General features: G+C 42.3%; 1 protein-coding gene across 1 annotated transcript; it reads left to right on the top strand.

Moving 5' to 3' along the window:
- Nucleotides 1-7,835: 7,835 nt before the first annotated feature.
- On the top strand, nt 7,836-57,955 carry CACNG6 (calcium voltage-gated channel auxiliary subunit gamma 6). The gene is made up of 4 exons (XM_039335105.1): nt 7,836-8,435; nt 45,943-46,017; nt 55,111-55,248; nt 55,981-57,955. The coding sequence occupies exons 1-4, from the start codon at nt 8,111-8,113 to the stop codon at nt 56,217-56,219; spliced, it is 777 nt and encodes a 258-aa protein (XP_039191039.1). The 5' UTR covers nt 7,836-8,110; the 3' UTR covers nt 56,220-57,955.
- Nucleotides 57,956-58,448: the final 493 nt, after the last annotated feature.

The following is a 58,448-nucleotide window of genomic DNA, read 5'->3' as shown; positions in this document are numbered from 1 at the left end:
AACTTACTGTCTGGTTGTTCCGTGAATTAGTATCATTCTGGCTACTGAATTTTGCTTTGGAATTCACAGGTTACAGAACTAATAGCAAAGTCCTATTTGTCTTTACTATATTAGCCCTACTCCTAATGGGGCTTGTTCCCTAGTAAGCAAGTTTAGGATTGCCACTCTAGGGTCACACATGCAGAATTCCAGGCCAGAAAAGAAGGTGATTTGACTCAGCTCTCATCATGATACCACTGGAAGACCTGAGGTTAGAGATAAATTAGACAGTTAGAATAATTAACCAGTGGAACGACTTGCCTCCAAAAGTTGTGGGTGCTCCACCACTGGAGGTTTTTAAGAAGAGATTGGACGACCATTTGTCTGAAATGATATAGAGTTTTCTGCTTCAACAGGGGGACCTGAAGAACTTCAAAGTCCTTTCCAACTCTGTTATTCTGTTATTCTGTTAAATTATCATGGAGAAAATCTATCTGTGTGGTTGCTTGGAATAAAAAAATGACTTGATGGCATATAATCAATCTCTTGTCATGAAGAGTAACTAAAACCTTTGAACAATTTATTGTTTGGCTAATAGAAATACAGGTTGCCAAGATGTTCATTAGGGACATGCTTTGTTCTTTCAGTAGCTAATATTATGGGAAAGCCATGTCTCTAAAACAGTTAAAAACTGTTAATTGTCTCTTTACTGTTTCCTCTAGCCTTTTGAGAACTAGTATTTTTTCTCTCTCTTACGTTTTAATGAAAATGTATTCTTTGTTCGGAGGCAGGTCTTAGAAAATGTAGAGAAGGATGAGATTTTTTTTCATTCTTTTTGTGACAATGATATCATTTTAAAAAACTCTTCAGAAAGAAGGACATTTAAAATGTGGAAAGAGAAAGGGGACACTGTTCAGTGGAAAGGCATCATCTGTTCCAAGTTTTTCTGTATAAAGTGGGTTTATTAAAAAAAGTATTCAAAATACAAGAAGAAAACACTGGCAAATATCCAGTGAGTGTGCTACACAGAGAAACTCATAGCTGGAGGGAAAAACAATAGAAACATTAACAACGAAAACACTTGTCTGTCTGTCATAATAACAACAAACAAATGCATGGATTTTTACTGGAATCTACCTTTCAAATAAAGTCCTATGAAAACACTTTCTGGGAAGATGTTATTGAAGGGAAAGAGAAGCATATCTAAGCTGTGAGTGGTAGAAAGCCCCCCCCCCACACACACATGTTGTGAGCCTTGAGAATAGATAACTCATTCAGGGCCTATGAAAGAAAACCAAGGATTTAATATCAGAGTGTCTACAAGATAGGGTAAAAAAAATGTCAGGGTGGGAACTGCAGTGGTATGATTGAAAATCTACCTGTTTTTTTTTTTATGTGCACATACAAAACAGGTATAGCTTTTATTCCACCTGTTGAGGCCACTTGGTTGATTTTTTTTTATTTTTTATTTTGCCCTACAGACACCTCTGCAACATATGGACATTTTTTTAAAAAATAAAATGCTAGTCTGTCTAGAATGGATCTGTCTGGCTGGGTAGAGCAAAACATGCACTTTTCTTATAGACATATTATCCAGTTTATTTTTGCTTCACACCTTCAGGTGCTTTTTTTTTTCAAAAGGCAACAGGACTTTCTTTACAAAAAAGGACCTTTGAGACAATGATGACCTGTATAACTGAGAAACTCAGTCACATTTTCTTTAGCAAGAGTAAGTTGCCAAATTGCCAAAGAAAGGGTTAAGAAGGCTTAATTCCATCCACAAACCTTGCCTACTGGTCTTAATTGCAACTCAACTGTGTGTGGTATTTCCCATCTGGGTAGCTTTTGATTCAGCCAATATTTCAAAAATATAAATTTGTTGGGCTGGTGACCCACTGCCAATGCTCAAAATCACTCATTCCCTGGGACCTGCTGGATGCACATCTATAACACATGTGCAGTCCTATTTGAGACACAAATAAAAAAAAAACTAAAATTCACTCATTCCTGCAATCCTATTGCTGGCTTGACAAAGTACAATTGCCCTGTTCACATATTGTATCATAGCATTTCCAAACAAATAATATGTATTCATTTGGTGCTGCCTCATTTTAGCCTTTTCTAAAACTCCAACTCGCCGCCCTGTTCTTATGACATGTTTAACTAAGTCAGTGGGCAAGTTAGGAAATCCAAAGCAATGAATGAAGTGATTCTGACAATTAATCATAGCAGCTTAGTTGTGCCATTCAATCTACATTGTTGCTGCCTACATCTTATACCCTGCCACTAATACAGGTAGTCCTCGACTTACGACCATCATTAAGCCCAAAATTTCTGTTGCTAAGTGAAACATTTGTTGAGTTTTGCCCCATTTTATGACCTTTCTTGCCACAGTTGTTAAGTGAATCCCCGCAGTTGTTAATTTAGTAACACAGCTGTTAAATGAAAATGGCTTCCCCATTGATTTTGCTTGTCAGAAGGTTGCAAAAGGTGATCACATGACCCTGGGACACAATAACGGTCATAAATAAGAACCAGTTTCCAAACATCTGAATTTTGATCACACGATCATGGGGATGCTGTGAAGGTTGTAACTGAAAAATGGTCATAAGTCACATTTTTCAGGGTCGTTGTAACTTTCAACAGTCACAATGAACTGTTGTAAGTCGAGGACTATCTGTATGTTGTGCTCTTTCTGAGACCTCTTTGCATAGATTGCACCTGGGTCCTGTTTAGTCCTCCATCGATGGATCTGATGCTTAGTGCCTGTTCTTGTGCGGCTACGATCAGTGCCTCAGTGCTGTCTTTTAATCTAGCTCTTTCCAGCCCCTGGCAGAATTTCCCAATGTTTGCCTACCCAGCTATCTGTTGATGGTACATCCAATGCAGGGTCTTATCTTTTCAGGGCGTTTCCTCCCTTTGATCATCTTCCCATGTCTGCTCCTGATGCCTCAGACCAGGGGTAGGCAACCTTGGCTCTTTTATGACTCGTGGACTTCAATTCCCAAAATTCCTGAGCCAGCTATACTATGCTGGCTCAGGAATTCTGGGAGTTGAAGTCCACGAGTCATAAAAGAGCCAAGGTTGCCTACTCTTGCCTCAGATGTTCCCTCAGAGCCCATTTTAGGGTGAAGTATTCATAGAGCCTCTGAGTTTCGTCCAGGACAATGTTTTTTGCACTCAGCAAATCCTGACGACCTTCTGTCCAGCTGATGTACAGCCTCTGAATGTTTTTCTTCTTCTTCCCTGTCTAGATCAAACTTTAAACTGCCAGAATGAAGCCACCTTCCTGGCTTGTTGTTACCCCAAAATAAGTCATATTTCTGGTAGTAGCCAACATACCAGCAGACGGGTCGAGCTCTGTGTCTCTCTACATTCACACATGTCTCTGGATGTTGAACTTATGGGACTATTTAGAGGAGGGATGAATCAGCTTTTTGATGATTCAAGTCATACTACAAGCCAGTCTCCTGAAGCTTTTTTCCATCAAAAACCTTAGTGTTTGCCTACTCCCCCCCCCCACACACACCAACTTCCCATTAATTTATGTCTAGATTTTAGAGCACTGTGTGCCTTCCGCGGATTGCCAAATACAACACATTTTTTAAATTTAACAGTTTTACTGCCAGGAAAAGGTGCACATTATTTATATAAGCAGCAGGAAAAAGAAATCAAACCAGACGGTTTTCTATAGGTCCTGCCAAATGAAGGAATCCTGAAAGTGACTACATCTGCTTTTTTTAAAAGAGGATCAGATTGTGTGTGTGTGATTAGCACCCCAATGATATTTGGCAGAGGAGGAGGAAAATGTTCTCTTTTCTTATTTTTCATAAAGTGATTGAGGGGCAGAAATAATATATATTCTTCTTTTGCTTTTTTATAAATGTTATTGCTTTTAAAATAATGACAGAAAAAGAAATAAAACAAAGGGAACAAAGTGCAAAGATACACATATTATCCTTTACATTATTGAAATTCATTTTCAACATTAAACAAAAATCAAGAACAGAAGGGCATAACCTCATACTGACAGGAAGGACGTTAAAAAGTAATATTCAAAAGTATTACTCCATGGAAAGAGTAGTGGAAGACTGGAACCAACTTGCAGTGGAGATAGTGGGTCAGTAACTGAACCTAAAACATTCTTGGGATAAACAAATGTCCATCATCCGACATAAAAAATAATAATTAAAAATATTAAATACATAAATTAAAAAGAACACAAAACAAAAAAACCTGAAAGTACCTAGGTCTTTTTCCGCTGTCCATTTTCTGTTTCTATGTTTCTATCCAAAAATACTTAATTGAAGAAGACTACAACACGAAAAAAGTTAAAATATAAATCGAGAGAAACAACGTAAAACTACTTCCTGACAGTTAGAACAATTAACCAGTGGAACAACCTGCCTCCAGAAGCGGTAAATGCTCCAACATTGGAAGTTTTTAAGAAGAGACTGGACAGCCATTTGTCTGAAATGGTATAGGGTTTCCTGCCTGAGTAGGGGGTTGGACTAGATGCCCTCCAAGGTCCCTTCCAACTTTACTATTATTATTATTATTATTATTATTATTATTATTATTATTATTATATCAGGAAACAGTTATAATTCTATATATAATTACAGGTAACCCTTGACTTACAACCATTCATTCATTAAGATCCATTCATTTAGTGACCATCTGAAGCACTGAAAAAAGTGACTTATGCCTGTTTTTCACATGATCTTCACAGCATCCCCAGGGTCATGTGATCAAAATTCGGAAGCCTGGCAACGGGTTCATATTTATGACAGTTGCGGTGAACCGTTTGTGAACCTCTGATAGGCAAAGTTAATGGGGAAGACAGATTCACTTAATAGCCGTGTTACTAACTTAACCGCAGTGATTCACTTAACAACTGTGGCAAGAAAGATCGTAAAATGAGGTAAAATTAATTGTCTTGCTTAGTTACGGAAACGTTGGGCTCAGCTGTGGTCATAAGACTACCTGCAAAGAAACAGTGGAGAAAATAGAAGACCATAGATAATAAGGAAAATAAAACCAAGAGAACAGCCAGACTTTTAGGGACTTTCAAAACATCTTCGGATAGGGGAGAGCGATACACAGATGTGGCAACAGAGGAGGCATCCTTCCAGGATCCCAGTGGACCCATTGTTTAATCAGGGGGGACAGAGACATCTAGGGCACATCTGGCAAATTGAGGGTCATGGAGTCAAGAGATGAAGGATAATACTGAATATCAAGACTGGAGAAACATGTTCACCTACACTGGAGTCCTCAACTTATGGCTTCAACTGAGCCCAAACTTTCTATTGCTAGGTGAGACATTTGTTAAATGAGTTTTGCCCCATTTTACGATCTTTCTTGCCACAGTTGTTAAGTGAATCATCGCAGTTGTTAAGTTAGTAACATGGATGTTAAGTGAATCTGGCTTCCCCATTGATTTCGTTTGTCAGAATGTCGCCAAGGGTGATCACATGATCCCAGGATGCTGCAACCATTGTAAATATGAACTGGTTGCCAAGCGTCTGAATTTTGATCACATGACCAATGAGATGCTGCAATGGTTGTAAGTGTGGAAAACGGTTGTAAGTCATTTTTTCCCAGTGGCCTTGTAACTTTGAATAGTCACTAAGCTAACCGTTGTAAGTCAAGGACTACCTGTACTTTTCTGGGGCCACTATTACTACTCAGTAATTATCTCCACAGAATTATAGGAGGGAACAGAAACAGAGAAAATACCCCAAGGACTCGCTATCCTAATATAAGCAGTCCTCAAAATTGGGACTAGAATTTCTGTTACTAAGCAAGGCAGTTGTTAAGTGAATTGCATTTGGTTTTACCTCCTTTTTGCCACAGTCGTTAAGCAAATCACTGCAGTTCTTAAGTGAAACATGCAGTCGTGAAGCGCATCTGACTTCTGCCCCACTGGCTTTGTTTGTCGGAAGCCGACTCAAAAAGTCACTAATGGTGATTACATGACACCGGGGTGTTTATTTATTTATTGACTTCTATGTCACCTGTCTCGCCAAGGTGATTCTAGGACCCTTGCATTAGTATAAAACATGCTTGTTGTCAAGCATCCACATTTTGATCACGTGGCCATGGGGATGTTGTAATTGTTGCAAGTGCAAGGAGTCACTTTTTTCAGTACTGTTGTAACTTTGAATGGTAACTAAACAAATGGTTGTAAGCTGAAGACTCCCTGTACTCTAAGAATATACCGTATTTTCCGGCATATAAGACGACTTTCTAAACCATGAAAATCTTCTCAAAAGTTGGGGGTCGTCTTATACGCCCAGTCGTCTTATATGCCGGAAAATATCCGCATGTGTGTCGGAGGCCAGCTGGCAGGGCCGGGAGGGAAGAAGTGGTGCCTTCCGAGTGGGAGCTATCACTCCGGCCGTGCCCTTCTTGCATGCGATGGGCTGTGCGGCGTGGAAAGGGGCTCCCGTGACCCCACTGCTGCGATGGCGCTCAGGAGGCTGGAGGGGCGGGCAGGTCCCGGTGGGGTGGCTGGGAGAGGGCAAGAGGTGCTGGGATGAGGATGGAGGGCTCCAGGTTGGCGGGTGTGAGAGTGCAGCCAGCAGTTCCAAGGCGCGCGGATCCTCCGCACAGCTCCCGAGGCCCCAGATGTGCCACCGCTTGGCTCTCCACCAGGCTCTCTGCCAGAGCCTCCCCCCTCCCCAGGCAATTGTGCGGAGCTGCTTGTGCGTCCTTGGCAACGCCTCCCCCCTTCAATCTCTCTCTCCTTCCTTCCTTCCTTCCTTCCTTTCCCCTTCAATCTCCTTCCTTTCCCCTCCAATCTTCCTTCCTTCCTTCCTTCCATCTCCATCCCTTCCCCTTCAATCTCTCTCTCCTTCCTTCCTTCCTTCCTTCCTTCCTTCCTTCCTTCCTTTCCCCTTCAATCTCCTTCCTTCTCCATCTCCTTCCTTTCTCCTTCAATCTTCCTTCCTTCCTTTCCCTTCTTTCCCTCCCAACATTTTTGAGCAAGGAAGAGTAAGCTTCTCCAGCGAGCATTGCTACTGTATTTTCCGGTGTATAAGATTACTTTCTAAACCATGAAAATCTTCTCAAAAGTTGGGGGTCGTCTTATATGCCCAATCGTCTTATACGCCGGAAAATACGGTAATACCCTAATCAAGGAACTACCAAAGAGAAAACAAAGCCACCACCAATGCTGGCGAGTTACTGTATATAAAAAAGGAGCAAGCCCCACACTCACTACCACTGATATCGTTACCTAGTTGGATAATGAAACATCTGCAAGCAAACAACCAAGTTCAGACAGCATCAAGAATTCCCCAAAATGTGCCTGTTTTAAAATAACGGCATTGTAAAGGCATCATTCACAACTTAGTTCACATTAGGACATGCAAGCACCCTACTTTGAAAATAAATCAGTGCTTTCTCCAGGGGACATCTAACTTTTTTGTAGGACTTCAAAATAATAAACCAGAACAGGACAATTCATTGCCTCAGTCAACCCCATCAAGCACATGCATAAAGAGGAGAGCAAAAGGATCTGATACGTTTGCCCATAATAAACAACCGGTACATTGAGAAGATTTCCAAGCCTGTTGGAAGCAAACCAAGTTCCACAGAATGATGGGGCAGAGGAAGAGTGCCTTGAGCTCTTCCATGCCCGACAGGGGGTGCTGTGGGAATGGGCAGCTGGCACAAGAGGGCCTCCCCCGTTCCTGAAAGGGTCCAATTTAAGCGTCTGCTTTTTTAAGAGCACCATACCCCTGCACACAAACACATCCAGACTGTCTATGAACCTCACAGCTTAAAATAACCCTCGCTGCCTGGATGATGGCTGAGGAACACTAACAGGTGCTCTGTAGGCTTGCCAAGGCACCAGGGTGGCTGAGGTAGCTGCTGTGCTCCTTGCCAAGTTGGGGGCACTGCCTCGAAAACACACGAGTGCGGGGAGATCGCTCGACAACTTTTCGGCACTGCTTGCAGTGTGTTGACCTAGATAAAACTTAGAAAAAGCTGGGCAACAAACCCAAGCACAAAACCTGGCTCAGAGCTTGGGTGTTTACGGGCAGCAGACAAGCTAGCTTTTATTTTTTTTTTTCTGGACAAAATAGATTCCCTAAACAAGCAGGGATCAGGAAAGGGGGCTATGATGTGGCCAAACTTTTTCCTTCAGGACCGGGAGCAGCGCATAGCCATGCGCAGGAGGGGAGAGACTTCACGGCAGAAACTTCTGGCGGATGAGCAGGAAGGCAAGATCAAGCTGGCATTCTTTGTGGCCATTGTGGGGATGACCCTGACAGTGCTGGCGGTGGGCACAGAATTCTGGGTGGAACTCAACACCTACAAGCAGAACCATTCCGCCATCTGCGAGGCCGCCCACTTCGGCTTGTGGAAATTCTGCTACAAGAAACTCTGGGTCTACGATGTGGGAGAAGAGAGAGACACCTGCGGGCCTGCGGAGTTACCTGGTGGTAAGAGTGCTTTGAATTCCCTTCCTATATAATAATAATAATAATAATAATAATGATGATGATGATGATGATGATGATATGCTCCTTGGGTGCAATCCCAAAACAACTGGAGCACCACTTGAATACCATTGGCATTGACAAATTCGCTATTAGTCAATTGTAAAAGGCGGCCTTACTAAGAACTGCTTCTATCCTGCGACGATATCTGTAATACCATCAAACATCCACATCTGCCTGTCCCAGGTCCTGGGTAAGGACTCGATAAGTAGACAAAATGCCAAATCCAGTCTGAACATCTGGCTGATGATCCATAATAATAATAATAATAGAATTGGAAGGGGGAGGTCTTCTAGTCCAACCCCAGAAAAATGGTTGTCCAGTCTCTTCTTAAAAACTTCCAGTGTTGGAAGTATTTGCTCTTCTTCTCTTTGCTAAATTCTTCTAAATATGTTCTCCAACTCTGTTTGGAATAGTCAACTTTGTAGACCTCTTTAGTGTCTTTTGCTGGTCTCCTTCAACTCCACATCCAGTTGCTGCTCCTTCATACATAGATTTTTGCTGCTGCAAGGAGCTTGTCCTTTTGTTGCCGGAAATGTGCCTGGAGGTAGGATGGATGAGACCAGTCCTGGAGAAGATAGATGGGATTGCTGCCCTTCTCACCTCCCCAGAAAACCCAACCCAACTTTCCATAAACATTTATTTTTTGTCTCACATACACACACACATACATATAATTGAAAAGACTTTGCATTTGTACTCTTGTTCCAGGAGATGTGCCTGGGGGGTGGGATGGATGAATTCAGCATAGACAGGGGAGATCATTGTCCTGTTCACCTCCCAACTCAACTTTCCACACATATTCTTTCTATCTCACATACACATAATGCACACACAGACATGTAACTGGGAAAACTTTATACTTGTACTTGTGTTCCAGGAGATGTGCTTGGAGTTGAGATGGGTGAGGCCAACTGGTGAGATCCCTGTCTAGCTCACCTCCCCAGAAAATCCAACCCAAATTTTCCATGCACATTCTTTCTGTCACACACACACACACACACACACACACACACACAAACACACACCACACACACACACCACACACACACACGTAATTGGAAAGACTTTGCACTTCTATAGCCATTCACCATCTATTCCATCACCAATGGACTCCCCTTAGCCAGCCAAACAGCTGCTACTCCTGAGTGGTGCCTTCCTCATAACTATTATGCCACCTGGCAATTTATGAAGATGTTGCTGCCACTCAGGGGAGAATGTTGCAGCTGAAGAGAAAAATGTATGGGGAAGAGTTTGTGGGTACTGATGTCACACAAAATTACTAATAGTGTTTTTACATGGAAGCATAACATGTGCATCTCGCATAGAATCATAAGGCATGGCACAAGCAAGATAATGGGGGCAATTTGAAGATAAGGGTTTGGCAGCCATTAGTGAATCTGGGGCTCTTATCCTTAGTGTAATGGAATCGCTGCAGGGCTTACTAAATTACACTTTTCAGCAGTTCCAGCTAGCAAGACCAGGGAAGAAGGGCGTTGTTGCACTCCTGTCTTGAAAGTAATGCTAATTTTCCTGCTTAGACATATTCACTCTCCTCATCTATTCACAAACCCCAAACTGATGCATGGCATCTGTCTCTCCTCTCTTTCTACCCCTCCCTTCCATTCCACATATACCCAGGATGCTTATAATCAATGACTTCAGGCTTGGCCCCTTTTTGCAATGATAGACGAAGAACTTGTTATGAAGAATTGCTGCAGTGTTTATTCCCTTTCACTAATTATGGGTGACTAAGGCCCTGCTAGCACATTTTGCAATTCCAGTTTCCACAAGCGCATTCCCTCTTTGAATGGAGAATTGTCTTAACAACAGCTTTCCTCATCCCGATGGACCAGAGCCAGTTGCCCTGTTGTCCGGGGGATTATAGAAGTTATTCTCCCAATGCATCTAGAGGCCACTGAATTGGTAAAAATGGTTGTTTAAACTAGGACAGCATCCATTCATGAGTGTCTGACTTCAGAAGCTCTTATAGGGCCCCAGGAAATAAATCTTCCCGATTAGCACATTTTTCTTTGATCCCGTCGATCCATCTCATCATTTCCCCTAAACATTTATTCCATTCCATCATTGGCCTCATCAGATGATCCAGGTATTTTACTTGCTGAGCACTATCTTAATAATCAGTCTTTGTTTTAATTCAGGATTGATTGGTGGGGTTCTCCGTGCAATCCCTCTGTTCTTCACTATTGGAAAGTATATATCACGGTTCTTTTGTTCTTTTTAAATGTCCAGCTCTCATTCTCATATATAATTACTGGAAGGACTATGTTATTGTTAGTTGCAAAGTCGTGTCCAACCCATCGCGACCCCATGGGCAACATTCCTCCAGGCCTTCCTGTCCTCTACCATCTTCTGGAGTCCATTTAAGCTCATGCCTATTGCTTCAGTGACTCGATCCAGCCACCTCATTCTCTGTCGTCCCCTTCTTCTCTTGCCCTCAATCTTTCCCAGCATTAGGCCCTTCTCCAGTGAGTCCTTCCTTCTCATTAGGTGGCCAAAGTATTTGAGTTTCAACTTCAGGATCTGGCTTTCTAAAGAGCAGTCAGGGTTGATCTCCTCTAGGACTGACTGATCCTGGGGTCATATGATCACTTTTTGCAACCTTCTGACAAGCAAAGTCAATGGGGAAGCCAGATTCACTTAAGAACTGTGTTACTAACTACAGTGATTCACTTAACCACTGTGGCAGGGAAGGTTATAAAATGAGGCAAAATTCACTTAACTGTCTCACTTAGGAATGGAAATTTGGGCTTAATTGTGGTTGTAAGTCGAGGACTATCTGTATGGCTTTCTCTATTCACTTTTTCTTTTCATTAAATGTCATAGAATCAGAGAGTTGGAAGGACTCTTCCAGTCTAACTCAGGGAAGGAAACCTCCTATCATCCCAGACAAATGGCTGTCCAACCGTTACTTGAAAACATCTAGTAATAAAACATCCACGATTCTAGCAATCATCTCTTTAACAATTTTGCCTAATCTTGTTATTGCTTATATTTCTAAGTTTAAACTCTATTTTTCTACTTCAGCCTACTTTCCACCTTTTTCTATTCTTGGCCCCTTGAAAATAAAATCATCTACCAATTTCACTTCTTCATTCGTTAAGCCTGCCGGTTAACATGACCTCAGCTTTTTAATATTTAACTACAACTTCAAATATTAATTTCCATTTTACATTCATTAAGAGCTCATCTAGATTCTCGTTACCTCCAGCTACGAAATTGATCCATCTGTGTATTTCAAATAGTTTTTTTCACCTTCAGATTTTAATTTCAGCTGTCATCACTTCCATTTGCTGTATGTTATGGGAATATATATCTGTATTATATTCTGAACTACAGTGGTACCTTGGTACTCAACTGCTTTGAAACTCATTGAATTTGGTACTCGATGCATTTTTTACGTAAATGTTTTGTCCTGATACTTATTGTTTGTTTGGTACCCAACACACGCTAGAATCTGTCAGTGTCAGTTGCCTTGTGACTCACTACATTATTCCTTGTGGAGGGAAAAAAACTTTTTAAAAACTTTTTTATTGGTTTATCAAAATATTAAATACAAAGAGAAAAGAAAAAAAGTGGTGTAAAGGCACCAACTTCTGACTCTCTTTAGTACAGTAGAAGGTAATAACATGGGAAAATTTGTTTGGTACTCATCATTTCTGATATTAATTGCACCTCCCAGAACTAATTAAGGATGAATACCAAGGTTCCACTATATTCTGTTTCTCCAAAATCTTTTGTTATAGCTCCTCCTCCTCCTCCTCCTCCTCCTCCTCCTCCTCCTCCTCCTCCTCCTCCTCCTCCTCCTCCTCCTTCTTCCTAAAGACTCCTTACAAGTATCACATTATTCAGACACAACTTTTGTTGGGGGGGGGGGAAATTCCGCCTCTTTTTTTCTATTTTCTTGTTTCCTTCATCATCCATCTTATGTTAGCTTGGAATTTCTTTCCCCATCTATGGCTCCATACTTTGAAAACAAAATTAATACTTTGCTGTGTGAGAAACTAGGGCAATGATTCAGTAATTTGCACATTGTCTTTCATGTTCTTCAGTGTAGGCATATGCAGTGATCTTTTCAAATTTTTAGGTCACACAATTTCATTTCATATTCATTGACATATTCATTGGCGGGCAATTATGAGCATTTAATTGCTTTTTTCTGAAGCTTTATACAGTTTCATGGATATTTCCTCTGTTGCTCTCCTGTTTGACAGAGGGCCTATTGCCTTCAGTACCTCACATTCTACTGGAGATGGGTTTTGAATATATGATTTTTCTACATCTATTTGATATTTGAGAATATGATACCTACAAATATTTCTGTCATTCAACAATGAAAAAGGATTTCAGTACATGTAGTCCTCGACTTATGACCACAATTGAGCCCAAAATTTATGTTGCTAAGTGAGACATTTGTTAAGTGAGTTTTGCCCCATTTTACGACCTTTCTTGCCACAGTTGTTAAATGAATCATTGCAGTTGTTAAGTTAGTAACACGGTTTTTAAGTGAATCTGGCTTTCCCCATTGACTTTGCTTGTCAGAAGGTCGCCAAGGGGATCACATGACCCCGGGATATTGCAACCATCGTAAATATGAACCAGTTGCCAAGCGTCTGAATTTTGATCATGTGACCATAAGGATTCTGCAATGGTCCTAAGTGTGAAAAATAGTCATATGTCATTTTTTTTAGTGCCATTGTAACTTTGAACGGTCACTAAGTGAACTGTTGTAAGTTAAGGACGGCTTGTATAGTCCTTCTTCCCAGAGTTTGCCTATATCAGATTACTTCTGTGATGGCTCTTGCATATTTCTAGTTCAGTTATAAATGTCCCTATTATTTCTCTGCTCTCTTAAAAAGTTCTTTGTTTCCTATATTTATATGCTAAACGTGTTGACAGTTTGGCTGATTGGTCTTCCTTTGTCCTTGATCTTGATTTTCACCTGTAGAGAAATTCATACATGCATCTGTACACACAGAAACCAACACTGATTGACACTGGAAGTGACTTTAAAAAATAAAATAAAATCTGCCACTGTGTTAGTCAAAGGCATGATATTTTGGGGAAGTAAAAGAGCCAGAATATATATGTGTTGGGTAGAGCACCCAGTCTACCAAATATAAAGCAATCTGTTCTGCTCTGCATTTCACTCCAGTCTAGGAGCATCATTTGCAGGCAGAGGTCACTACTGTGAAAAATTCAAACTTTTATCGCTGACAAAGAGTTAAAGGGAAACTAGTACAGCTATTTCAAGCTCTTTAGCTCTCATCAGCTAGTCTTAACCCTCTGGGATTTGAACCTGGGCAGCTTGCATGTTAGGCAGCTGTATTAACCTTTAGGCCACAGGCTCCCCTGTCAGCAGAAACCAAGGAGGATATATATCTATGTGCACCCAGTCCACCAAATATAAAGCAATCTGTTCTGCATTTAGCTCCAGTCTAGGAGCATCTTTTGCAGGCAGACGTCACTACTGTGAACACTGTAAATTCAAAATTTCCATATATGATGTGTTTGAATATATATACATATAAATACAGGTAATCCTCAACTTATGACCACAATAGAGCCCCAAATTTCTGCTTCTAAGTAAGACACTTGTTAAGTGAGTTTTGTCCCATATTGTGATATTTCTAGCCACATATGTGAAGTAAATCACTATAGTTATTAAGCTAGTAACACTGTTGTTAAGTGAAACTGGCCTAGATAAAAGCCAACGGCGCACAAAGTACATTAGGCTTAGTTCGCTTGTGGCTGCGTAGCAATTCTACCCCCTTTCAATCTGCCCCCAGATTCTGCTCTTCCTTTGCCTACATCAGGGGTCTTCAACCTCTGCCCTTTTATGACTCATGGACTTCAACTCCCAGAATTCCTCAGCCAGGCATGCTGGCTTAGGAATTCTGGGAGTTGAAGTCCATGAGTCATAAAAGGGCCAAGTTTGAAGACCCCTGGACTACATCTTCCCAAGAAGTTACTGATTAAGGTGCAAAGATCTTACCATCTCTGGATTTCCTTACTTTATGTATTAGCCAAAACAGTATTTCTCAACCTTGGCAACTTTAAGATATGTGGACTTCAGCTCCCAGAATTCCCCACTCCCAGAATCCCCCCCCCCAGAGGCTGGGTGGGAAATTCTGGGAGCTGAAGTGCACACATCTTTAATTCGCCAAGGTTAAGAAATATTGAACTACAGCATGAACAATTCTCTCTCAATGCCTTTGTGTGGAAGGGAGGGGAGACAGGAAGAACGCTTTTCCATTTCCATTTTCACAAGGTGCAGATTATCTTGCAAGACCATACAAATTGGCCCCAGCTAAAATCTCCTTTTATAATCTAAGCACATTTTCTCTTTGCTTTACTCTTTGCTCAGACATTGTGAGTTTTAGAGATAGCTAATGCTTGCAGTTGCTTGGGTTTGATTTCTAAATTTCATTTGAAGCACAACAGAAATTCCTAAGGATCTTCAGCTGGGGTAGATATTAAGAGACAAGATTATCTTGGAGTATTTCAGGCGTTGAAAGAACAGGTGTTGTCGGGGCTAAAACTTCTTAATTGCTTCTTCTATTTCAGAAATGTCAACACTTGTAAACTTTCAGTTATGTACCATTTCATTTATATCCCATCCTTTCTCTGGGAATTTTGCAATTACACATATGGACTGTGTTGCATCAGGCTAGTCCTGTCATTAAACCAAGTCAAAGTATCATCTGTAGTATACATATCCTTTGTCTAATCCCTGGACTAACACTAACGTTATCACTTTCAGCAGTTTTTAATTTTGGATGTTTATGAGATGTCACAGCAAAAGATTTTTTTTTAAAAAAAAGCCATGCATCTCCCGTCTCAATTTACAATTTCTGCCATCAATGCCAAATTCAAAGGGAAGAGGAGAGATCAAGTACTCAAGATGCAATTACATTTATCATTCCAAATTTATCATCCCATACTTAACAACTAAAGCCAGGCCAAATATTTAAGCTTATTCTGAAAGGTTTCCTGTTTTTTAAGGACTAGTTTTTTATACTTTATGTCAGGAGTCTTCAAACTTGGCCATTTTATGACTTGTAGACTTCAACTACCAGAATTCCTCAGCCAGGCACGCTGGCTGAGGAATTCTGGGAATTGAAGTCCACAAGTCATAAAAGGGCCAAATTTGAAGACCCCTGCTTTACGTGCTACTGAATTTGCAAAATTATCTCGTCTGTGTGACTTGCAAATTATTGGGAGCATGGAGTTAAAGTGAGTTTCCTTCAATAGTGTGGAAAATATAAGACCTCTCTTGGGTCCAGTTTGACTTGGTAGTCTTACCCATTTAATTTCCACATACACAGAACTGATTTACCACTGCCTTCCTCTAGAACAGGGGTAGGCAACCTTGGCTCTTTTATGACTCATGGACTTCAACTCCCAGAATTCCTGAGCCAGCATGGCTCAGCTTGGAAACTCCCTTTCCCCTCAGCATGGCTGGCTCAGGAATTCTGGGAGTTGAAGTCCACGAGTCATAAAAGAGCCAAGGTTGCCTACCCCTGCTCTAGAACATATTTTTAACTTCCCAATTTAACTAAGCATCCATACAGGTTTCTGCTTCACTTCTGAAACCATGAGATCAACTAGGTTGCTTCTCTCTTTGGTTACTTTTCATCCATTGCTTCTTGTCCTGCCTTCACGTGCTTTGGAGAATAGCTTGACTCCCCCTTCTTTGTAGCAACCCCTGAGATATTGGAGCACTGTTATCATGTCCCCCCTCATCTTTCTCTTCATTAAACTAGACATACCCAATTCCTGCAACCGTTCCTTATATATTTTAGCCTCCAGATCCCTAATCATCTTTGTTGCTCTTCTCTATACTCTTTCTAGAGTCTGAGCATCTTTTTTACATCGTGGTGACCAAAACTGGATGCAGTATTCCAAGTGTGGCCTTACCAAAGCATTGTAAAGTGGTATTAACACTTCACGTGATCTTGATTCTATCCCTCTGTTAATGCAGCCTAGCACTGTGTTGGCTTTTTTGGCAGCTGCTGCACGCTGCTGGCTCATATTTAAATGATTGTCCACTAGGACAGTGGTTCTTAACCTTTTTTAACGAATCGCTCCCTTGAGCCAATGAGGAAGTTGTCATCGCTCCCCTCCCCCAACATAACCTCTCAATCACAACACAGGAAATAATTCTTCAATTTATGCAAACACTTTTTTGTTTTCTTTAAAATTGTCATCAGGACATATCGATGCAAATAATTTATTTCCAGTCTTTTTCCTATATCTCAACTATGTGAAAAATTTTGATGCCACCCGTCACTTTATTCCCAAATTTCATGATACATGTATTTCATTATTATCTTATTTATTCAAGGCACTTAAATGTAATGACCACTGAAAACAAAATTCAATTGCAAGAAAGTGAAATGCCCGAAAAGAAAAACAATAACATTTAATGACTGAATTACAAGTGAAATTTAAGGCACAAAAAGAAATATAAAAAGGGCATAAGAACAAACCACAATGCAGGAACAAAGAATTTCAACATGAAAACTCTGAAACTAAATTAAGATTCGAGGAAAGTATATATAGTCATGCACACAGTAAAAAGGATTAAAAAGACATAAAGAAAATATAATATCAAACTGGAGTGCATGCTAAAAAAGTACAATACAAAGAGACCCACAAAATGTTTTACAGAGCACAACAAAAATTCCAACACAAAGCCGAAAACTCAAACTGGAACGTGAAATCCAACGCAAGCAAATACAACGATAAAAGCTCAGACAATTATTAACGAAAAAAATGTATATACACAAAAAGCAAAAAAAGAACATCAATGGCTGCCTTGTGCTTGATGAGCTGATGCCAATTTCTTGATGTCTGGAACCATTTTTGTTAATCGCATTCTTAAATCACGGCGAGCGATCTGATGTTTTTGTACGACAGATATACAGCGATTCACTGCATGAAAAAGTCTCAAAAGTGTCCCTAAAACGTCTCACTCCATCACCCCCATATCGCCCCCTTTTCGTTCCATTGCCCCCCTGAAAAACAAAATCGCCCCCTGGGGGGTGATATCACCAGGTTAAGAACCACTGCACTAGGACAGCAAGATCCCTCTCACAGTTACTACTATTGAGCAAGGTACCTCCTATACTATACCTGTGCATTTGGTTTTTCTTGCCTAAATGTAGAACCTTGCTTTTTTCACCATTGAATTTCATTTTGTTAGTTAGCGCCCAATGTTCAAGTCTGTCGAGATCCTTCTGTATCTTAAACCTGTCTTCTGGAGTGTTGGCTATTCCTGCCAGCTTGATGTCATCTGCAAATTTGATGAGTTCCCCATCTATCCCCTCAACCAAATCATTGAAGATATTGAAGAGCACTGGGCCCAGAACAGAGCCCTGAGGCACCCCACTACACATTTCCCTCCATATAGATGAAATTCCATTGAGGACCACACACTGAATAGGGCCGGTCAGCCAGCTACGAATCTATCTGGTGATGATGCTGTCTAACCCACATGATAGTCCCTGTCATCTTGGAGGAGCCTATCCATATCATCATTATTCTCATCATCAGCTATTATCACTAGCAATCTTTGGTGAAGCCTATTGTGGTGCCAATAGAAAAAAAAACACCAGCCTAATAATCATTTATGATGTTGATAATTCTACCTGATGTTTTGCCACATGGTTAAGTCTGTTATAATTAGTATTTCTGCTTATGGCTGGCTAGGGAATTCTAGATGGTCCCAGAGCCTTTCTGAATGTGAACTTGACTTCACTTGGATGAAGGAAAATCATAAATAAAGACCTGTGAGAGGGTCCCAGGACCATCAGCACACCCAAGCTAGGCGTTCTAAACATAATATCCCAATTCTCTGCACTGGATGAAGAAAAGAAAAACTATTTGAAACTTTAGCAACCTTGGCTGAAATAAGAAAGTTGCTTCTTCTACAAGGCATCCCTGGGGGGGGGGGTTATCAGAAAAGTCAAGATGGAGGCCATGGCTATTCCAACAAAACCTTTTTAAATGTATAGTGTGTGCTATATATATTGAAAAGTGGCAGGGCTTTGATCACACAGTCACAGTCACTCCACTTGCCTTTTGATACTTCTACTGCTGATGCCCGTTCCACAAAATCTCTACTACACGTAGTCCTCAACTGCTAAGCATTCTTTTAGCAACCATTTGAAGTTACAATGGCACTGAAAAAGTGACTTACAATTGGTCTTCATCCTTACAACTCTTGGGGCATCCCCAAGGTCACGGGATCAAAATTCAGGCACTTGGCAACTGGCATGTATTTACGACGGTTGCAGCATCTCAGGGTCATGCAATAGTCATTTGTGACCTTCCCAGCCAACTTCTGACAAACAAAGTTAATGGGGGAGAAGCTGGATTTATTTAATGACTACATGATTCACTTAGCAACTGCAATGGTTCACTAAACAACTATGGCAAAAGTCATAAAATCAGGCACAACTCATTAAACAACTGCCTTAGCATAGGAAATCCTGATCTCAATTGTCACCATAAATCAAGGACTACCTGTATTGCACATTGCCAGTTTTCTCCTGCATGCACACAAAGCAGCACTTCTGTCTGAATGTGCTATAATGTGTTCAGCTTAAAGCAAAAGATTTGTGTGAAGCTCCCCTCCACCACCACCCCGCCAGACCTGGTTTCCTTCCCGTTTTGAGTTAGATTATAAGTTATTCATCTTCCATCTTAAATTCCCTATACAGTGAAACCGACTTCTAACAAAAGGCTGCTTAGTGATGCTGATGTTCCCCCCTGTCTCTCCCTCTCTCTCTCTCTCTGCAAAGAAATGCAGCTGTGTGGGCGTTTCAGTTTGATTAGAGCAGCTGTACTTCCTTTGTTCTTCTTTCCGGATCAAAGTCTTCGCCTCCAGTTCTACTTGTTGCCCCACAATTGGCATATGTGCGGCAGTTATCCCAGATCCAAAGCTGCACACTAAAATTTCATACCATCCTGTCCTGCCACGAAAGAAGACTATTTCTCCGCTGGCCGCAAGGAATATGACACTGACGCACTGAGTGTAGGTCAGAGGTAGGCAACCTTGGCTCTCTTATGACTCATGGACTTCAACTCCCAGAATTCCTGAGCCAGCATGGCTGGCTGAGGAATTCTGGGAGTTGAAGTCCACGAGTCATAAAAGAGCCAAGGTTGCCTATCCCTTGTGTAGGTGATGCTGACGTTCACCTACCAACTACAAAAAATCTCCCCTACTGATTTTGGCTGATCAAAATTGCATTAAAATATAGGCAGTCCTCGACTTATGACTATAATTAGGACCGGAATTTCTGGTGCTAAGCAAGCCAGCTTTAAAGTGAGTCAGGCCCAATTTTACAATCGTGTTTGCCAGAGTCCTTAAGCAGTTGTTAAGTGGATTGTGCGGTTGTTAAGGGGATCCAGCTTTCCCCATTGACTTTGCTTCTTGGAAGCCAGTTCAGAAGATCGCAAATGGCCATTACATGAGCCAGGGATGCTGTAATCCTTCCAAATGCGTACCAGTTGCCTAGTGCCCAAATTTTGACCATATGACCATGAAAATCTGCAACAAATCATGAGTGTAAAAACCAGTCATAAATCATTTTTTTCAGTGTCATTGCAACTTTAAGAGGTAGCTAAACAAATAGTTGTAAGTCAAGGACTCCCTGTGCTACAGTCGGTCAAGCCTTTTGATTCAGTCCCATTGTCAAGTGTTGAATGAAATAATCAGAGACAATCATACATGAGCAAGCTTGTAGACTGTATCAGGGCAGAAATGTATCCTTGCCTATGGAGCAATTGCCATAACATCAGCAATATAGGTAGTCCTCCACTTATGACCACAATTGAGCCCAACATTTCTGTTACTAAGCAAAACATTTGTTAAGTGAGTTTTGCCCCATTTTACAATCTTTCTTGCCACAGTGAATTACTGCAGTTGTTAAGTTAGTAACACAGTTATTAAGTGGTTTCCCCATTGACTTTGCTCGTCATAAGGTCGCAAAAGGGGACCACATGACCCCAGGACACTGCAACCGTCATAAATATGAACCAGTTGCTAAGTGCCTGAATTTTGATCACGTGACCATGGGGCGTGCTGCAATAGCAATAGCACTGAGACTTATATACGACTTCACAGTGCTTTATAGCAGGGCTTTTCAACCAGTGGTACGGGTACCACCTGTGGTACATTGGCACCTGGCTGATGGTATGCGACCATCCTAGAAAAGTGGTAGTGGGGGAGGGGAATGAGATGAACTGGTGGTAGCACCGCACAAGCCTGAATGAGAGATGGCTGGAGCTGCAGGGCTATCAGGGTTCAGCGGAAGCGCCAGGATCAGTGCCACTTTCCAACTGATCGGTGCTTCTTTGGGGCTGTCCAGGCTCAGTGGCAGCACCAGGATCAGTGCCAGGCTCCAGCTGGAGCTCAGCACTGATCCTGGTGCTTCTGCTGAGCCCAGAAGAAGCGCCGATCAGCTGGAATGTTGCAGCATCTCCAGGGTCTTGTGATTTACATTCAGATGCTTGGCAACTTATTCTTATTTATGACGGTCACAGTGTCCCAGGGTCATGTGAAGTAACCAAAACCTGCTGCAACCACCCAGCAGACAGGGGGAATAAAAACCAAACACCTCCTCACCCCACCCCCACTGCCAAACCTCGGACAGGAGGAAGAACACTGCCGGGTGGGTGTCTTGCTCGGCTGTAGCTTGGGGGGCACTTTTCCAGTGTTATTGTAACTTCAAACAGTCATTAAGTGAACTGTTGTAAGTCGAGGACTACCTGTACTTTATCACTTTTTTCCTTTTGGGGGGTCAAGTTTTTGACACCTTGCTAGGTGACTGGTGATACTCAGATATTGCCATATCCTAAAATTGGTACAATGGGTGAAAAGGTTGAAAGCCCTGGTTTACAGGGTAAATCTATGGCCCCCAACAATCTGGGTTCTCATTTCACTCGGAAGATTGGAAGGCTGAGTCAACCTTGAGTAGGTGATAATCGAACTGCTGGCAGTCGGCAGTCAGCAGAAGTAGCCTGCAGTACTGCATTCTAACCACTGTGCCACCATGGTAATCACAACCACACAATCATGGCCCATTGCTTTTACTACTACAATGCAAATTTTAAAAAAGGGTGGAGCTTTAATAGTGTGGATCAAAGCCCCACCCCTTTTCAATATACATCATATGCACTGGACATCTCCAAAGGGGCGGGACTCTGATAGCACAGCTGTGGCCACCATCTTGACTTTTGTCACACACACCCCTTTCAGGGATGCCTTGTAGAAGATCGAACCTTCCTCATTTCAGCCAAGATTGCTAAAGTTTTATATAACTTTTCTCTTCTTCATCCTGTGTGTGGTTGTGGCCATCATCTTGATTTTTTTGATACAGCCCTTGTGGGCACCCCTTCATTTTGTTAAACTATCATTTCTTCATCATGGTCTGATTAGGTGGTGTAGAAATATTCTAAATTGTACACTGCATTTATTTAGAGGCCTGTTTCAAAAGCATCATCAGCACGGCAAAAGTTAGATTAGATTTCATATAATTTCATTTACAAATGGATACTTTTGAGTTAAACAATAAATTCCTCTCCTCTCAGGGAAAATATTACAATTTGATTATCTTGAGGTTGAAATGTCACCAAATGTACACAGGTTGCTCTGTTTATCCTTGAGCCTGAGATGGTGCAAAACTTTTTCTTGAAACAATAATCTTATTCATGGTTCTAGGTTAAGGTGACCAACTTTTTTATAATGAAAAGGAGGACACAAATAAATTGAAGAAAAAAATATTGTAAATAAAAGAAACATTTTATTCATTGCAACAATAATACAGAATACACTATAGCATGATAAATGCATAATAAAAAACATTTGTAACAATAACATTTTATATTGTAATTATGTTTACATGCCTATTAATTATTATTTAAATGAGTACTTTCCCATTGAATGATTTTTTTTGTCAATGTATCATCTTCTAACAATATATTGGAAATATCTGAACAAGAAATATCCTTCATATTGAATTTTATGGCGCTGCAGCTAGAATATCAACATTCAATCTCGATTTCTCACTTTTCCAAAAATCCTTAGCAATTGAAAAAACCCTTTCAATTGCTGCATTAGTTCCAGGGCAGCACAATGTAAATTGAACAAGAATAAATAAATTTTCACATGGAATATGTTCATTTTTGAAATGGCTGAATATTTCCATCCATCTTTTATCAATTTCAACGTGTTTATTTTCCCATTGTATTAATTTTTCAGAATTTAAAAATACATTCAGTCTTCTAATTTCTTCAAAGAGACAATTGTCGTCTATTTTAATGTCTGGCATTTCTTTAGATAAAAACTCAACACAAGATTCAATATCTGTCCAATATACTTGCAATGAAGTCAAAAAACACCATTGAAAACTGTTATTTCCTATGATGTTTGTTTTAGACCATTCTTCGATATATTGAAAACATATTTGATAAAAATTCTGCACTTCTTTGATAAACTTTTCCGTTATGCCCGGATTTGATTCCTCTAAGTCTGACAATTTTCTTTTTATAACTAAAGGAAGACAATTTTCTTCAAATCGAGTTTTATATTGAAGGATAAAGTCATTCAAAATAAGACTAACTTCTGTAGCTGAAATGTGTTCACCTTCAATCTTTTGAATCGTTTTGTGAAAAATAGATGCTTGATTATGTACAAAATACATTAATATCTCAGATATTTCATTATTGAAAAATGATTCCAGGATTTTAGAACATTTGTCTAAACTTAAAAAATATGAACGGAGAGGCTCAAATAATTGTAGAACACGCTCTATAGCAGATGTTAGAGCAAGCCATCTAACTTTTGAATATCCTAAAAGTTTTTTGTATTGAACATTCGCTTCTTCACAAAATTGTTTTAAAGTAGCCACACGAACAGTAAAATGACTAAAATACAAATAAATTGTAGTTATTATTACTTCTACATCAATTGGCATGGCACATGATGCCGTGTTGATTGCATTTGATAAAATATGTGCATTACAACCTATTCCTAGTATTTTCTTTTAGAGTAAATCTTGTAATTTTACATACACATTATTCACCCCTTTGCATCTTCGCCCACCAAAATTTGTGTTTCTATTATCAGCTCTTAGTGCAACAACTTTGGATTTCAAATTGTTTTCATTTATTATTCTGTATAGATGGTTTGACAAACTTTCAGCAGTTCCACCCTCAATGGATTCTAAATTTAAAATTTTTACTTGAATGTCCTTGGTAACATTAAAATATCTTACTAGTATTGGATACAATTTAGTTTCATTATGATTGGATGCATCAGATAAAACAGTTACAAATGCTGCAGTTTCCAAGTCTTCTGTAAGTATTTTGTCACAGTAATTTTAAAATACTGATTTAATAATAGCCTCACATTTTGTCCTGGCACATGAAAATTTAGCATTGTGAAACTTTTTCAATAATTTAGTTGTACAATCCATACTACGAAAACTTTGATTGTGAATTATGGTATGGTATGGAATGCAAATGTTCCCTCCATTGCAGCTGTTTTTCATCTTGAGAATACTTTGAAGTTTTTAAAAAACTTGTTACAACTGGAAGCAGATGCATTTGATGATTGCTTATGTTTCTTGGTGGTCAAGTGTTTCGTAATAGCTGCTCTGCCCCCAACTGCAATACAAAATTCTCCACTGCAAATATTGCAGAAAACAATGTTATTCTTCTTGGATGTGATGAATGGAAATTCCTTATTCAATTTATCGTTGAAATGGCATTTCCTCTTTTTTGATTTTTCCATCCCTAAATGGAAGTTAGTCTTCTCCAGGTGTCTTTGGGACTAACTAGGAGATGGTGTAGTTGGATAGCAGGGAGGGTGCAAAGTTCCTGCCAATTCACCTTCGTTGCAGACAACTTGCATGTGCAAAGTTTGCCGGCCGGGTGTTTTGGTGCGGTCAGCAGCAATTCCTATTGGCTTTCGAAAGCCAATAGGGGGACTTGCACAGCTCATGCAAAAGTTGAAAAAAAAACCATCAAAAAAAGGTGCTGGAACGCCATTCTGAGCGTTCTATGAGAAGAAAAAAAAAGCCCTGCAGATTAGTCTTCAAATATCGAAAAGGAGGACATGAAGGAGGACACTTTTTGAGGACAGAACTTACAAAAGGAGGACTGTCCTTCCTAAAAGAGGACAGTTGGTCACCTTATTCTAGGTTCACCAAAAGATTTAAAAAATATTTTATCAACCACACTCACAGGATTCCCAGAACTAAAAACAAACCTTGATATTCTCTTACACAATGTGTAAAGCCAGCTTGTGCTGCCCAAACACACCAGAAAATTTTTTGGGCTAGTTCTAGGTCATTGAGAAAAATCTTCTTTTTTTCTCTCACACCCAAACTCTCTTTCTATTCTGTTTCCTCACTGAAGAGCAACTTTTAAATTGCTTCTGCATGGAATGGTTGTAAACTGAGTGTAACAAGGTGGGGAAAAAGAATTTAAGAAGAAACCTTTGATGCGCTAATGATGAGCATCAAGACAGTGTTCAGCTTCCCCCTGTAGCACATTCATAAGTGCTCCATTGGCAATCTTACAAACTAGAAAGGATTTTGAGTGCCAGACTATCAACCAAGACAAGAAGAAATGGTAAAAAAAAAAAAACCTTGGAAAAAAGAAAGCAACAGTGAAATAATTAGCTTCAGATGCTTAAAAGGCAAATGGAATACAATTTGTGAGGAATGATGACAAAGAATGATCTCATGGCCTATCTTTAATGATGTTACCTAGTTTGGGTAATGAAATATCTGCAAGAAAACAACCATGCTCAGAGAACACCAAGGACACCCTCATTTCAACCCTGAGCTGCAAATATTCTCCTTTATTGGTATCTCTCATTTCTATCCTCATCTGTTTTGAATCTGTGAGAAGTTTGGTGGTTGGAAATTTGGGCCGGATTTATCTTTTTCCATCTGCGGTAAGACTGAGGTAAAATGATCCAGTTCATGAAGCACAGAGAGTGAAATATTTATTACCTACCTGTCTCTGTATGACACAGTTAAGAGAAAATACAGTTAGTTCTTGACTTATGATGATAACTGAGCCCAAAATTTATGTTACTAAGAGAGACAGTTATTAAGTTTGTCCCATTTTACAACGTTCTTGCCACAATTGTTAAGTGAATCCCTGCAGTTGTTAAGTTAGTAACATGGTTAAGTGAATCTGGCTTCCCCATTGACTTTGCTTGTCAGAAGGTCGCAAAAGCTGATCACATGATCCTGGGATGCTGCAACCATCGTAAATATGAGCCAGCTGCCAAAAGTTTGAATTTTGATCATGTGACAGTGGGGACACTGCAATGGTCCTAAGTATGAAAAACAGTCATAAGTCACTTTTTTCAGTGCCATTGTAACCTCGAGTGGTCACTAAACGAATTGTTGTAATTTGAGAACTATCTGTAATTCAGCAAAATAGAACATTTATCTACAGTGGCATCTCATCTGTCCAACCTTCCTCCTTGTGTCTATTTGATATCCTCCTGAAGCACCAATAGGGGAAAAAAAACCGTTTGGCTACATTGGTGCATTTAGTTCTGCAAAGTTAATGCTTAACTTCACCCACTCCCCAAGTTGTTAACATGTATGAAATGTGAAAGAGCCAGTTTTGTGTAGCAGTTAAAGCATCAGGCTAGAAACTGGGAAATGGTGAGCTCTAATCTGTCTTAAGCACTTCACTCCTCCAGCCCTTTGTTGCCCATTTTCAGATGTGACTGACAATTGTCAGTTGTCTAAAGGCAAGGCTAGCGATGGCCACGGGAATGGGACCTGTTGTGTCCTGAGCCTGCAGGAGAAGGCTTGGGACGTTGCAAGGGTCCCGGGCAATTGCAGAAGTTGCCCCGGACCAGACTGAGTGGTGCTGGCTCTGCGCACATGCACAGGGAGCAAAAAGTGCTTGGAAAAGTATCTCTTCGGTCCGGGTCTCTGGGTTGTTAAGAGAGCCTGCGTGCCTCGTAGAGTGCCAGATTGGAAGCTGTTACCAATAAAAGTACTGATGCTTTTAAGATGAGCCTTCGGACCTCTTTATTGCTCTCAGGACTTAACACTGGCGACGAAGGTGGGATGATTTACAAGCTGAAGAGAGGCAAGCTCTAATTACCCACAAAGAAGTCCTGAAGAGGGGAAGTCGGCGTCTCAAGCTTGCCAGTACAGCATCGCTGGAGAGTGAGCTCGGCTGAAAGACCCTTTCCCCCTCCCCACTAGGAAGAGTAGAGGAGTGAGAGGGAAGACTGTAACTACAGAATGGCAAAGATTGGTCGCATTTCTGAGTTTGATATTTCCCACCCAGAAAAATGGGACTCTTATGTTGCAAGGGTGGAGAATTATTTCAGGGTGAATCAGATAAGGGAAGATGGCTTGAAGGCTGCAACACTGTTGTGGTCAGGAAGTGTTTGAAATAGCAGAAAACCTGGTGGCCCCTGCACCTCTGGAGGCAGTCACGTTTACTGACTTGAAGAAATTACTAAAGGAACATTTTCAGCCCAAATTGTCTGTGATTGCATGGAGACATACGTTTGAGCAAAGGGACCAGAGGGCAGGTGAATCTCCTAAAGACTTTATTGCAGTTTTAAGGAGAGCAGCCAAGCCACGTGAGTTCAAGGATCTGGAAGAGAGGCTGCAAGATCACTTCGTTTGCGGTTTAAGGAAAGAGATTTGCAGCAGAAGATTTTTGCCAGAGACGATATCACTTTCCAAGATGCACTGAGAGAGGTGACAGCTGAAAAAGCAGCAGGAGGAGCTGTGAAGTCTCTACGGCCCACCAGGAGCATTCCTGAGACAGCTACTGTCCATCAGGAGGACGTCAAAGAAGGATCAGACACGGATCCTGAAGAAGAGGTGAATAGACTTTACCAGCCAATGGGAAGGAAGCAGAAGGAGCGTCAGGACAAGGTCACTGCAGCCATCAAATGCTTCGGGTGCGGAGCAAGCCACAAGAGAGCTGAGTGTAGGTTCTGTTCCTCCATATGCAGATGGTGTGGAAAGTGAGGCCACATTGCAGCTGTCTGTTTGAGTCAACAGAAGGTACAACTTCAGGAAGAATTGCATCTGAAAGGTACCAGGGTCCCCAGCCAAAATAGTTTGGGTTTCTGCACATCGTGCAGGAGTATTTTAAGGACAGGCACACATAAGCCCTTAAAGAAAAAACTGTCCCTTAAAGTAAGGTTGCAAGGGATTCCTATAGCTATGGAGTTGGACACTGGGTCCGCTCTCTCTATTATTTCTAGCAATACATTTAGGAAGATTTGCAACAGCAGTGGCCTTCGAGCCAAACTTAGACCATCCAACATAATACTTACAGACTTTCAGAATTCTAAGGTGTGTGTTAAGGGGAAGGCCACCCTTAATGTACAGCACAAGGATTTTGAAGGTCCTCTAGACGTGTTGGTTGTGGGGGGAAATGTACGAGCCTTATTGGACTCGATTGGTTCGAGGCCCTGGAAATCCAGGTCACGGGGCTGCACAATTTGCAAACACCGAGCCTAGCAGAAGTCTGCAGGGAGTTTGCAGATGTGTTCAGTCCAGAGCTTGGATCGTTCAAGGGGCATCCAGTCTCGCTACGGTTAGACCCAACCATCACGCCCATCAGGGTTAAGCCAAGGAGGGTTCCTTTCGCCCTCAAGGCCAGGATAGATGCTGAACTGGACAAATTGCTCCAGCAAGGCATTTTAAAACCTGTAGATTCAAACCCATGGGAAACCCCCATAGTAACGCCTCTAAAGGCTAATGGGGATATACATATATGTGCAGATTACAAGTGCACACTAAATAAGGCACTATAACAGCATGCTTATCCAGTGCCTGTGTTAAGTCACATTCTGGCCTCCCTTAAGGGGGGTCGCATCTTTGCAAAGCTTGACCTGGCACAGGCCTATCAACAGCTGTCTGTTGATGATGCAGCTGCAGAGGCCCCAACTATTGCAACCCACAGAGGGGCATTCAAAGTCAAGAGACTACAATTTGGGATAAACGTAGCCCCCGGCATATTCCAAAGCGTCATGGAAAGCACGCTTCAAAGTATTCCTGGGGGCTGCCCATACTTTGATGACGTCCTCATTGCTGGGGAGTCAGCACAAAATTTAGCTGAGAGATTAAGGGCTGTATTGCTCCGTTTCAGAAGAGCAGGCCTTAAACTTAAAAAGGAAAAATGCAAGATAGGAGTCAATTCAACTGACTTCTTAGGATTCAGAATAGATGCTCAGGGAATTCACCCCACTGAAGATAAATTGTATGCCATACAAAAGGCCCCAAGCCCTAAATCCAAGGGTGTACTACAAGCTTTCTTAGGCCTCTTAAATTTTTATCATGCTTTCCTACCTCACAAGACTGCTGTGGCAGAGCCATTACACAGGCTCTTGGACAAGCAGGCTCCTTGGCAGTGGACTAAGGTCCATGACAAAAGCTTCAAGGAGGTTAAGGCCTTGCTCACGTCTAATGCCGTTTTAGCTCATTTCAATGAGCAACTGCCTGTTTGCATTGCCTGCGATGCATCTTCTTATGGGGTGGGAGAAGTACTAAGCCACCTGATGGCTGATGGGATGCAGGTCCCTGTGATCTATTATTTGAGGACTCTGTCTTCTGCTGAGCGAAATTACGCTCAGATCGACAGAAAGGCTTTGGCCATAGTGGCCAGCATTAAGAAATTTCATGATTTCTTATATGGCCGCAAATTTACGGTCTATACTGACCATAAGCCACTTCTGGGGTTGTTTACCACTAACAAATAGACCCCACATATCATTTCTCCTCGCATGCTGAGATGGTCCATTTTCCTGTTAGCATATGACTTTACATTAATTCACAAATCTGGAAAAGAGATGGGCTATGCAGATGGCCTGAGTAGATTGCCCTTGCAGCAATTGGAGCTTGGTCCTGCTCCAGCAGTTAATATTCTGTCTATCCAGGAATTGCCTGAGTGTCCCCTCAATGCTACGGATGTGGCTGCAGAAACGACCACTGATCACACGCTCACACGCGTGTTGTCATGGGTGTTGTCAGAGTGGCCTGACAAATTCCCTGATACTGAGTTTCAAAGCTTCTGGAAAAAGAAGCATGAGTTTTCCACTTTCAAAGGTTGCTTGTTATGGGGTAGCAGGATAGTGATCCCAACCTCACTGAGGTCTAGAATCTTGTCCTCTCTACATGAGGGACATCCAGGTATTGTCTGGATGAAAGCGCTTGCGTGCAGCCATCTTTGGTGGCCGAGTCTCGATAAAGCTATCGAGGCCCAGGTGCATGGGTGCCTAGCGTGTCAACAATCTCGGCCTGAAATGCCTCAGGCCCCAGTACACAGGTGGGAGGAAACTCAGTTGCCATGGTCTAGGGTGCATATAGATTATGCTGGGCCCTTTCAGGGGCAATTCTTCCTCATTGTTGTTGACAGCCATTCCAAATGGCTAGAGGTTCCTGTTTCCTCCACCACTACTGCCAGGACCATCCAGGTGTTGAAAGGCATTTTTGCATCACACGATCTTCCAGATGTGCTAGTTTCAGACAATGGTCCCCAATTTACTTCTTCTGAGTTCCAGGCTTTCCTGGAAGCCAACATGATCCGGCACGTGATTTCGGCTCCTTTCCACCTGTCCTCCAACAGAATGGCTGAGAGAATGGTGCGCACTACCAAAGATGCCCTCAAGAAACTGACTTATGGTAACTGGCATCACAGGTTAGCAGATTTCCTTCTCGCACACCGCACCACACTATACACTGCCACGGGGAAGAGTCCTGCTGAACTCCGTTGGGGTCTCTGCCTCATCACTAAGCTGGACAGGTTGCACCCTGACCGGCTGGCTTCCCAGGTGTCACAACTGTGGGCACCTAGGAGACTCCAAGGGGGTGATCCGGTCTGGGCATGTAACTATGGGCCTGTCATCTCTGGGTCACAGATGTGGTCCGCAAGGCCTCTGGGCCATTGTCTTATGAAGTCACTCTGGGAGACGGCCGCGTCATTCGCAGGCACATAGATCAGCTGCGTTGGAGATTGGACTCTCACCTTTCTGCTCCTGACTCTGCTCTGGGGGGAGAGTGGGAGGATAATATGCAGTACCGGAATTCAAGGGACAGGGATTCCCCACTCACCCACAATTACTCCAGACAGGGAGTCACACCGGGGGTATCCACATTATTCACTTATGCCAGATAACACTCCAGACAGGGAGACTGACCAGGGGTATCCTAACAACGCACAAAGGGACAATGAACAGGGATTCCAGCAAGGGCGAGAGTACGATCCCGCAACTGCTCCCAGAAGGAGGTCCACAGGAAAGAAGGTGGCCAAGGAGGTGACTCCTGACTACGGCACCTCAGACACAGGTGGGCAAGCTCCAGAGCACTGGGGTAACTCCATTACCCAGCACCCAGCATCGGCTGGCCTTGGGTCCTAGGAACAGTGCTCCCAAGGAAGGTCCACTGTGGACCTGGGGACTACCACCCCTCCAAGGTATGCTGGATTGGATGTAGAGGGTCCGGCCAGCCAGCTGAGGGGCAGGTCGACCGGGTACGTGGGGCAACCAAGTCCTGGCCTGCTGAGCCTAGTAGGTGAGCAGGCAGGCCAGGCAACAGCTCCTGGGGCATCTATGGTTGTAGGGCAGGAATGTCCGGGCTCACCTGGCCTGGCAGGCGAGCAGGTGGGCCCAGCACTCTCGCCAGGTCCAAGAAGGTTGCAACGGACCAAACACCCACCCAAATACCTGAGGGAATATGTTAACCTGCAGTCCAATTTATGGGGATCTAAGTAGGGGGCCCAAACAAAAGGGGCCTCCTGGGTATTGTTATTATTTTTTTGTTTCAGATACGTTTATTTCCAAAATGATACAGAGCACCATGCCCAAACTCAACATCAGAGAGTCCACGTTCCCTGCATTTGAGTGATGGAATGTGTGACACGGTCACAGAAAATATTGTGTGAGAAAGGTTAGAGTGTGTTCCCTCTAGGGGGGAGGGGTGTTGTGTCCTGAGCCTGCAGGAGAAGGCTCGGGACGTTGCAAGGGTCCCGGGCAATTGCAGAAGTTGCCCGGGACCAGACTGAGTGGTGCCGGCTCTGCGCACATGTGCAGGGCGCGAACAGCGCTTGGAAAAAGTATCTCTTCTGTCTGGGTCTCTGGGTTGTTAAGAGAGCCTGCGTGCCTCGTAGAGTGCCAGATTGGAAGCTGTTACCAATAAAAGCACTGTTGCTTTTAAGATGAGCCTTCGGACCTCTTTATTGCTCTCAGGACTTAACAGGACCCCATCTTGCAGCTCCATAAACAATCCCACAACACAGGTCTGGCAATGTGCTCTGGACAGAAGCCACTATACTAACCTTTGTAGTACAAAAGTGAAGGTTGCTCGGAGCCTTGGAAATGAAAGTGTGAAAGTTATATCATAAGTTATATCTGGATACATTCCAGTTTAGAAATGAGGCCGCTGGTATTGACAACGGGAGCAGTGGCTGACCAGATGGCTGTGGCGGAGAACGAACAGTCCATCAAACTGAAATTAGATGCCTGACTGAAGGTCTCAGCAGATACCAAGCTCAATTTAATTCTCCCCTACATGTTGATGCTATACTTCTATTCCCCGTTCACTGTTTTATGCACAAATGATAGCCAACAGGCACTATTTTGTCTGGCTTTGCTCCTGCCCTCTCTCTCTCCCTGGGGAGGCATAATAATCTCGGGCCAGCCTTATGACTTGGAATGATGGATGGACACACAGGCATTTTCAAACAGATTAGCCCTCAATATCTCTATTTCAAGAATGAAATGTTGGAGAGAGATATTTCTAGACATCAGATTCAGATCTGTCTGGAAAGAAACGCCATCTGATCGGGGTATCCATTGCTCAGACCTCTGGCATCTGAAAGAATTGCATTCTGCACCTGGACTGGGAAACGCCCGTTCCTCTTATTGAATTGTTTAGATATGAGACAAGACATTGGCCCACTTCTCACATCAGGCTAAGTTTATTGTGGAGCCCTTGTTGCTGTCTGAGCTTGTTTGTTTATCTGGAGATATTTCATTACCCCACTAGGTAACATCATCAGTGCTAAAGAGGGTGGGTTTTGCTCCCTGTTTATGCACAGTAGCGTGCCTTCTCAGTGTCGATGGAGTTATAGTTTTCTTCTTGGTAGACATATACAATAGAGATAAGTCACATTTTCATACCATTCCAAAGAGACACAGCAAAGCTAAGAAGAAAAGAAGAAGACCAGAACGTATCTTACGCCCAGGCAAGCAGGGGTTAATACCAGATAATCACGCAGAAAACAATACCCTAATCAAGGTTGCAGGGATAGGGATGTGCTCATTCTGTAATGGCTGTTTCTGGCTCCCTTGAGGGTATCCCTTTCTGCTGACCACTAAGTGCTTCCCTCGGTTTACATGTTGGCTTAGATTTCAGATAGTCCTTGACTTGTGACCATAATTGGGATTAAAAAATTCATCATAATTAGCAGTGTGGTCATTAAGTTAGGTATCACATGCTTGCACCTAATTTCATAACCTTTTTTGCTGCACTTGTTAAGCAAGACATCACAATATTTTGATTAGTAAACCTTCCTGTTGGCTTCCCCATTGACTTTAGTTATCAGAAGCCAGCTGGGAAGGTCAGAAATGGTGATCACATGACTTTGGGACACTGCAATCATTATAAATAGATGCTGGTTGCCAAGCATACAAATTGCAATCAGATGAGCATGGGGATGCTGCAATAGTTGTAAGTGTGAGGACCAGTCATAAGTCATTTTTTTCAGCACTGTCTTCCCTTCGAATGGTCACTAAAAAAATGGTCATAAGTTGACAATTATCTGTATTAAAGAGATGGGATTCCTGGCTCCTGGAAATGCTTCTGCCTAACTGGACATATATGAGTTTAGTGCTCTTCTCAAAGGTGGACAACTTGCTTTTCAAAAATGTTTAGCAATATAGTAGTAACTGTCAGGAAGGATCTTGGAGTCCTAGTGGACAATCACTTAAATGTGAGCCAGCAGTGTGCTGCAGCTGCCAAAAAAGCCAACACAATGCTAGGCTGCATTAACAGAGGGAGAGAATCAAGATCACGTGAAGTGTTAATATCACTTTACAGTGCCTTGGTAAGGCCACACTTGGAATACTGCATCCAGTTTTGGTCACCACGATGTAAAAAAGATGTTGAGACTCTAGAAAGAGTACAGAGAACAAAGATGATCAGGGGGTTGGAGGCTAAAACATATAAAGAACAGTTGCAGGAATTGGGTATGTCTAATTCACAGGTCGGCAACCTGCGGCTCCGGAGCCGCATGCGGCTCTTTGAGCCTTCCCCTGTGGCTCCCAGCCTCCTCTGCCTTTGCAGAGAGAGGCAATTGCACTTCCCTGCTTCTCTTTCTTTCTCTCTCTCTCTCTCTCTCTCTCTCTGTGTGTGTGTGTGTGTAAAAGAGAGTGCACTCACAGTGTTCTCCAAGGAGCTGAAAAGCTTTCTGGGCGGAGCTCCTCCCTTTGCTGCGTCTCTGAAGGAAGCAGGAAGCAGGAAGGGCAGGAGAGAGCTAGCTAGCCCAGCTAGGCTGACTCAGGAATTCTGGGAGTTGAAGTCCAGGAGTCATAAAAGAGACGAGGTTGCCTACCCCTGAGATTGTTGGAGAACAACTTGAAGCTTGCCAGGTGAGCAGCAGATGGGGGGGGAGAAAGAGAGAGAGAGAAAGAGAGAGAGAGAGGGAGGGGGAGAGAGAGAGGAAAGAGAGAGAAAGAAAGAGAGTGGGGGAAGAGGAGTGGCAGACCAAGGGCAGAGAGGGAGGAGGGAGAGAGACAGAGAGAGAGAGACCCTTTTGACATCTAAAATGAAGATAACACTGCATATATCCTTTTTTTACCTGTGTGTGTATGTAATTTTATTCTCTTAAAGCATTCTCTCGGTGATCATTGTTTTAATAGTATGGATATTCCCAAGAGTCATATTTTTACTTTTATTTTTAACGTGTGTGTGTATGTGTGTGTGTGTGTGTGTATACACACACACACATACACAAACTCTCTCTCTCTCTCTCTCTCTCTCACACACACACACACACACCTATAATAAAGATAAAAAAGGATATATGCAGTGGTATCTTCATTTTAGATATCAAAAGGGTTTTGCGGCTCCCGGTGTTTTGTTTTTGGTGGGAAACGGGTTCAAGTGGCTCTTTGAGTGTTTTGGGTTGCCTACCCCTGGTCTAGTTTAATGAAAGGAAGGACGTGGGGGGACATAATAGCAGTCTTCCAATATCTCAGGGGCTGCCACAAAGAAAAGGGAGTCAAGCTATTCTCCAAAGCACCTGACAGGCAGAACAAGAAGCAACGGATGGAAACTAACCAAAGAGAGAAATAACCTAGAACTAAGGAGAAATTTCCTGAAATTAGAACAATTAATCAGTGGAACAACCTGCCTCCAGAAGCTGTGAATGTTCCAACAGTGGAAGTTTTTAAGAAGAGACTGGGCAGCCATTTGTCTGAAATGGTATAGGGTTTCCTACCTGAACTGGGGGTTGGACTAGATGACCTCCAAGGTCCCTTTCAACTCTGTTATTCTGTTAAGTGAACTATGCAATCATTAAGCAAATCCAGCTTTCCCTGTTGACTTTGTTTGTTGGACAGCGGCTGGGAAGGTCGCAAATGGTGATCGCATGACCTCAGGATGCTGTAACTATCATAAATATTTGCTGGTTGCCAAACATGCATATCAAAATTTCGTGTGACCATGGGGATGCTGCAATAGTTGTAAGTATGACAACTGAGTATAAGTCACTTTTTTCAGGGCTGTTATAACTTCGAATGGTGGCTAAACGAATGTTCTAAGTCAAACACTACCTATATTCCTTCAGCACTCTGCATAGTTTCAGAAATACATCTCCTAAATTCTTGCTGCAGGCTACTAGATAATCCTGGATAATAGCAATAGCACTTACACTTACATACCGCTTCACGGTGCTTTACAGCCCTCTCTAAGCAGTGTACAGAGTCGGCATAATCAGGAACAGGGTTTTACAAAAGCTTATCATTCTCTGGGTTGACAATGTGCAGAAAGGCAAGAGAATCAACTCGAGAGGGTCTCTTCAGGTTTTTTTTTTTTAAATATTATTATATTTTTGGACTTGATGATCTCCAAGGTCCCTTACAACTTCTTCTTCTTCTTCTTCAACAACATCATCATCATCATCATCATCATCATCATCATTATTGATCATCGCACAGTCAGCCAGATGTTCAGACTGGATTTGGCATTTTGTCTACCTATCGAGTCCTTACCCAGGACCTGGGATAGGCAGATGTGGATGTTTGATGGTATTACAGATATCGTCGCAGGATGGAAGCAGTTCCTAGTAAGGCCGCCTTTTGCAACTGACTAATAGTGAATTTGTCAATGCCAATGGTGTTCAAGTGGTGCCCCAGTTGTTTTGGGATTGCACCCAAGGAGCCTATTACTATTGGTACTACCCTTGCTTGCTTTTGCCACAGTCTTTCTATTTCTATTTGTAGGTCTTTGTATTTTGTTATCTTCTCCAGTTCTTTCTCGTCTATTCTTCTGTATTATTATTATTATTATTTTACCCTTGTCAAGCAGTTGCTAGCAGAGAAGCTCAGCATGCCCAAGGCAATATATCCAAACCAATTTTTATCTTCCCAGCATTATGAAGAATAGACATATCATTATTGAGATATTTTTGGAAACCTCTGAATTATGGAAAGTTCTAGAAATGCAAGAGGAATACCCATGCATGTATCTCTGGTTCGGTTAAAAAAAGACACAAAAGAGCTTTGGAATAATTTAGAGGAAATTTTGCCATATAAAGCCTATTGGCTGTACAGGGTATCTGATGGAAAGCAGATGCTTTTTAAGAATCTCAGACCACACAGATTTGATCCAAGAAGGCTCCTTAAAAATAATGGCACAGAAGTGCAAGATAAAGTTGTTTTCCTTCAAATGTCTCTGTCCCAACATTTTAACATGCTGAAATAATAGCATTAATGCTTCAGGATAGCCTGAGTTTGGATCAAGGAAAATCTAAAATACATCTGCAAAAATCCTCAAGGAGAATAGAGATATTATTTGAGCAAACAGAAGCTTCTGGTTTGAAGGCTAGAGAAAAATACTCCTTATCTGCAAGATGCAGAACACACCACAGGGCATTCTGGGGAAGAAAAGAGGATGAGATAAGCTTCCCCAAAGATACATTATATATGCATAATGGAGCAACTGTTTGGGGAAAAAAATTAAAAAAAATTTTTTTTTGTTGATCTTGATACAGGCTACAAAGAGAGACTGAAATGAAAAACAGAAAACAAATAGGCTTGCAAAGGATTGGTGAAGCTGTAATAAAATGTACATTGGCTGATGAATTGGGTTACATATTAAGGATAACTTAAGGATGTACTACAGCTAATCCTTGACTTACAACAGTTCATTTAGGGACCATTTGAAATTACAACGGCACTGAAAAAAACTGACTTATGACCATTTTACACACTTATGACCATTGCAGCATTCCCATGGTCATAAGATCAAAATTCGGATGCTAGGCAACTAGTTCATATTTATGACAGATGCAGTGTCCGGGGTCATGTGATCACCTTCTAACAAGGGAAGTCAAAGGGGAAGCCAGATTCATTTAACAATGGGTACTAACTTAACAACTACAATGATTCATTTAACATAGAGCAAAACATACTTAACAACTGTCTCACTTAGCAACATAAATTTTGGGCTCAATTGTAGCCTTAAGTTGAGGACTACCTGTACATTTTCCAGATTTGAATTCCAGTTTGTTAAATATTAGTGACTTGATCAGAAACAAAGTCGAATTTCTTGCTAAAGATTGTTCAGTAACAACAAGAAAGGAATCAATAGATGAAAGAAATAGAAGGTGGGTGTTTCAATCAGTTCCCTTGGGATTTGTGAATCCTCTAATAAGTGAAAAGCAACAGAGCTTGTAGCCAACAAAATGTCACAAACAGAGAAACTGCACTGAAAGTCAGCACAAAAAAATAGAATATCAGAATAGATGTAGAAGATGAGCAGGCTGAGCCAGAGGGAGGAGCCAAGCATGTTATCAGCCTCAAGTCCCTTTGTGTTCACAAGAGATCTAAGTACGTTGAATTTCTTGAATTCCGTTTACTCTTATCTACTGCCAATTTGCTTTGACTATTAATAATTCAGATTCTTGTAGAGTATTAAGTATGCAACAAACCTGCATTCATTTGAACTGCCTTGTTTCCTGATTTCTTATGCCTGACAATATGGAGTGAATCAGGCAGATATAAATCAAAGAACTCATCTTGAATTTCAAAATCGCAAATGTGCCAGTCAACACTTTTGACTTGTCCATCCAACCACCCAAAATACAGGAATCATGGAAAATAAAGGAAACATGGTCCAAAAGCAATATTGGATGATTGATAAAATCTGCAGCGACCTCTATACCTATTGTATTGCGTCAAATAGGAAAAAAAGACATTTTGTCATTTCCTTGATGGCGCATCCTGTTTTGTGGGTTATAACTAACAAGGCATAAGTTATTCAGTTTGTCACTTATGTGGAAAATACATTTGAAAGAAAACCACAGATTTTGCAATCCAATAATGGAACAGGACTTGTGAATGGACAGATGTTTGACTATTAAAAGGAAAACAAGATTATTCATCATATCTGTTGTTGTTACACCAGACTAGAATGAATTAGCAGAAAGAAAGGATCATTCTATGCTGGAAATGTGTACAAATGTGTTAGTTGACTCACACTTGGATAAAAAAAATGGTGGGGAGAAGCTATTGCTATGCATTATTACTTTCAAAAGAGGCTACCCACTATAAAATGTATTCCTTTTGAATTATGGTTGAACAAAAAACACCGTTTGAAACATATTAGGAGTTTTAGATCAGAACTGGATGCCTTTTGGATCAAAACTGAATCACCAGTTTCTTTTATTTCTCTTTGTTCAGAAAGAAAGCCTTTAATTGTGGAGTTGTGACTACCATCTTGATTTTGATCACTCCCTGTCAATGCCCTAATAAATGCTTGGGAAGGGTCATGCTTAACGTTTTGAAAGAATAAGAGAGATCACAATTCAGGATGCAAAATGCAATGACTTTTTTCAAATTTGAGGCATGGTTTTCTGAGGTTTGTTTGTTTGTTTCCTAGATGAGGAAACATTTTAAATTTTTAGGGTATCAACTAATGTTTTGGGGTGTTGACCACTTCAGAATGGCAGGAAACCATACCAAAAACTTGAAACATAGAAGGAACTTAGGTGGTGTCATTGTTGGAATGTATTTCTGTGCAACAACTACAGTAGAATACTGAGTAGTATTCTTTTGTTCTGAGTAGAGTTTCCTGTTACAGTTATGTAGTCGAGCAGTAAAGCACATGGTGACTGTACTCTTTGTTTGCTCTGTGTGGAGTTTTATATAAATAGAATTTCTAACAGGTGGAAGATCTGAATTAAAGGGGAAAAAAGATCCAGATTATAGATTGGTTATGTAAACAGACAAATTGCATCCATGAATGTATCTCTATGGCTTAAAGTCAAGAGTGTTGTAACTTCAGAGGGAATGCCAGAGCACTTGGCTAATCTATGTCATGACTAAGATACACCAGTGATTTTTTTATCAGATGGCTTGGTATGACTTTAGAGAAAGGCTGTTTCTGGCTGTCCACCATATTGAGTTCAGAAAGGACTCTTTCTAAATCTGACAAGGCTGAGTGCCTTTGGTAGAACACCTTTGGTAGGACACCATCGTGGTGGGCAGAAGAGAAGAGCATCACCTGGCCAAAAGGGAATTTGGGCCACTTGCTAGTGATATGCCTTCCTAAAAAGAACCATCCTTGCCTTTGATTGAGCTGGGTCCAGCTCTCTGTACAGGTAATCCTTGACTTACAGCTAATCACTTAGCAACCATTCAAAGTTATGTCGAGTGGTTCAAATATATTTGAACATATTTATGATGATTGCAGTGTCTCAGGATCATGTGATCACCTTTTGCAACCTGACAAGCAAAGTCAGTGGCTAAGCCTGATTCGCTTAACAACCATGTTACTAACTTAACAATGATTCACTTAACAACTGTGCCAAGAAAGGTTGTAAAATGGGACAAAACTCATTTAAGAAATATCTCATTTAGCAACGGAAACTTAGGGCTCAATTGTGGTCATAACTCGAGGACTATCTGTAATTAGCACATCTCATGGCTCTGACACGGACATGACATCATGTCAGTCACAGAATTTCTCTATTGTCAATATTGTGTAAAAACTGGATTACTTTTTCAGGAGTTTCTGCAGGGAGAGGTGAATACCCAGTCAAGAGGACGAGGGCATAAACATGCAGATCAAAAGCACAATGTGATGCGGGTAAAGAGGGGGCAGAGCTTAGATTGTGGCTGCCATTGTGACTTTTTTTGATGCCTTTCCTATTGGCAGTCCTATGGCCATAAACCAGTGTGGGATTCAGCCAGTTCGCACCACTTCGGCAGAACCGGTAGCTAATTTTTTGTTGCCCAGGCCCAGAATGGACTTCCGGAAGTGGCATCCACACAGAGAACCGATTGTTCACATCCATAAACGTTTCTCAAGTCTCTACTTCCTCCTGGATTAAACTTCTCACAGCTTCCTTGCTATCAAGTCTTGCCATTTTGCAAATGCTTTGTCTTCAGCCAGCCAGTTCCTAACTTACAATGCTGTGTAAAGGAGGTATCTTTTCTCACCAATCCAGGCTCATAAAAATATTTTTTACATTGGGCAAAATCTGCTCAGTTGGGCAAGAAATCCTGCTTTGGGAGGGTATCACAATTTTAAATCATAGTTAATCTGAGTGCAATCTTCTTTCTGTCTCTCCACTCTTCACCCACAGAGGACTTGTCATCCTGAGGCTACTTGGAATTTCTCCAGTTCAAAAAGATGCAGTTATTGCTCAAGCTTTCCTTTGGGGACACAATTAAATCCTCTTCACTCGGTCATGCAAAAAAAAAAAAAAAACTTGGAAAAGACGAGGCTCGAGGCATGAATCATAAAAAATATCTGAGGGGGGGGCTCTGAATCCTCTGCTTCAGTTGCCAAATTCTAGAAATTGCATCTCTCTTGAATAAAGTTTGTAAATTGGTTCACATATAAAGGGAGAGATTAGTAACTGCGGCAGCTTCATTCTCATTGCCTGGATTTCTTAACCTTTCTACCAGTACTACCCTTATACTGTGTGTGTGTGTGTGTGTACACAGTACATAAGCTGTATACATTACACACACACACACACACACACACACACACACACACACACACAATATGGAGGTCCGGCACCTTATTTGGATGGAACCTTGTAGGATAGGCAAAGCAGGTTTATGAACATGTGTGAGTTCCAGCACTTTTTTTATTTATTTTTTTTAGAAAAAAAGCACTGCTTAATATATATAGATACACACACACATTTATCTTTCATTTATATGGTGCCTTTAGAACAATATTTTTACTTTATAGGGAAAAAAAATTGGGAGCAAGTTGCTAGTTCTTAGGACTGCAAAATCAGCCGGTGCATTGCAGATAAATGCAGGAAGAAACTGGTGGCCATTTCAGTCTGCAAAGCCAAAGAATGCTTAAAAGGAAAAAGTGTTTTCTTTTCAAATATTACATGTTTTTTTGTGGCAGAAACATCTGGCAGGCAGCAATTTTTTATATATATAATATATAATGATGTAAAGGAGAACACTATAAGAAATTGTTGGCAACTTGGAAAAAGCATGTGCCAGCAGAAATACAGTAGCATTATAGTTGTCATTTTAATTGCAACCACTTTACATAATTTACATCTGAAAGCACCTCATTCATAAGCCACAAAATATATCAGCTCTTCAATCCACAGAGTACTACATTCATTCTTTATTGAAACTGTGCAAAACTAAAATGATATTATTGGGTTATTATCTGTTTGCATATGCATAGGAATTCTCATATAAAAATGTTTTGTTGTTTTGTTCTCTTTTCTTCCACTTTTTTGTTAAGTAATACCTCTCCAAATTGAAAAAAAATAACTGTAATTGTAATTAATTCAAGAGAAAATTGCCAAGAGGTTACTTCAGGAACCTTTCGTTAAAATAATTAAATCATATAAGTACAATGGGCAAGCTTTCTCCAACATGCTGCCATCTAAATATTTTTGTCTACAACTCATAAGAGTTCAATGATACTGAAAAAAAGTAACTTCTAGTTGATCCTCCCAGTGACAACTATCGCACTATCCTCGCATCAAAGGATCAAAATTCGGGCACATGGCAGCCAATAGACATTGGCTATCTTTGCGGCTCCCCAAGATCATGTGATCACCATTTGTGATCTTCCCAACAAACAAAGTCAATGCGGGAAGCCAGATGCATATCCAGATTGGGGACTGTGAGATTCACTTAATAGCTAAAGTGATTTGGTTAACAACTATGGCAAAAAAGGTCATAAAATCAAGCAAAACTCATTTAACGACTACCTTGCTTAGCAATGGAAACTCTGGTCCCAGTTGTAGTTGCAAGTCAAGGACTATCTATAAATCTATTTCAACCCTGCAGTCAGCTATCAATACATCTGAATTTTAATCCTGATTCAAAAGTATTTAATTTATCTTATAAACTCTACAATTTCTTGGCAACTAAACCAATTTGACCAAATACGTACTTTGCTTTATATATTTATTTATTTATATTTTATATTTATTAAAATTTATAAGCCGCCCCACTCCTGCAGGACTCCGGGCGGCTAACAATAAAAACACAACATAACTTAACAAAACAAACAATACAATAACAGTCATCCAGGGGTCAGATTTTATAAACCCCAGGCCTGCCGGAAAAGCCAGGTCTTAAGCAGCTTGCGGAAAACCAACAGGGTGGGAGTGGTCCTAATTTCCGGGGGGAGCTGGTTCCAAGACGTGGGCGCCATCACAGAGAAAGCCCTCCCCGCGGCCCCACCAAATGGCACTGTTTGGCCGACGGGACCTGAAGGAGGCCCAGCCTGTGGGATCTAACCGGATGAAGGGAACTATGAGGTAGTAGGCGGTCTCGCAAATAGCCTGGCCCTGAGCCATATAGAGCTTTAAAGGTAATAACTAACACCTTGAATTGGACTCGGAGACCAATAGGCAACCAGTGCAGCTCACGGAGGATAGGTGTAACGTGGGTGTACCGAGGAGCACCCACTATCACTCGCGCGGCTGCATTCTGGACCAACTGTAGTCTCCGAATACTTTTCAAGGGTAGCCCCATGTAGAGCGCATTGCAGTAGTCCAGCCGTGAGGTGACAAGGGCATGAGTGACTGTAAGAAGAGCCTCCCAGTCCAGGTAGGGTCGCAACTGGTGCAACAGACGAACTTGTGCAAAGGTCCTCCCAGCCACAGCCGTCAAATGATGTTCCAAATTCAGCTGTGGATCAAGGAGGACACCCAAGTTGCGAACCCACTCCGAAGGGGATATATTTTCCCCTGCTAGAGTCAACACTGGACAGTTAACATGATCCTTGGGAGGCAACATCCAAAGCCACTCGGTCAGGATTGAGCCTGAGTCTGTTAACTCCCATCCAGACCCTCACGGCTTCAAGGCAACGGCCCATCACATCAGCTGCTTCACTGAGAGAGCTCGGGGAAGAGATATATAGCTGGGTATCATCAGCATACTGATGAAACTTCACCCCGTGCTGTCTGATGATCTCACCCAGCAGCTTCATATAAATGTTAAATAGGAGGGGGGAGAGGACCGACCCCTGCGGCACCCTGCATTCAAGGGGCCTCAGGGTTGACCTCTGCCCCCCACCAGTACCGATTGCGACCGGCCAGAGAGGTAGGAGGAGAACCACTGTAAAACGGTGCCTCCCACTCCCACCCCTCCCAAGTCGTCGCAAAAGGATACCATGATCAATGGTATCAAAAGCTGCTGAAAGGTCAAGTAGCACCAAGACAGAGGAATAACCCCTGTCTCGGGCCCGCCAGAGATCATCCATCAGCGCGACCAAAGCAGTTTCTGTGCTGAAGCCGGGCCTGAAGCCAGATTGAAAAGGGTCTAGGTAATCCGCTTCATCTAGAGACTGCCGGAGCTGGAGCGCCACCACTCTCTCTACAACCTTCCCCAAAAAGGGGAGATTGGAGACTGGGCGGAAGTTATTTAAATCAGCTGGGTCCAGGGTAGGCTTCTTGAGAAGGGGCCTCACAACCGCTTCCTCCAAGGGTTGCAGGAAAGACCCCTCCCTCAACGAAGCGTTGATCAACACCTGGAGCCAGCCCCGTGTCACCTCCTTGGCGGCCGAGACCAACCAGGAAGGACACAGGTCCAATAAACAAGTGGAGGTGCTCATCGCTCCCACCGCTCTGTCAACATCCTCAGCAATCACAGACTCAAATTCATCCCATAAAACTGGGCTAAGACCTGCCCCGGTCATCTCAGAAGGCCCTGCCCAATTGGAGTCTAGGTCTGTCCGAATCCGAGCATCTGATAGAAACTGCACAAACTGCACAAATTCTTCCGCCCTACCCTGTAAGTGCTCCCCGGCTTCCCAAACGTTAAGTAGGGAACGCGTCACCCTAAACAGGGCGGCGGGGCGAGATTCTGCAAATGCAATAAGTGCGGAAAAATGCAAACATTTTGCCACTCATATCGCCACTAAATAAGTCCTAATATAGGCTCTTAAATGTGTCCGGTCGGATTCGAAGTTACTAGCCCTCCAGCGTATATATGCTGAAAAAGCATTCAGTATAAAATTAAACAGAGTGCATTTTCTCCGTTTTCAGGGTTTAAACTTTAGACAAATGTTTCATGAAATCAAGAAATGCACATTTCCAGTTTTACAGTCATTGCAGTGAAAGAGTATTCTTGATTAGCTTAAATAATGACAAGTTGACCACAGTTCTTTGCTTCAGCTTTTGCTGCATCTAAATTGTAATCTAGATTTTGATACAAAAATATTTCCTGTCATGAAACATTCATTAAAACACAGGAAAACTGCATGTGATTACATACAACTAAAATGGTCTTATAAATATAAAACCTAATCAAGTTATTGTCTAATATGTAAACTTCCTTCCTTCTATCTTAGAAGGGCTTCAGTTAAAATGTGTTTGTTATCTTGTGCTACTGTTTTAATTTATCAGCATATGTTTGATATTTAATGTTTCTATCATGAATATTTGGCGAAGATTTATACCAACATTTATTTGGCGTGAAAGGCATACAAAAATAGTATGTTACGGTGTTAGTAATTAAATTATTAATAGTAATCAGGGCAGCATTTCTGTAGTCCCTGAGAAAGAGATTTTATTTCAGAGGGGAAATTTGATGTCAGAAACAGTCTCCAGTACAGTCCAACAGAAAGGTCTGAGTGTGGCTGTTTCTGAAACTGGACAGGTAAAAGGAATTACACTGGAAGAGGATTATAAAAGGAGATTAATGCTAGTCTACATGGGATGGCAAAGCGTTTCCCCAGACAAAGTAAAGGGGCTCGTCCTGAGGTGATTTTCTTAGTTCATGGCAATTCTCAAGTTTCATTGCTAGAACTGTTCTGTGTAGCCAGTATTTGGAAAGAAACAAAACAAAACAAAAGCATAATGTTCTTTTTTGGACCAGGATTTGATTTATTTATTGTTTTAGTACTTAAAGTGGAAGAAATATTGAGAGATTTATGAGAAATGAATTTCGTTTGAGATAATTTGAAGAAATTAGGAGGAGGAATATAGTAAAGTAGTCCCTGACTTATGACTATAGTTGGAGCTATCCAACTGTCCATTGCCATACAGTTGTTAAATGAGTTGTATCTGATTTTAAGACCTTTTTTACTGTGGTTGTTAAGCAAATCTGGCTCTCCCTCCCCCCTTGACTTTTCTTGTCAGAAGCCCCTTTGGTCAGCACAAAAGGTGATCATGTGACTCGGAACGCTGCAACTGTCATAAAGACAAGCCAATTGTGAAGCACCTAAATTCTGATCATGTGACCACGGAGACGTGACCATAGGGATGTGTCATAGTTGGAAGTGCGAGGACCAGTTGTAAGTCACTTTTTTCAGCACCAACATAACTTTGAACAGTTATTAAACAAATGGCCCTAAGTTGATGATGACCTGTGGCATAAGTCTCTGGAGATTCTTAGTCATCCAGGTCATGGTTGTCCCAAAGATACTTTTTTCAAGAGGCAACTGGAGTTTCTTTGTTTTTCCTTGAAGATATTTCGCTTCTCATCCAAGATGACCAGCTGTCTGCAAGGAGTATAAATCCTTCCATTCCCCACCCTCCAGTCAGAGCTGAAGAAGCTTCTTGGATGAGAAGCGAAACGTCTTCAAAGAGAAACAAGGAAGTCCAGCTGCTTCTTGAAAAAAGCATCTTTGGGACACCTTTGGTATAATATAATGACAAACGAGATAAATGCTTTCTTTTTTTTCAGAAGCTAACTGTTCTTATTTCAAATTCTTCACCACTGGGGAGAATGCCAACATCTTCCTAAGGACTACAAAAAAGGGTAAGTCCACCAAGGTGTTCAGGTTGAAGTGTTGTGTGGCAGAAAGGAAAGGAGCTACAGTCCGTGTGTCAGTCAAGAACTTCTGCATCCCATACTATTGAAATTAGAAAGATTTTTGGTGCATGTGCTGATTCAAGGAGGTTTGGAGAGGGGCTGTCTGAATTGATGAAGGGGTTTCACCACAGTCCTCAAACCTGCCATTAAGGACAAAGCATCACATTTCCGTTGTTCTAAGGGAATGGTTCTCAACCTTTTTAATGCCGCAACCCCCAACCGGTCGTAAGTCAAGGACTACTCAACCGGTCATAAGTCGAAGACTACTCAACTGGTGCAGCACCGTTTGCAGAATGGGACTTTTGGCGGGCTCAGCTGGGCAGAGACAGCCTGGACAATTCCTATTGGCTTTTGAAAGCCAATAGAATTAGACTCTATTCAAGAGAGTCTATTCTATTGGCTTTCAAAAGCCAATAGAATAAAAGGGAGTAGCACAGCTAAGGAAGAGGGGGAAAAAAATGGCGGACTGCGTTGTTTGGCGACCCCCGTGAAATGGTTGTTCGACCCCAAATGGGGTCCCGACCCACAGGCTGAGAACCACTATTCTAAGGGATCTCTCTTGTTGAATCGGCCATGTATTATCCACCAATCATGGTGAATAGAGGGGGAAAGGAGCAAGCCATCTCGCCACCTTGTAAAGCAGTGTTTCGCAATCTCAGTGCATTATGGACTTCAGTGTCCAGAATTCCCCAGCCAGCTTGGGCTGATGGGGGAATTCTGAGCATTGAAGTCCATACATCTTAAAGTTGCTAAGTGAGAAACCCTGCTTTAAATGATTGACACAACCCTAACCTGCTGCTCTGAAATGGGTGAAACATGCAGTGTTCTCTCTATTCAAATCAGAATTTGAGTATGAGCTACTGGTAACATTTACATTTTCTGAGCCTGTGGTTGGAGACTGGATGAACGTTGCCCAGTTCAACTGGATCCAAGGCTGGTCTGTTGAAAAACAGGCACACCACTATCTTTTTTTCAAAACCAGTGGAACCATCCCGCTTCTGAAAGACACATTTATCCCTCACATGCTTCATCCCCAGAGGTCTCAAGCAACCAGGAAGAGCGGGGATTTAATACACAGTTGGCCACACCCACAGCTACAAGGACCATGTCCATTTTCTCAGCACTAATAGACTCAAACTCACCCCTGAAAACATCACAAGACTGCTTCAGCCACCTGTTTAGAACTCCAGGTCTAGCTGAAGGCCAACTCACAGTGAATCTGAGCAATGTTATCTACTGGGTGTTTTGAATAGCTCTCACGGGGGTTTTGCAGATGCTCCATGGTCTAGAAGTGTCTAGATTTCCCTGCACAGGGCTACTGGCCAATATGCAGAAGAGAAGGGTGGAGAAATAAATCTTTTTTGCCACTCTTATCACCACGTGGTAAGTGTTGAGTCCTCGGCTAATGGCAATGACGATGCGAGACATTCTTGATGTTCAGTAACCTTCTTTATTTCTCTTCAGCAGCCCCGTTACAACTCAACGCAGCACGGACTTCTCAGCCTCTCTTAAGGACGTTTTTCCCCGGGCCAAAAGGCAACATTTAGGTGCGCGAAGCGCCTCATGCATGCGCGCGAGCGCTGGCGCCAACCAGTCTGGTCCCGGGTAACTTGCAGCTGCCCGGGACCGTTGCAACGTCCCGAGCCTGCCCTTTTGCAGGCTCCGGACATAACACCCCTTCCCCCCCCCGGCTAAGACTATATGACAATTTTAACGCGACCTCAACATGAGCGTGGTGTACACTCTTGTTAAATGGTACCACGTTATAGTGCTGGGGATTAACTCCAGTGTTCCCATTTCCGGCTTCCACAGAATACACTTAAGTCTTCTGCCCAGCCAGTAAGGTTATAAAATCTTCAAGATATTTGGGAGACCTCTTATCTCTCTGTGACCTACGTAGGCCTGGATTATTTACAAGTACACCTTGTCCTGTGGAGGTTATAGGTTCACCCCCCTTCTCAGACCCTGGTGGCCCCCGTGGACTGTGCCCTGATGCCTGGCCTGCTTGCTTGCCCACCGGGCTCATCAGGCCAGGACTTTGCTCTCTCTCTAACCTGGTTGACCTGCCTAGTTGCAGGCGATCTGACCCTTCTATTAAGCTGCCATTGTTGGGTAGCTCTGAATGGCCTCTCAAGCCCACACTGGACCTAACGGGAGGCCGGCTTCCTCCACTCCCCAGTTCCATAGCAGGACTGTCTGTTATTTCAGTATTATCCCAAAACTCAGTTCCCCCCTCTGTTGAACCAGAGGGTCCAATGTCTAAAATTGGCTCTTCTCCCACTTCTCTGTGGCAGTGTCCTTCTCTGGGGACTGTGGCTGTGTTGAGCCAATTGTATTGATTGTGTGCCAGCTCTCTTGCAATGTTTGAGTTATTAGGATGCTCCCGGTTATTCTCCCTGACTGGAGTGCTGAAAGGTGTACGTGTGTAATGATTATGCCCCCGGGGTGACTCCCTGGCTGGAGTCTGCACTGTAGCTTGTGCGCTAACTGGTTCCCTTGAGTTCCTGTTTGGAACACTCGCGGAATCATGCGAAAGGCCGTCTGTGGCCTCACTGTGAGAGTCTGAATGCTGCCAACACCCTTCCCTTTGTCCGTAAGGGTCCTCTTCCCCCCCTGGAAAAGAACCAGGAGTCTCTGCAGGTGAGTCCAGCCTTGTACGCAGCTGGTCAATATGCCGTCACAGGATGTGGCCGTCTTCCAAGAAGACCTCATAAGACAAAGGGCCTGTAACCTTGCAAACAGTGGCAGGAACCCATAAATGGCCTGGCCCGTAGTTACGGGTCCATACAGGGGCACCCACTTGCAATTGCCGCAGTGCCCTGGGCTGTGTACCCCTAGGCGGCAGTCTGTCCGGATGCAACCGGTCAAATTTAGTAATCAGTTTGCGCCCCCAACGAAGTTCAGCTGGGCTCCTCCCGGTAGAAGTGGAAGGTGTAGTGCGGTAGGAAAGGAGGAAGTCAGCCAACCTGTGATGCCAGTCCCCATAGGTAAGTCTCTTTAAAGCATCCTTGGTGATGCGGACCATCCGTTCAGCCATCCCATTGGTGGAAGGGTGGAAAGGAGCAGAAGTGGCATGACGAATCATGTTGGCCTGCAAGAAAGCTTGGAATTCGGAAGAAGTGAATTGCGGGCCATTGTCAGACACCAAAACATCTGGAAGCCCATGTGCAGCAAAAATTCCCCGCAGTACTTGGATAGTCTTTGCAGTGGTGGTGGACAAGACAGGTACAACCTCAAGCCATTTTGAATAGCTATCAATCAGAACCATGAAGAATTGATCCTGAAAGGGCCCAGCGTAGTCAATGTGCACCCTAGACCATGGGGACTGTGTTTCCTCCCACCTATGTACGGGAGCCTCAGGCATTTCTGGGCATGAGCGTTGACAAAGGTGACAAGCATGCACCTTAGCCTCAATTTCCTTATCTAACCCAGGCCACCACAAGTGGCTGCGCGCAAGCGCCTTCATTCGAACAATGCCAGGATGACCCTCGTGAAGGGACCCTAAGACTCTAGACCTCATTGAGGTAGGAATGACAACTCTGCTACCCCACAGCAGATAGCCCTGGAAGGTGGACAACTCGTTCCTTTTTAACCAGAAACTCTGAAACTCAGTACCTGGACAACTCTCTGGCCATCCAGACAAAACCCAGGATAAGACTCGAGAGAGTGTAAGATCCGTGGCTGATTCAGCAGCCACATCCCTGGCGTTAAGGGGTGACTCAGGCAGTGCTTGAATTGAAAGAATATTGATTGCCGGGGCAGGGTCAGCCTCAACTACCTGTAAGGGTAATCTACTGAGGCCATCAGCATGGCCCATTTTTTTGCCCGGTTTGTGAATTAAAGAAAAATCATAAGCTGACAGGAAGATTGACCATCTGAGCATCCTGGGAGAGATAATGTGAGGGGTCTGTTTGTTAGTTGTAAACAATCCCAACAAAGGCTTATGGTCAGTGTAGACCGTGAAATGTCTTCCATATAAAAAATCATGGAATTTTTTGATTCCAGCAACAACAGCTCAGGCCTCCCTATCTATCTGGGCATAATTCCTCTCAGCAGAGGATAAAGTTCTGGAGTAATATGCAACAGGAATCTGAGTTCCATCAGGTGTGAGATGGCTGAGTACAGCTCCTACGCCATAAGGGGAAGCATCACAAGCAATGCACACAGGGAGTGTTTCATTAAAATGTGCAAGCACATTGTTAGATGTTAGCAAGGCCTTAACCTTATTTAAGCTTGCTTCATGTGCTTGTGACCATTCCCACACAGCCTATGAAGTGGTTCAGCTACATCAGCCTTGTTAGGAATAAATGAATTGTAGAAATTCAAAAGTCCCAGAAAAGCTTGCAGTTCCGCTTTGGACTTTGGTCTGGGAGCTTGTGTGATAGCTTTTAATTTGGACTCAGCAGGATGAATCCCATTGGCATCAATTTTGAACCCTAGAAAATCTGTAGAAAACACCCCAATTTTACATTTGTCCTTTTTGAGTTTGAGTCCTTTTTTCCGAAACCTCAGCAGGACAGCCCTCAATCTTTCAGCCAGATTTTGGATAGACTCTCCAGCAATTAAGACATCATCAAAATAGGGGCAAACCCCTGGAATACCCCTCAAGGTATTTTCCATTACTCTTTGGAAAATTCCAGGAGCTACATTTACTCCAAATTGCAGTCTCTTGACCTTGAATGCCCCCCTATGAGTTACAATGGTTTGTGCCACAGCAGCAGCTTCGTCCACAGGCAACTGTTGGTAAGCCTGAGCTAAATCAAGCTTTGCAAAAATACACCCCCCAGAATGTGGCTGACAATAGGCACAGGATAGGCATGTTGCTGTAATGCCTTATTGAGCGTGCATTTGTAATCTGCACAAATGCGAATATCCCCATTAGCCTTAAGAGGTGTTACTATGGGAGTTTCCCATGGACTGGAGTCAACAGGTTCTAAGACTCCTTGCTGAATCAATTTGTCCAATTCAGCATCAATTTTCCCTTTTAAGGCAAAAGGTACCCTTCTTGCCTTTACTCTGATAGGAGTGACAGTGGGGTCTAATTTCAAAGACACTGGGGGACCCTTGTATGTGCCCAACTGAGGGCTGAATACATCTGCAAATTCCTTGCAGACTTCCTGTAAGTCTAACGTTTGCAAGCTGTTGAGCCCTGTAACTTGTATTCCCAGGGCCTCAAACCAATCGAGTCCTATGAGACTCGTACGATCACCCCCCACTACCAATACATCTAATGGACCTTCAAAATCCTTATACTGCACGTTAAGGGTGGCCTCCCCCTTAACACACACTTTGGAGTTTTGAAAGTCTGTTAGTACTATGTTAGAAGGCCTAAGCTTGGCCCGGAAACCACTACCAGAACAAATCTTTCTGAATGTGTGAATGGAGATGATTGAAAGTGCAGACCCAGTGTCTAGTTCCATGACCAATGGAACTCCTTGCAATTTCACCCTAAGTGACAGCTTCTTTTTAAGTGGTCTGTGTGTGCCTGTCTTAAAAATGCTTCTTCGTGAAGCACAGAAACCCACCCTGTTTTGGCTGGGGACCCTGGTACCTTTCAGGCGCAATTCTTCTCGGGGTTGTACCTTCTGTCGGCCCAGACACACAGCTGCTATGTGGCCTTGCTTCCCACATACTCTACAGATTGCAGAACGGAACTTGCAGTCGGTCCTCTTGTGGCGACCTCCACACCCGAAGCACTTGGGTACAGGTGAAGACTTTTCTTTGCCTTCCCTCTGCTTTCTTTCTTTGGTTGGGTAGAGATGATCTATTTCTTCATCAGGCTCCTCTTCTGAGCTTCCTTGAACTCCCTCGTGATGCACGGAAACAGCTTCTGGAAAGCTTTTGATGGGCCTTATATTCTTGATTGCCCCACTTGCTGCCTCTTCTGCAGTAACCTCTCTCAAGGCATCTTGGAATGATATGTCCTCTTTGGCAAAAAGCCTTTGTTGTACATCTCTGTTTCTCGGTCCACATACAAATCTGTCTCTCAGTCTTTCCTCTAAATCTTTAAATTCACAATGCTTAGCTGCCCTTCTTAATGCAGCAATTTACTCTTTAGCTGATTCACCAGCCCGTTGATCCCGCTGTTCAAAATTATGTCTCCAAGCAATAACAGACAACTTGGGTTGAAAATGCTCTTTCAGTAATTTCTTAAGATCTGTGTAGGTAACAGATTCAAGAGGTGCAGGGGCTACTAAGTTTTCAGCAATTTCAAATGCATCTTGACCACAAACGCAGAGTAGGGTGGCGGCCTTTAAGCCCTCTTCTCTTACTTGATTAACTCTGAAATAATTTTCTGCTCGGGCCACGTAAGATTCCGATCTTTCGGGATGTGTAATATCAAACTCTGAAAGTTTTCCAATCTTTACCATTTTAGTAAAGCAGGAAGGGTCTATCAGCCAGCTTACCTCCAACGAAGCTGTATTGGCAGGCAGTTGCTGAATTTAACGCCGTTTCCTTGCTGTGCTGGACTCCAGGGTAAGCTTACAATTATTTGCGTAATTGCAAGGCCATCCCATCTTCGTTGCCAGTGTTGAGTCCTCGGCTAATGGAATGACGACACGAGACATTCTTGATGTTCAGTAACCTTTATTTCTCTTCAGCAGCCCCGTTACAACTCAAGGCAGCACGGACTTCTCAGCCTCTCTTAAGGACGTTTTTCCCCAGGCCAAAAGGCAACATTTAGGCGCGCGAAGCGCCTCGCGCATGCCCTGAGCGCTGGCGCCAACCAGTCTGGTCCCGGGCAACCTGCAGCTGCCCGGGACCGTTGCAACGTCCCGAGCCTGCCCTTTTGCAGGCTCAGGACATAACAGCGCTAACAAAAAGCTTTTATTTATGTCTAATTAGATTCATTCCTAATTTCCTCCCAATGGGGATCTAGGTATCTCTTCTGTTGCTTTATCCTCTTTCTCCACAAACCACAACAAATGTCTATGGAGAGTCTCAATCATCCAGGCTATCATTGCCCCAAAAATACTTTTTCAAAAAGGTAACTGGACATTCTTGGAATCCAGTTGCCTTTTGGAAAAAAAAAAAACACTTTTGGGAAATGCCACAACAAGCAGGCCAAAAGTCTGCATGCTAAGATTCTGCAAGCCAACCTAAACTTTTGTTTGTTTGCTTGCTTATATTTTATATTTCTCAACCACCCATCTCCCTCAGAGATTTTACTGCCACTACCTTATTCCAGATGGCAACTGAGGTCTCAATGAAAATGTTTATCAAAATCTCAGAAAAAAACATGATTCTGCTTCTGGATTAAATTCTTAAAGTATGCAACAATCACTTTGGAGAATAAACATTTTTCTGCTCTTCAGGTTCTGCAGCTCCTGCTTCTAACTTGGCTTCATCTAGATTTCTTTCTGCAGTCATCCTAAATGCCCTCCAGATGTGTTGAGCTAAATCCCATAATTCTCAGACTGTCACCCACGTTGGCTGGGGACTATGGAAATTGAAGTCCAAATCATTAGGAAAGCATAAAAAAGCAAATGCCCAGATAATTACAGCTAATCAGAAAATGAATGGGCATTTAATGTTTGTAAAAATAAATTTGTTGGTGCTTCTATGCACAAATATACTAACACCTTGTCATCTTAAAGGGTGGAAGGGGGTTAAATTGTGAAATTGTGAATTTTTAACTGAGGGTCTTTAATGTTGTACACTGCCCAGAATCACTGTGTGTGAGTTAGTTGGTTATATGCATTTGTTTAATAAATAAATAAATAAATAGCTCTCCTAACTATAGAAAACATTGAGTTGATAATGGCACAGTCACAATTCAATAATCCAGTTACAAAGTTTGTTGAAATCAATTTCTACCACCTTTCATAGTTTAAATTTAAGAACTCCGCCACCCAATAAATCTGGGCATTCTTTTAGTCATTACATTTTTGAAAAATCTCAAACAGTTAATCACTGCAGCTTCCTTTAGGGCTGTAACTGCAGCTTTCAATCAAAAAAGATCTTTAAATGTTCATGAAAAATGCTCCCAGGGTATTATTCAAAAGATCTCAAATTACACTGAAGGTTGCTGGGACTGAGAAGAAATAGCTGTTCATCTTTTGGGAAATATGATTATATCCCCAAAAGACAGATAGATAGATGGATGATAGACAGATGAGATAGATTAGATTAGATTAGATACATGAGAGATGAGAGAGAGGGAGGGAGGGAGGGAGAGAGGCAAGCAGGCAGGCAGGCAGTGGGGGACGTGATGGCTCAGTGGTTAAAGACACTGAGCTTGCCAGCTGGGAAGTTGACAGCCTGAGTTCGAGACATAAGCGCCATGTGACAGGGTGAGTGCTTGTTACTTTCCCCAGCTCCTGGCAACCTAGCAGTTCGAAAGCATTCAAATGCAAGTAGATAAATAGGTACCACTTCAGTGAGAAAGTATTAATGTTCCATTCACCTTGGCGTATAGGTATGCTGGCCACATGACCATGGAAGTATCTTTGGACAATGTTGGTTCCCTTAGCTAAGAAACAAAGATGAGCATCATCCCTGAGAGTCGGACATGATTAGATAGGGGAACCTTTACCGTTACCTAAATCAAACTTGCAATGTCATATGACGTGTCGCGACGTATCGTGACTTTTTTGCCATTGCCGGCAATGGGGTGGGCGTGGTTTTGCTATGATTCATCCAGCCCGCGGGCTGGCAGTTTGACACCCCTGACCTAGATAGATAAAATGGCCTTCACCAACTTGATACCTCCAGTTATTCCTGGCTGTAGTCATGCTAACAAGAATTATGACTTGGTAGTCAACACATGAATAGGGAAGCAGCTACTTTAGATCAACGTTTCTCACCCTTGGTAACTGTAAGATGTGTGGACTTCAACTCCCAGAATTCCCCAGGCTGAAATCCATGCATCTTAAAGTTGTCAAGGTTGAGAAACACTGCTCTAGATATTGATGATTTCTTGCTGGCCACATCAGAGGTAGCGCACAAGTTATCCTGCCAGTGTGCCCCTGTTTTCCTCTGTGAAATGTTGGGTGGAATGAAATGACTTTTTCTCCCCTGCTTGGCAACACTGCATAGAACTGAGCATCACGGCAGCCGTTGTGTCCCTCCTCAGCATCACCTTGATGGCCATGGGATCCCTCTGCATCACAATGGCCCTGAGCAAAGGAGTTGAGTTCCTCCTGAAGCCAGCATCGTGCTTCTTTATAATATCAGGTATGAATTCTGCAGAGCCTTCTTTTCTTTCCTGAAGTAGATGGGGTGGAAGGAATGGGGGGAATATTCTTTTAACCAAGACATTCCTTAAAACAGAGGTGTCCAATTTTGACAATTTTATTGTCAAGCATGGTTGGCTGAGGAATTCTGGGAGTTGAAGTCCACAGGTCTTAAAGTTGCCAAGGTTGGACATCCCTGCCTTAAAACATAAGGAGGCCTCAGATCCACCTAAGGAGCCACACAAGGCCCTTCTAAGTGGCCCAGCTTAATCTAGTGTTCCGCCCTATATTGCTTGTTTGTGGTCTTGGTTCACAGCTGAAAATATCTCACAGGGGAACATCCTACACCAGTGATTTGTAAACTTGTCAACTTTAGGGCATGTGGACTTCAACTTCCAGAATGTCCTAGGGAAGTCTTGGAGATGAAGTCCACACATCTTAAAGATGCCACATTTGAAAAACACTGCCCTACACTGTCTTCTTGTCAGGCACAAAGAATCAGGAGCATTCGCAATGTTGCCGCATAGAAGATTTATTCAAAACTACAGACAAGAATCTAGTCAACTAACGGTCAGCACAAAATTGGCACTTAATACGGGTCAATGAAATTCATGGGCTGGACTTGGATCTCTTGTAGTGATGCAAGAATTATAAATTGATGACATGTTTAACTCCACCCACTAGTTCTGCCTGCTCTTCTCCTACACCCTTCTCTTTTTTATTTCCCTTCCAGGACTGATGGTGTTGGTGAGTTTGGAGATTTTCCGACAATCAGTCCGGTGCCTTATCACCTCCAATGAGACCATCCCACTGGAATATGAGTATTCCTGGTCCGTGGCTTGTGCAGTGTCTGCAGGAGTAATTCTGATCTTTGGGGGAACCTGCTTCATCCTATTGTCTATCCCAGGTTTGCCCAAAAAGCCTTGGGAATATTGCATCAGAAAGAGAAGCACCAGTGAACATACTTCCTAAAAACCTTCAGAGGAAAAATTAAAGTCTCTCTTTCTCTCACGCTACAACCTTTACAGACAGAGGCGGAAAGAATCAACCTTCCCCATTCTACCTCCCACCCTATTTTTCCAGCTTCTGGACACCCTTTTCTTCCTTGTTTTGTGACTTGTAAATAGAACCAGTTGTGCTTGTCTTGTTTGAATTTGGGGTGGGGGAGCCAGAGGGGACTGTGAGAAAAGAGCTTTGTTGATGAATGAGAGACAGCTGTGTTAGTGAACTGAGACACTAACAAATTGAGGGAAGATAAAGGGCTGTATTTAAAATCCAGTTTTTACAAATAGTTATTTTTGACTCAACAAGAGGACTTGTGTCTTGAAAGTCTTTTAAATTCACCCCGAGGTCAGACAACAAAATCTCATTTCAATTTCCTACTTTAGCCAAGTTCTACCCAGAACAAAAATTACAATTCTTCTGTTAGAAAATTAAAAGAGCATAAAAAGAACAAAAGAATCTTGCAATTTGGTTTACCTGTTTGATTTTTTTTCTTTTTTTACATACCCTTCAAATTCACCCAGATTCACATCGAAGTTACCAACTTAACTTCCCAAACCTGAATTCCTAACCTATCATTTGGGGAACCTGAAAATGATCCATAGGACCTGAATACCTTTTGTTCAGATGAATTTCCATCCAACATCTTGCTAGTTAACTAGCCAAGATTTACAACAGTGAGAGCAATGGAGAGGCAGAATTTTCAAAACTCAATTTTTCTCCCTCCCCGCATTAAGTGTCATCATTAAAAAAAAATAGCTCTTGCAACTTTTCCAATGAATAATACTTCTAAGAGCTCAGTCCAGCTGATAAGCTGATATGAATTGCAGCTTTCCGCTCAGAGAAGGCCCACGCAGACAATTTAGGCAAGGAAACCACTTAGAGAAGGAACGTTCTTGATTTAAGAGTAATTTCTGAAGGGAAGTGGAGAGAAAGTTACAAGCAACTACAGGTCTACACCATGAGTTTATATGTTGATGCCTAACCAGCATCCTTTGTCTGCTTTAGAAATCATAGCCACTCTCAAGTGACAAGGGTTATTTTCTTGGTTTGAAACAATTGTTTTCCACTGTCTCTTGAATTCCAATATGTGAGACTGGATATATGATGATGGTTTAAAGCAATTGAAGGCAGTCATGTGAACATAGGGAATTCTGGGAGCTGAAATCCGCATAGCTGCTGAAATTGAGAAACACTGTTTCTCATGACTAGGGAATAGAAATGAACCACTAAGAAACCTACATTGGACTTTGCTATTTTGTGCTGATTTTCCTCAAAATCCACGTATGGCCTTGGATTGACAGGGATTAATGCATCAATGAGTCTTGGAAAGGACTGCAAGCCAATTTGCTTTGATTAAGGAAGGCAGAGTTTTTCAACCATACTGGCTAGGCTAGGGGATTCTGAGAGTTGAAGTCCAGCCATCTTAAAGTTGCCAAGATTGAGAAACATTGATATAAGAAATAAAAAGCATGGGTGATATTTCTCTTCACTGCCTCAATTTGTTCCGAAGATAACCTCTGTTTCTATGGAGACAGGAAGGACCATTCTCATTTCTTTTACCAGAGTCAAAGTTGGCTGCTTTGCTTTGCTGTATTTGGGGAATGAGGGAGAAGGGTGGCAAAATTATTTTTTGGATGGAGGAGATCGTGCCGTTTGTTTTCCTGTTCTGTTTTTTGCAAAACTAAATAAATGTTTGAAGTACATCATAGTGTGATGTTATTTGTGGTAAATCACACCTTGTTACAGATGGTACAGAGTCAATAAAATGGTTCTACAGAATAATTCCAGGGGATGGGCCATTTCATTGAAATCATTTCTTTTTTTCTTGAATTGCTAGACCAGATTTCATGAATCTTTAGCCAAAACTGCCTGAGAAAGTTTCCCCAGAATTTTTTTTTGCCGTGTATTGAAATTCTTTGATGGGCAATATTAATTGTGAATTAATTTAGGATTGTATTCTGGGGCACAACTGAAAGCCACTGAATATTCAGCTGCAGTCAGATGTCTGTAAGATATAGGTAAAAAAGAACAGCAACGGTGCAATTTAAGCTCTGCCTTTTTTAAAAAAAAATGAGAGGAATTTCAATCACAGCATTGTGATCAACAGCTTGACTTTGTTATTATTATGTATCATCACACAGTCAGCCAGATGTTTAGACTGGATTTGGCATCTTTATCCAGTCCTTCCCAACAACA

Source organism: Crotalus tigris, unplaced genomic scaffold, assembly GCF_016545835.1.
Source record: "Crotalus tigris isolate CLP2741 ecotype Arizona unplaced genomic scaffold, ASM1654583v1 scf7180000017639.5415321, whole genome shotgun sequence".
NCBI lineage: Eukaryota > Metazoa > Chordata > Lepidosauria > Squamata > Viperidae > Crotalus > Crotalus tigris.
The sequence above is the reverse complement of the archived record's forward strand: the minus strand, read 5'-3'. Positions and strand labels throughout refer to the sequence as shown.

What these genes read in the sequence shown, in the direction of transcription:
- CACNG6 (XM_039335105.1), top strand. Translation starts at nt 8,111, where the DNA reads ATGATGTGGCCAAACTTTTTCCTTCAGGACCGGGAGCAGCGCATAGCC. An exon ending in GCCTGCGGAGTTACCTGGTG is followed by an intron (nt 8,436 to 45,942) that starts GTAAGAGTGCTT and finishes CTTTTTTTTCAG; the next exon opens with AAGCTAACTGTTCTTATTTC. An exon ending in GTGCTTCTTTATAATATCAG is followed by an intron (nt 55,249 to 55,980) that starts GTATGAATTCTG and finishes TTTCCCTTCCAG; the next exon opens with GACTGATGGTGTTGGTGAGT.